Source organism: Manis pentadactyla, chromosome 5 (assembly GCF_030020395.1).
Source record: "Manis pentadactyla isolate mManPen7 chromosome 5, mManPen7.hap1, whole genome shotgun sequence".
In the NCBI taxonomy this organism is placed as follows: domain Eukaryota; kingdom Metazoa; phylum Chordata; class Mammalia; order Pholidota; family Manidae; genus Manis; species Manis pentadactyla.
Window position 1 is genome coordinate 12,948,654 of NC_080023.1, and position 72,089 is coordinate 13,020,742.

General features: G+C 42.3%; 1 long non-coding RNA gene across 1 annotated transcript; it reads right to left on the reverse strand.

Annotated features, from left to right (window-relative positions):
- Nucleotides 1-6,131: 6,131 nt before the first annotated feature.
- Nucleotides 6,132-57,800, reverse strand: LOC118930157 (uncharacterized). The gene is made up of 4 exons (XR_008997701.1): nt 57,500-57,800; nt 54,972-55,198; nt 25,494-25,666; nt 6,132-6,189 (listed from the first exon to the last, which is right to left on the reverse strand). It is a non-coding gene; the product is annotated as an uncharacterized LOC118930157 (long non-coding RNA).
- Nucleotides 57,801-72,089: the final 14,289 nt, after the last annotated feature.

Consider the following 72,089-nt stretch of genomic DNA (forward strand, 5'->3'; position numbering starts at 1 on the left):
GACCCATGGTTGGTGGGCTTGTTACCAGGGACTTGGATGGGTATGGAACCTGTCTGGTCTCTGGTTGGGAGAGACAGCCTTCAGTATCTTTTCCAGTAGTGTGGCACTGGGACAAGGTCCATTGAGGCCCACACTTGGGTCTATTAGCAGGTATACAGATGGGAGGGATGCTGCGTGGCCACTGAATGGGTCTCTGTGTGGGCAGGACTGCCCTTGGGCGATGGCTGAGAGAGGCTGGAACTGAGCCCCAGGACTGTTTCAGGTTCTACAGCCAAGACTGAGGTCTTCAGGACTGACTCTGGAGGCACAGATGGGCATGTCTCATGCCAGGTCCCTAAACAGGAAGGATTATCCTTGACCATGTCAGGAGGGTTTGGGGCCAAGTTTAGGACCCCTTGAAGACCTCTAGGGGGAATATACAGGAGTTTCTGTGACCTGTATTAGCAGGTATGCTCATGGACTGCAGCTACAAGGGATCCAGAGTCAAGTTTAGGGCCTTTCAGGATCTGCAGGGGCACAGATGGTCTAGTCTCCTGCAGAGTCCTTGTGCCAGCAGGACTCTTCATGGACTGTGACTGAAATGGGCAGGAACCCAGTTATAGGACCCTTTCAGAATCTGTGATCTAACCAAGTTTGTCAGGCTTACCTCCAGGGACTCTAGGCTATGACCAAGGGGGTCTAGAACTGATTTATGAGCTACTTCAGAGTCCACAGTCAGAGCCAAGGTCTGTATGTCTATTACCAGTGGTCATGACTGCTCCCAAGTCCCTTGGTGTGTGGTGCTAGTGATGAGACCAAAACCAAATGGTGTTGTAGCTGAGTCCTCAGAGTATGGAGCTATTCCCATGTCTGTGGTTAGGATCGTGGTCTGTGAGTCAGTCTCCTAGGTGCAGGCCTGCCTTCTCTAGATGTCTCTTCTCAGTCTTTGACTACACCAGGTTTCACAACCTGTTATCTAGATCCCAGAGCTCCCATTAAGGTACTTCTATCTGTGGATGATCGCCAAAGTTAAGTGTGAAGGATATCTCATTTGGCCATCTTGCTGACCTGAATTCCTTTCTGGAGACTAAAGGAAAATCTATGTCTGCTGACATTTCAGTTATTGGCAGAATTTAGTTCCATGCACTCCTAAGACTGAGGTTCCCATTTTCTTGCTGGCTGTCATCCAGGGAGTGTTCTCAGCTTCCAGAGGCTGCCTGCATTCCTTGGCTCATGGCAACCCTATTTCAACTTTAAAGCCAGAAACAGTGGGTCTAGTCCTCATGATGTTGCATCTTTTCTCTCTCTTCTGCCTCCTCTTCTTTTGCCATATCTCTTTCACTGACTTTTTGGTCTACCTCTCTGATTTTAAAGGCCCATGCAATTATATTTGGCCCACATGAATAACCCAGAATAATCTCACAATTTTAAGATTTGTTGATTAGCAAACTTAATTCTGACTACTTGCCATGTGATATAACATATTCATAGGCCCGATACCAGGGGTAAAGATAATGGTTCCCACCAGTGTACCACTAGCTTGACTAAGGGATGCTTCCTGATGAAAGGGAAAATTCCTCTGAAAATAGTAGGCTCAGGCCTCACATTGTTCTCTTACCCCTCTGGAAACCCCAGGGAACTGGTTCAAGGCCCCTTAAAATATCAGCACAAGGGTTAACCTGAAAGGTTAGGACTTTATGCCACCATCTTTTCTTCTGCATTTTACGCATAGGAAGTAAAGGCTCAGAGTCATTGCTCAAGGTCACAAACTCAGCCAATGACAGAGCAATGAAAATATCTTACACTCATTCATTCATTTATCCACTCAGTAACACTTGTTAAGCCCACCATGCTAAGGGATTAGGGAAACAAACATGAACTAAACCTTGTCCATCCACTTCTCGGGGATTCCTGTTCATTTATCTAGGATATAAACGCAATGAACATGCTTGCATGTTGTTGGTGGGTCAGTAAAATTTCTTGCACAAGTTTACATAGAAATTTTATTTTTCTCTAAACAACTGCTTCAGCTCAAAGTCAGCTATAAATATGGTAGGAGATGACTCAAAGCCAGACTGTGTGTCCTTAGGGAATTCATTTAGTAATAGTATTTACCTGATAGAGCTATTGTGAGCAGGATTGAGTTGATACAGGCAAACCACTTGGCACTGGCATGTAACGAGCACTTAATAAGGGATGGTGTCATCATTATCATTATTTGACCTCCTTGAGCCTCAGTTTCATAGTTCATTAAGTGGGCACAATAAAAACCATCTCGTGGGGGTGATTAAATGAAGAAGTATAGATATAATACATGGAGCACACAATTTGTACATCCTCTCCTCCCCAGAAACCTCACTACGAGACTAATTAATCCTGTAGTAATTCAAAGAGAGTTTGTTAGGGAGAAGAAATGTGGCAGGGGTCAGGATTTCAGGGTTCCTTAGTGGATCTGAAACTACCCTCCTGTGTGACTTTGGGAAAGGAGCTTGACCGTTCTGATCCTCAGCTTCCTTGAAGAACAGACTACTCTAGAAAATAGTCTTTGTCCCTTGCATTGTTTTTAAACTACCAGTTAAGCCATCCTCTGGGAATGTAATCTTCCAAAATGTGCTAGATTTGCAAATCTCCTTCAACATTCAGTTTCAGAAGTCAGTCTCTTTGCTCACCTCATTTTATTTTTGCCAATGCGGCTGGTCTCCGTAGGGAGATCTTGGACAAACCAAAGACTGACACAAGAAACGTGAAGCCAGATGGGACCTGGAAAGGTACCTAAGCAAATGAGAGGGAGCAGCCTGAGAGAGGCTCCACCTTCTTGTCCAGAGCTGCTTCCCTGAGAAGGAGCAGCAGCCTCAGGGTGTCAGAATAAGCAGTGTGAAGCCAAAACCCTAAGACCTATGGGGAAGGTAGTAGAAGGTGGCTCTTACTAATATTCCTCATATCCAGTGCTGCACACCCACCCCTGGAGCCCAGTGGCCCCATGGTAGTGCCTGGCAGGGCTCTGTGTTGACAAAAGCTATGGAGCCACCCATCCCAAGGAAAGATACCGAAAAAAGCAAGAGGGGGTCCAGAAAGAAAGGCCTCTAACCGGATCCAGAACCATTCACAGAACTAGGCCAGGCTTGAGCAGGAAGGGTGGGTGGTGTGGCAGGGAGAAGCCAGCACCCCTAAGCAGGAACATGTCCTTTACTCACCTCAGAAAGAGCTCTTGAAAAAGAGACTCAAGCTATCCCAAATAATAAGCATTTATTGTCAGGATGCGTATTCAACAAAAGAGACTGGATCAAAAAAGCAACCAGATGGTTGTCCAAAATTTAAGGCATCACCAATCCTGAGACTTTGCTATTTGTTCTCTCCTTCTATTTATGCCTTGTCATTCCTCATTGCTGACAAACTGGTATGTTTCCAGATTTTCCAAGTTAGTTTCCAAAGGGAGAAAATCTGGCTGGCCTGGATCATTTCCACTAGTCTTTATTATGGTTCAATGGCTAACCTATGAATCGGCTGCCCTCAAGTGAAATATTTCTAATAATCTAGTAAGTCTTTATTCAAGGAACTCCCCAGGGGTCGCTTGTTGTGGGTGGGACTCGCACTCTTTGAAGGTGGTGGTGAGCGGCAGGCACCCTGATGAGCGTGTCTCATGAACATCCATATAATGAACATAAAGAGACGACAGTGGGTCAATGCCTACTAAGCCCTGGACTCTCAGGAAGTTATCATTTCTGGACCTCAAAGCCCAATCAATGGCAGGACCCAGAAGTTTTGGAGTCCCACTTAGGGTATTGCAGGGACTTGATACCTTGGCCCTTGTGCATGACAGGAAGGGAAGCAAAAGAGAAAGCAAACAGCAAGACCTAAAGAGACAGGTTCTGAGAGGACGCAGCTGCTCTGGCTGGGTTTTTGCCAGGGCCTCCTGGGTTATCCTTGAGAATCAGGCAGACCTGGGGTCAATATGCAGCTCAGCTATGTGTCCTTGAGCAAGTTATTTAGTCTTTCTACCCCTCAGTGTCCTTATCTATAAAATTACTCTAGGTAAACCTACCTTATACATAGACAACTAAGTTTGGGGTCATTCTTTTCATCATTACTGGTATGTGAGCAGTGTTTAACTCTTAAAGGCAGTATCATTCATTCTGTGATAGGAAATGGATTGGACTTGGAACAGGGAGGAGGAGGGACTTGCAAGGCATTGCTTCCAGAGCCGAAATATGAAGGCAACAGGGAAATCATTTCAGGTTCCCTGAGGTCATGGGCTCTAGAACCTGTTTCTTGTACAGTCATCCTGGGGACCAGCTGGTACCCTGGTATGAGAGAACCAAGAGTTAAAATGTCAGAGTCCAGGCCAATGCCGATTCAGACAAAACTTGGATGATGTAACTCTGAAGGGAAAGAAAGATGCTTCCTCAAACACCATTGGAGGGGCATGTCCAGTATCCTGTTAAATTGGTGGGAACACAGGAGCCCAGAAATAACACTGGGGGAGAGATTCCCCTTTCTTCCTCTTTATGCCCCATCACCAGATGGGATGGCCTGACGCCCAGAGCAGCACAGAGCAGTCAGAAAGGAAGGTATGATGCCTGGAGGGCACACAACTCAACATAATCTGTGTTCAAGATGTAGGTCATGTGATAGTTACAGAAGCATGTGATAGGAGAAAACGGGCTGAGAGTGGGTTTAGGAGATGGCCAAGTTTTCTCTCCAAGAACTATTTGCAGGCAGGACTGAATCTTTTGGACTGAATTCTTGAAATTCAGGATAGAAGCAGAGTGGATATTGGCCATTCTGTTAATCTGGATATGTAGGTACTATAAACAGCTTTAACCTAAAAAATCAAAGTGATATAAATCTCATGCATGTCCCTTAATAAGGAAAGAAGTTAGTGTATTATTATTCTGAGGTGGCTATAAGGGCTTGGGTCCAGAAGGGACGATCCCATGGCTTTGTACACAGCTCACCAGGAAGTCCATTCAGGGATCTGTAGAGGTTTCACTGTACCAGGTGAATTTAGAGAGTGAACTATTATTCCGCTTTATTTGGGCTGGGTTCTGATCACCTTATTGTAGACTAACCCACTGTCTCAGAACTGTCAAAGAATCTAGAGTAGAGACTGCAGAGCCAGCTCCATGCTGCCTCTGGGAATTTGAAGTTAACACGCAGCTTTGCCAATAACAAGTTGCAACAGAGCATGCTCAGAGCAGTAGGGCTGAGCAAACCGTGAAGGAAAGATGGTTTCCATTCAATCTAGAAGCTGATAACTTTCCCTGACCTGTGATAATCTTACCTTGGTACCTAATTCCTCACCTGCTGTATGTCTGAAGTTTCATCCTCCTCAAATCCTTTGCCCAGACTTAAGATATGTGTGACAATATTCGATCTGCAAAAAGGAAAATCATAATGGAATTAAAACTCAAATTCTGCTCTGTGAGCAGCTGTGCTATTAAATTTGGCATTTCGGCTTTATTCATGAACAACTTAATGCCCCACACAGCAGGATCTTTTGGGTGACTATAATGAAATTGATATAAAGAAGACAATATAAATATCAGTCTAATTCATATAGATTAATTTAGTTCAAGCATAATTCAGTTTTCCTGAATTTGCATTGCTGAGTAATTTATTATTTTCTTGGTAAAATAAATCTCTCTCACTTTTCCCTAGCTTGTACAGGGAAATGGGCAAGATGTGATCACCTGGAACTTCCCTTGCCATCAATAGAAAATTCTAGAAGCTGCCAATTAATGAAATGGTTCCAAATGAATGGGTTATTGAATAAGGGAAGAATTGCCTATCAGGGAGATATTTTAGAATGTAAAGAGCTTACATTGAGAACATGACTTAGGAAAAACATAATCTTGGGCATGTTGGCTATGTTGGTGTCAGGCTGAATTCAACATGTTGTTGTGACCCTCCTGGACAAAGGTTACAGGAAGAAAAGAACTAACATTTTGTGTACCAGGCACTGTGCATGGTTTTTAAATACATTTTTCTTTTTTTGAGGTTATCTTTAAAGTTAACCTCTACGTTTTCTCACTTTTACAATTGAGCATAAAAACAGCACTTGCCTCATAGAATGGTAATATAATGTACGTAGCCAACTTTGGTCAGATGTTCCTCCTTGATCTAATCCACCACATACTGGAATGGCTGTATCTGGCAAAACCCATTGCTAGAGATGCCCCCATGAGCATGGGGAGGGAAGGCAAAGCATTCCTAGGGGAAACAGAATTGTGATGAGTTCTACAAAAAACTACATAAGGTGCCTTCTAGAGTAAATCTGGACATGGCTCAATAATCCTTAGTTTCCTTATCTCTAAAATTGGGGTAATAATAGGACCTTTTTATTAGAGTCATCTTGACGATTAAGTGAGAAATATAAAGCATTTTATGTAATACTTATGCACAGCCAACTCTTTCCAGTCACACTTCAGCCAGTTAACTCCTGCACTCCTTTCAGGTACCATCTGAGCCACCCCTTCTTTTAAAAATCTCTCTGCGACTCCGAAGTTCTGCTTCAGGTTCCCAGCAGATCTTGCTATTTTATCCTCATCATTACCCAGCATGACGCCTATCACACTCTACTCTATAATTGCTATTCAATTATCATCCCCAGGATTAGCATCCGAGTACCTTAGGGGCAAGGAATAAGTCTTACGCACTGTTTCATCCCCAGTGCCCAGAACAATGCTTAGTTGGCAATGTGAACTTAATAAATATTTATTTAATGAAGAATGTTGAATCCTTAGCATCATTATCTCATCAAATTGTTTTCATTGTTTCCTAGATCAGAAAACTGAATCTTGGAAAAGTTAACTTACTCTACTTTACCCCTTGGGGAAATGGGGGAGCAGGATTTGCATCCAGAGCTCACGAGTCCAAAAACCATGCTTTTCTCATTATGTCATGATGCCTCCTTAGACCAGCACCTATTAAGGATCTTTTATGTGCTGGATGTAACACTACATATTTCCATATTGTTTTGTTTAGATTCTGGAACAAGCTTGGGAGGCAGGTGTATTGGTTTGCCATATTAAGAACCTGTGGCTCAAAGAAAAAAATTACATGTCCACGGTCACAAGGCCAGGTGGCGGAACTCAGCTCCAGCTCTTCCCTATCCCAGAAAAACTATCCGTGATCACAGTTCAGGTACCCAGCAAACCCCAAAAGCCAAACCAGCAAACCTCAGCAGTCAGATCCAACATGAGAGATCGCCAGGCTGAAACGGATCAAACTTCTCCTGAAATAGTCTGACAGGCTTTGTGGATCTCAGGATTTTGCCTCGCTTTCCTGACTCCCAGCAGCAACGCTGTGCTGTTCTGAGGAGCTATTTATAGATCACCTGAAATATGTTTTAAATATTATTTAAATAAAAATTTAAATAAAATTAAAAAATTTAAATATTAAATTTAATATTAAATATTAAAAATATTATTTAAAAATTTAAATAAAAAATACAATGCATAGAGTGTTTGAAATTCATTTTAAAATTAGTATTTTTCTCTTCTCTTTTTAACATTTCTATTTAGCAACTGATGTTCATTAAAACACTTGGGAAACGGTAATACCTTTCTTAAATAATGGTTTTCAGGTAATGTGCAATTTTATAAGTATTTCCCAAGCTTCCTTCTTACCCTCTTCTTTTCATGGTTAAAGGAAAGGAAGATTCAGCATCACAATTGGAAAAACAACAAAGAGCTTGGTAGCATTTTCTCAACAGTCAGTTCCTGTTATGTCAAACTGGCTTTTCTTTAGCTAATAAAATGCAGCTGGAAGTTCTAAAATAATTATCCCAAAACAACAATAACTCTATTATTGTATATTGAAAACATCATTGGTTAAAAATGAAATAGTGACTCCACCTCATAAATGCTCGAAAACATCAAATATAAAAGGTTAACCTAGAGTCTAAACCTTCATTTGTTTGGTGTCTTGTCAAACATCCTAAAGAATAAAATAAAAAAGAAACCACCAAACACTGCCTTCAGATTGTCCCTCAAAAAGAGAAGGCAGCACAGGTACACCCCAAACTCTGAGAGTACAGCTCCACAACAGCATAGCGCCGAGAAAAAGCCCCTGCAACGCACTCAAGGAGACCTGGTGTCTGAGCCAGTTCGGGCCGCGGTAGCAAATACCGTGTCAGCAGCTTACACACAGACATTTATTTCTCCCAATTGTGGAAGCGAAAGTCTGAGGTCAGGGTTCCGGCATGGTCAGGTTCTGGAGAGATTCCCCTTGGTTTGCAGATGGCCATCTTCCTCACAAGACAGAGAGCATAATCAACTCTTATGTCTCTTCTTATATAGGCATTAATCCCATTCACAAAGATTTCACCCTCTACCTACTATCCACCTCCAAATGCCATCACTTTAGGAACTAGGTTTCAACATATGAAGTTTGGAAGGACACAAGCAGTCAGTCCATAGCAGCTGGGTTCTAGAACCATCTTGGATGCCAACTTGTTCTGTCACACCCCTCTCAGGGCCCCTGTTTCCTTACTTGCAGATGACCTCTTACATCTCTTTGGGAATGCTGAGGTTCTGAATGCCAAGGAGAGATGATGAGCTGCAGGAAAAGAAGTGTGGACACTGAGGAAGAAAGGACAGGGCTTCGCAGTACACCAGGGGAAGTGTCAGGGCAAATGGGATTTCAGATGAAGGTAGACTCACTCCCCCCGGAAGGAGGACCAGCACATGAGGACTGGACCCAGAAAGAGAGTGAGGTGCAGGTCTGGAAAGAGAGCACCAAAAACTGATAAGAGGATGGATGTGCTGAAAGAGAGCAACAGGGTAGGGGGAGCACAGAGGGCTTCAGAGGCCCCGGCCCTCTCCTCTGATTCAACCTCTACAAAGCCACACGTGAATGTCTTTACCACCCGATTAGGATCATGGCACTCCCCTGGGCAGAGTCTATTAATGACCACCTATTGCCTTCAGTATGTAAAAAGGAAAAGAAAAAGAAAAACTCAACTACTCTTCTTCCCCAAAATTTCTTATCCATGATTTCAAAATTCCTCTCTGAATTTCAAAGGTTTTTCATACATATCTGGTAAAAAAAAAAAAAAAACTTAATCCAAACTAGGATAAGAATCTTTATGTTCTTTCTTGGGTGTCACTATTCCATGTCAAAATACTAATGGGATTATTGCAGGGTGCATCCTTAGGTCCCCCTGGGATATACTTGATATACACGATACAATTACTGTATGACTTTCTACGATCTGAAAAATTCCAGCTTCACAAGCACATCTGGCCCTGAGTTTTCTGGATCCAGATTGTGGATTTGCATTTTCTTATCAAGATGAAGTGGTCCCCAGTGGCCAAGCCCTTGCCAACTTCAGCCTCTACTACCTCACACCCAGCCATCTCCATCATGCTGTATTCCAGATGTAGTGAGTCCCCATCATAGCCCCACACTACAGTTTTGCACCCATTATAAGAAATTTTGCATAAACCTTCCCCATTGCAAGGAATATCTATAACTCACCTCTTGATCTAGAAAAATACTCCACACCCTTCAAAGCCCATTCCAAAGGCTTCTTCCTAAGGTCATCCCCAGCCTGTCCCTGTCCCTGCCATCTCCTGTGTCCTGGAAAGATTTGGTAACTAGCTGTTCTGTGTACTTTATCATATACACATTATAGCAAGGGCCATGTTGATCATGACTGTTTACAGGTCAGTGTTCTTCCTCTGGCGTGTGGGGCCTGCCTTACCAGTCTCTGACCTCAGCGCCTGGCAGTTCCTGGCACTAGGGAGTGGCTGGTGAGTCATGGTAGCCACTCAGTAAAGAGCAATCCACTCACCTCTCATTCCAGATGAACTGACCATCTGCATCAAAGTCATTCTAACCCAGGACACATAAGGACACAGAAGCAAAGGCTAAACTCCATAACCTCCTTCCCTGGGGCACAGGAATCATCATTCTCCCCACATGAGCTCAGTCCTGCACCATCTCCCTTTCTGCCCACACCAGCAGGGGTAACTCCGGGACATATCATTCTACCACTTTCTCCCCAAAGCTGCAAAAATGGGACATTCTTCCCTTCTCTAGACCCTCTAAATAGGGACAGAGGCCAAGCCGTCTCCTACCAGTGGTGGCTGGGCACGCAAATAAGACAGTTCCTCAGGAGCCTGGATGGAAAATGTTCGGCTACCTTTGCGGCCACCATTCTGAGATTCAAATATAGATGGGGTAGGAATCAGCGCAGAATTCGGAACAGTGATAGTGGCACAGAGAGTCAAAGCTTGCAAAGGACTCATACTTACATGTTCTCATTTAGGTAAATTCTCAAAGTGACTTTGTATCATAGATAATGTTATCAATAGATGAGGAAACAGGCTCACAGAGAATAAGCATTAGCAGGAAAAGCTCCAAAGTTAGTATAAAGAAGCTAGGGTTAAATGTAGATTTATGGGGAAAACACTCAAATTTGAAGGAGAGAGTGCTGGTCACGGGTGGAGGGAAAGACCTAAATTTGCCAGAAAAGAAATGACATATTAATGGTAAGATAGCAGATTATGGTTTTATGTGTAGAAAGACTTTGATTCCAAGAAAGAGAAATGGTATAATTGCATTAGAACTGAAATTAGCAAAGCAAAAAACAAAAAACTGGCTGAAGTTCTCCATGGCACCACATAGCTGAAGTTGGTGAGATGTGGGATTTACTTCAAGTGAAAAGCAACATATGATTATTATAGAGAATTTAGAAAAACTAGAAAAAGGTTCAAAGAACAGATTTTACTTAGGAACCTTTTTTAAACCATTCTAAAATCCCATCATATAAAGTCAGTCATACAATCATTTTCAATACACATTTTCAATACAATTCAATTTTTATTTTAAGGAATTTTTTTTGACATGGATGCTGTCTGTTAACTTTCTCCTAATCAATGAATGAGGCCAATCATTTTACTCTGCCTTCATCAACATTAGATATTATTTCATTTTAAATATCAGATAATTTGATGGGGAACCTTTGAAAGGGGAAAAGAACCCCTCACTATTGTTTTATTTCACATTTATTTTGTAACTTAGGGAATTTAAAAATTTTCTGCAGTTTGTTACCAGCATATTTCATATTTGTCTTTTGTCTATTTATGTCTTCTCTCATGTATTTGCTGGGGTCCTGGTATTTGTATTACTAGAATTTATATAAGCTTTTTATTTATTAAAAAGAATTACCCTTTGTTGAACTTCTCACAACATTATCTCTAGTTTTGGTGATTGCTTTCTAATCTTGGTGATTTTTTTTTGATGTATAAAAGTTTTAAATTTTTATAGAGTCATATCTATCACTCACATCCTTAGTGATTTATTCCATCAATTCTAAGCTTAGAAAACCCTCCCCCTCAGGAGGTTCGATAAATATTCACATCTCTTTTCTTCCAGATTTTATAACAGTTTAGGTTTTTAAACATTTAACTCTTTAATCCATCTGGAATTTATTTTGATGTTCCTAGTAAGAAATGCTCAAAATTCTTCTAAAAAACAATAAAACACTAACACCTCACCTATTATCATGTTTAGCTGATAATAGCATAAGCCACAAAGGCCAAGTGGTACTGGCTTCAAAGGCTGCAAATTTCTTAATAGAGTTTAGGCTCTTCCCCCCTTAATAACACAGGGCACAAATTATACATACTTGCCAGTCATTGCTCCAAGTAAGTTTATCAGCAAGCTGCACACCCAACATATGGTCTCCTTTTCATTATTAAGAAAAGTGAGTAATAAATAAGAACCAGGGCTCCCACCAATCATTAGCAAATCCTCCAAAGAAAATTAAGCACATGTTGACGTCTTGTCCCTAATGGACTTGTGCAATCTCTCGAGCCGAATCATTTCACCAAAGAAAACATTCCTTGCTTCCAATCATGGCCTCTTGTTAAAAGTACGCGGTGACTCATTCCAAAGAGCACATGCAGAAGAAACCAGAATACACGAATTTGATTTCTCTCCACACTGGGGAAATATTCCTGCTTCTCCCTGCCTTCCAGTCCAAAGGCAGCCACGTCTAGAGCTGCACTGAAAAAGATCTGTGGCTTATTGTCCTGATGGATGCCGGAGTAATGGAATGGCTCTGTACTTTGTCCTGGAATGGCAAGCCGACGAGGCATTGTGCTATTGACGGCTCGCATTTTAATGGAGAAATATTAGGGGAATATTTCAATAGCCACCCAGAGGAGAAACAGTAGCTGTAAGAATGCCACAGACTGCTTCCAAGGAGAGTAAAAGGGACATCAAAAAAAAGGGGGATGGGGGAGGTGGAAATGCTTCAGGGAGAAAAAAAGTTCACTAGAGAATGTATGTTAATACAAAGCCTGTTTGCTAGCCTGGTTCTCTAGAGGAGGGAGGTACGGATCCCTGGTATGTGAACTCTACAATTACAGCATTATTAATTTATGCAGCACTGTAGACCACACATGGGACTTCATAGTAATTAAGTTACAGATAAAGTCAGGTTAGTTTCCCGGCTGAATATAAACAGTTGTGTTCTGTTTAACACATACTCAAGGAAAACTGGTGGATTTTTAACCAAAGAACAGTGTCTGATAAATATATATTCTATGCAGATCCTGTCAGTAATAAAATGCCAAAAAAAAAAAAAGTACCTCCGAGCAATAGATTTAACAGAGAAGTAGAATGATGGAGACGTAGCCAGTAAACCACTCCACTAGGGAAGTGAGCGGGAAGGTTGGCGGCAGGAGGCTTGATGAGTGCCTCCCAGAGGTGTACATTAGCCATGTGCCAAGTTTCGAGTAGACACTGCAGACGAGAATAAAAGCTATTGCCAGGGTCACCTAGAATGGGCAGAAATGGATTAACCAAGACACAACCCTTAAAAAGTGGCATATACTGGACCCAGAAATTTTACTTCCAGGAATTCATTCTAAGTTAATAACCAGGGTGATGGCTAATTGTTTTGTGCCAACTTGACTTGGCCTCGGGGTGGTCAAACATTCAGTCGAAGATTATTCTGGCTGTGTCTGTGAAGGTATTTCTGGGTGAGATTAACATCTGAATTCATAAACTAAGTAAAGCAGATTGCCCTCCCCAGAGTGGGGAGTGCTCATCTAATCTACTGAAAGCCTGAATAGAATAAAAAGCTGAGTAGGAAAGGACTCTTTCTCTGTACCCGACGGTGTTGGAGCTGGGACGTGGGTCTTCTCTGGCCTTCAGACCCAGACTCAGACTGGAACACCTTCGACTCCCCTGGTTCTTGGGCTTTGGACTTGGACTGGAGCTATACCACGTGCTCTCCTTGGTCTTCCCCTTGCCACCTGCAGATCTTGGACTTCTCAGCCTCTTTAATCACATGAGTCTCAGAACTAGGATTAGAGCCCAGGAGTGTCTAATCCCAGAGACCCAGATAGGTCTTTCCCATACATGGCCTTATATTTAAGTGGCCAAATGCTAACACTGTGTAATTCAACTTACCCTTCTGTTGGAATTTATTCCTAGAGTGAAGTGTCTGTGTTGTCACAGATTACTTTTTGATCGAAAAGTAGATTAAGTTGGGTAGGAGGGCTTCTTAGCTTCCCTAATTAGACAATAAGGAAAATGTTTGAGAACCATACATTTAGTGGCCCAAGTACCTTCATACATCCTGGAATAATTTTGTTATTCCATAAATAGGTATACATAAAAAACATTTGTTATATGTTGGCATTGTGCTAATGGCTGAGGAAGACACACAGAACTATGACCTTTGACTTGGGTAACCGTACATCTGGGTTTCCAGGGAGAGTCTGTTTGCACTGTGGCCCCAGTAGAGTCAATTATAGCACCCATTTCATTATCTCAAAAGACTTCTGATACAGAAAATAAAGTATATGGTCACCTTGCCTGTGGTAGAACTTCAAGAGGCTTTCAAATTCATTGATAAGAGAAGAAATATAAATGTTAGAAAAAAAATTCACTAATCCCTTCCTATCTGTGGTAGGCAGCTTCTGTGAATGCTCTCCGTGATCCCTGTCCCTGGGTGTAATCTCCTCCCTCAGAGAGTGAGCTGGACCTAGTGACTGCTTCTAAACATGGCATTCAGCAAAAGTTATAAAAATGGAAGGAAACAAAGTTTTTAGGAATCAGTTTGCATTAGGAGAATTGTTCCTCCTCCCCATAGAGACTTTAATACAAACAATATAATCATGAATGTAAATAATTAGGCTTATGTGGGAGCACAGTAAACATGCAGTTTGTGACAAGGGAACTATTGTATTAATTTTGTATTGCTGCTATACCAAAATTAGTGGCTTGAAACAACAGGTTAATTACCTAACAGTTCAAGAGGTCAGAAGTCTGACACTCTTCTCATTGGGCCTAAAATCAAGGTGTTGGCAGGGCTACATTCCCTTTCTGGAGGCTCCAGGAGGTAATCCTTTTCATGCCCTCTCCGGCTTCTAGAAGCTGCCAGTATTCCTTGGCTCATGGCCCCTTCCTCTGTCTCCAAAGCCAGTAATGGTGGAGTGAGTGCGTCCCACACTGCATGTCTCTGACCTCCTCTTCTGCCTCCCTCTTACCACTTTTCAGGATCTGATGACATTGGCCTACCCAGATAATCCAGGAGAATCTCCCTATTTTAAGGACATCTGATGTGCAAATTTAATTCCACCCAATACCTTAATTCCCTCTTTGTCCTTTAACATAACATAATTACAGATCTTGGGGATTGTAACTTGGACATTTGGGAGAGGGGCATTATTCTGCCTACCACAACTGTTTTCTAAAGTGTGTTTTGGGGACCACTCGTTCAGTGAAATGGTACTTGAGGAAAGGGTTCCATGGGGAAATATGTCTGGGAAATGCTGGGAACCTCCTCTCACTCTTGGAACTTCACAAGGAAGTTTTACAGTGAAGAAACATGGTTCACTAGAAGAGTCAAGCCATTTTTTTCTCAAGCAATGATAATATTCAAGTGTTCCATAGAACATTATGTCCTTGGACTGGTGCAAAACTTTTGAATTCTGGCCTCTGCTTGCCACTAGACCACTGTGCGATCCTGAGCCAGCCTCTTAACCCCCCTGCTAAATGAGGGGAGGTTGTGGCTTAGATGTTATCTGTTTCCTAGAATAACCAAAAAGTTGCCTTCCAAACCTGACAGCCTATGAATTACATTACCAAATACTCATCAAATGCTACTCTGCATGTAAGCACTGAATTCGTTTCTGGGGATAAAATCATAGAGAAAAGAAGCCCTCTTCTGAAGGAGATAACTCTCCATGAGGGACATCGGCATGAAAACAAAGATCTACATGGATCTTCCTCAACTTACAATGGAGTTACATCCCAATAAACACATCGTAAATTGAAAAAAATCGTAAGTCAAAAATGAATTCAATGTGCCTAACCTACCAAATATCGTAGCTTAGCCTGGGCTACCTTAAATATGCTCAGAACATCCACATTAGGCTACAGTTGGGCAGAATCATATGACACGAAGCTTATTTTATACTAAAGTTATGAATTGCTCATGTAACTTACTGAAAACTGTACTGAAAGTCAAACACAGAACGATTGTGTGGGTACAGAATGGTTGTCAGAGCACCAGTGGTTGGCCTCACTGCCGTGTGGCTAACTGGGAGCTGTAGCTCACTGCCACTTGCCTGGCATCCCAAGACAGGATGGTCCTGCACATCGCTAGCTTAGGAAAAGATCAAAATTCAAAATTCCAAGTACAGTTTCTAAGGAATAGATATCATTTTCATACTATCAAAAAGTCAAAAAATCAAAGTTGAACCTTTGCAATTCAGGAACCATCCATAACATCACGGAAAAGGGCGTTAACTCTACCGGAGATGGTGGGAGGAGATCCATAAGAAATTATTCTTTCCCACAATTAATACTTACTGGATAGTTTCTGTCTAACTGTATCAAGAGGGCACTATTTCCTAACATCACCGAGGCCTTTGCAGAAACTTAGGAAGAATCATTCCATTCCAGCCACAGCCTAGCCTTTCTCTGGAAGTAGGGAAATAACAGATGTGATGTATTCAGGCTAAAATATTTGCTCTAAATTATAGACCTTGTGTTGCATGTCTTAAGGGCTTTCTCAAGTTTATTTCCAACTAGGGTGTATTATGCTTTTTCTCTGTGCCTTTTGTCAACCACATGACAAAGAGAGCGTGAGTGTTTCTAAATTACCTTTGCCTCTTGCGTGACTAGAAGAGAAAGTCATGCAGGTTGGATATCTGTGCATTAACAAGCATATGGGAGTACATTTACCACTTTAATTTGGACACATTTTTCAACCAGTTCCATTTACAGTTGTGGGATTTTAATAGAGGCCACCCATGTTTAGTTGTTATTGCCATTGTTTCTAAGAATGGGGAAAAGAATCAAAAGGGCAATAAGAAAATGTGTTCTTGTACGGAAAACTCAGCAAAATAAACCAATGGACATAACAATGGTAACACTTACCCAAATAGTTAGACCACAGAAGACCTCATATATCTCCATGGAGATAGAGATAAAAATAAAACATGGGAGAGCTAAGGATTGTTAAACTGTTGCTTTGTGCCAAGAATTGTGCCAGCCACTTTCCTTACTTATGTAATCCCCAAGGCAGTTCTTTGCAGAAGGCCAAACTCCTGTGATGTATACCTAACAAAAGCATCATACAAGTCTATAAATGCAAATAGGTTCAAACCAATACTAACACTCATAATGCTAACCTAGCAGGCCTAGTTGTACCCTTTCCCCAGGATCCATAGGACACTGGAGGGCTTCATCTAGGCTCACAGCCATCCTTCTCAAGCTCTGGGGCTCTCCAGCAGGCCGACTGCCCACGAAGTGCCCTGAAGCTGGCCCCTCAGCTCGGTCCCCTTCCACTGGCTCTCTCTGGGAGAAAACTGGTATTCCTGCCAAACATCTCACTCTGCGGGGCTCCCAAAGTTATCAGTTCTTAAATCGCCAAAACAGGCCTTGTTATCTCCTGTCCTCACTACACCATGGCCATGCTGATCACATGAAGAAGTGTGAGGGGAAGCCATGGAGGTCCACTCACTACGTGTCCTGCTTTGACTCCTGGGCACCAAAGGGGAACTTTGAGAGTTATGATGGAAAAACACCCTCCGGCTTCTACCCCCCACCCCCACCATCTCCAGATCTCCAGGTGAGACAGCCTCCAGGCTAAGCTTAAAGACCACCAACTGGAACGGACTCCATGGAAGCTTTCGCTTTCTCTCTGCACACTCAGTCACCTGCAAGGACCTCTGCTCTCACTCTCCTCAGGCCCAAATCCCTCATGCCAAGGGATTCCTAGTGAGACAGCCCCATGAAACCATCAGATACACAAAGACACCTCTGGATTCCAACTTTTGTTCACACGGAACTCCAACTACAAACAAAGCAACTAAGCTATAGAAAGTTTGACAAATAGCCCCTGCTGGCCAGTATTGGAATAGGAACACAGGTCTTTCTAACTCAAAGGGAGACTATGTCAGAGAACTCACTCAACACAGCTAATGTGGCATCCCTGCAAAGAAACCGTGGTTTTATCAAAGTGCAAAGCTTTTTATTCTACTGATGACCAGGGTGCATATCAGGGCTTAATCTAGGCTCTCCATTTAAGATTCAGAGGTCTGCAGTCCAGATACTTCAGGAATCAGTGTTCTTACTGATTTTTTGCTTGCATACCATCAATCAAGAGGAGCCATCCATTGAACTGATATCCTGCAACTGTACCAGTTTAGAGGGTGTTTTGCCTTCTCTCCTGGTTGTTTCGTGGACTCTCTAATATGTTGGAATTCACGCCATCATGAACCAGAGACTCAAGCCCTGGTTGTCTATAAATTTTCACATCTTTTGGAGTTTGGGAGCAGAGTGTAGTAAGATGCCTGTAACTCACAAGGAGAAGACAAGAAGACATCTCCCAGGGAATAGCAAAGGCAGCAGAAACAAGTTGATTTTTAACCTCTGTCTCCTAAGAATGTTACTCACATATCTGCAATTGATATGTCAGAAGTGAAGGGTTCAACTTGGAGAAGGAAGTTCTGGGAAAGAAATAATATTATCTATGTGAGCCTTGTTGAAAAATGTATACTTCCAAGATATTCTAGAGGCATTGCCTGCCTCCTAATGAGATTCTTTGGCTTTCAAGAGAGAAAGGAAATTATTTTATTTTATGAGTGAGGCTTGCCTTTGTTTTCCTCAGAAGCCAGGGCTCATTGAAAAGGGAATCCTAAATCCAGCAATGCCTAGAGAAACACTCTTCTCATTTTCAAGTTAAGGACCATAAAGGAAAAATGTGGTAGGAGACTAAATTCACAAAAGCCAAGGAGCCCCACCTTGGGGACCTAGACTGTGCTTCTGTCAAGATAAGTCCTCAGAAATCTCTTCTTTATTGAAGAATGTCCACTAATAATAGAAAAGGAGAAACAAAATTTAAAAATCACCATTTTTCAGTTACTAATGAAATCATTGGTAAAGGTAGGGATTATCAATGATACTAAGAGCTGTAGGTGAAAGGTCAGTGGGGAATTAGATATTGACTTGTTGACAAAGTTCACCCACCGCCTGCTTGCTGGTCACAAAGGACATGTAACTGTACAGGGGCAGCACCAAGTTGCCACCGCCTCACTTGTCTCCCAAGGTGATTAAATAGGAAGGGCACAGTGTCATCCATGGGATGTACATGCGACAGTGTTTACCTTTGATCTACTCAAATGTTTAGATCTAATTTTTGGTTTGTGCAGGAGTCAGAGAGGGATGAGAACACTGACACGGTGGGGAAGCAATCAGACAACCCAGAAGGAGAAACTTGCAAGAGGACACTCAGCCCCCGTTTCTTCAAAATCTTCAACAAGTCAATGTCATGAAAAAAAAAAAAAGCAGAGGGAGATGTACTAGACTAAAAGAGTTAAGAGACACAAAAACCCAGTGTGGTGTATGGACACTGATGTGATCTTCCTCTGAACAAGCCAGCCATACTGTTTTGGGGGCAATTAGGGAAATGTGAGGATGAATTGGTTAGTTGATTATTTGAAGAAGTTATTAATTATATTAGGTGTGAAAAGCATACGACTTTTTTTTCTTTTGTTTCATCTTTGTTAGGTCGTATCTTTTTGTTTTAATTAAGGTATCACTGGTACACAATCTTATGAAGGCTTCACATGAACCACATGCAGTTTCAACTTTCACCTGTATGATCAAGTCCCCCACACACACATTGCAGTCACTATAAGCATAGTGAGATGCTGTAGTCATTACATGCTATACTCGTCATCTCCGTGCTGTACTACAGTCCCCGTGACCTACCTATGTTGTGATTGTGAATTACAGTGCCCCTTAATCCATTCTCCCTCCCTCCCCACCCGCCCTGCCCAACCCTTCCCCTTTGGAAACCACTAGTCCCTTCTTGCAGACTGAGTCAAGCATATGACTCTAACGCAGGAAAGTGGCCTCTGCTTTTTAGAGATGTATGCTAAAGTATTTATGACTGAAATGACATTATATCTGTAATTTGCCTTAAATTTCAGCATAATGATAAACATACGACCAATGTGGATAAACACAAGTTAGTGTTAAATCTTTATAATGGGTATATGAGAGCTCGTTATACTCTTCTCTCTACTGTTTTATGTTTGTCATAATTATTTTTAAATATATGAGTGCTCATCATGCCTTTGGGCACCAAAGGAGAGGAGCCTGGCCGTTCCAGGGAAGCTGCCTCCCTCGGTGGCTTTGAAAGCCCAATGACACCAGCAGGGGACCCTGCAATATTGCTGCTGTGGGAGTCCCCAGTGTCATTAAACCCACGTCCGACTGGTTCGACAGAAAAGGGATGGAACTTCAGAGAGACAAAGGGACTTCCCCCAAATCACACAGCTAGCAGGTTGGTGATCCAGGAGCAAAAATCACATCGCCTGACTGCACTGCCAGCCCTCTCCACTGTACCCAGAGCCCGGCCGCGTGGGAGCTTCTCCCCGAAGAGGGAAGGAGGGCCCAACCAGTGGAAGCTCCGCCCTCAGCCTCATGTGGACTCGCTGGTTCCAAGCAGGCTGGGGTGCAAGCATTTGCTAGGACAGGGTGCAACCACATGGAAGAAAACACACAGTGTGTGTGAGCAAGAACTTGAATGAGGATCAGCCATTCTGCCCCTCCTGGATTTCTCCTTCCTCATGGTAGAGCGAAAAGAGGCAGGCTCTGGGGTCCGATGGGGCATTCAGCCTCCCTTCCGTGAGAGTCACTGAACTCCCCTGATTACCGGCTTCTTCATCTATAAAATGGAAATAGTCATATAAAGGGGGGCTTGGGAAAAGAAGCTGCCTGCCTGTCACAAAGAATGGCACAAAGTAGATGTTTGATAAATGCCATTTCTGTCTCTTTGCCTTTCCTTTAACCAAATGATGCTTAACTTACAACAAAAAACTGATGCAGAGTGTAGCAGTGTGTATCTTATCTACTGGGTGGCCATTTAATAACTTCTGCTCTCCTGCGAGTTTTCTTACGTTTCCTTTGCCTAGAGAAATATTTGGTTATCAAAATATGACCTCATATTAGCTCAGGAAACCAAAAAAGAGGGGAAAAGATCTTCATTCTATTGCTGCAATAAAGGTTTCCTTCTCTAGCAATAATCAACTCTGCATAATTAAAATTGCTCAGACTGCTGAACTAATTTTCAGACTGGAGGTTTCTTCCTGTAGCAACACTTACAAGCAAAGTTTCTACTGTGAATGAATTTAATCGTGAGTCTAATTACAATTTTAATGAATATCTCCAGCCCTGCATGTAAACTTGCTCTCTAAGGCTTTGCTATCTGTTAGGGTATTTTAAGGTCTTTTCATTTTTCATATAAAGGAATGTATTGGCCAAACGAATGGGTAGTAAGGACGATTCTTTCTGGTTCGGCTTGGTTTTGTTTTGAGGATCAAGTGAGAGAATGTAAAATGTCTGTTATTTTAAAGAGCCTTTTCAGCCTGGGCATCTCACCTGTAGCTGTTGTTAAGTGTTCTCTTTTTTTTAAGGATGGAGAAAGAAAGAATCTTGCCATACTTGCACTCCATTTGCAGTTTGGGATGTTATCTCGTTTCATGAATGTCCAGAGAAGCAGAGTTCTGATTTACCTTACAACGTAATCTCTTCTGGAAATTCAAGGACATTTTAGAAAGAGGTAGAAAAGAGGGAATGTAAAAAAAAACTCCTTCCTTAAAAATTTTCAAAAGGAAAGACAAACACAAAATTTTAAATAATCAAATTAAGTCATTCAAGTACCCAAAGATGTCTTTCTTAGAAACAAACAAACAAAACTCCACGTGATTAAAGTCAGCATTTTTTATCATAGGGAAAAATTGGAAACCACCCAATATCTAATAATAGGTAACTGGTAAAATAGATTGTCATGTGTTTAAAGACTATTTAGTGACAGAATGTTTTTCTCTTTTTCAACTTCTATTTTTATTACACAAATAATAGCTATTCATTCAAGAAAAATCAGTAAATACAGGTAATTAAAAAATTTCTTAAAGACATCACCTGTGATCTCACAACACAAAATTAAGTATTGTTAATTCTGATGTATCCTCTTCCAGATTTTTCATGTATGAGTATATATATTATATATATGATGTGTATAACATATACATATATAATTAACACACATATACACATACATGTTTATACACATAGCACTATACAAAAGTGGTTTCATATTGCATATACTGCTCTGTAATCTGCTTTTATCACTTAATAGCATATTGTAAACAATTTTCTATGTCAATAATTGTATTTATGCAACATCAGAAAAGACAACAAGAGCAGAAATGCAAGCCCACCCCAAGCCCTCCAGGAGTCACAGCATGGACTCTTTGGACCCCACTTTTCGGAGTCATTTGCTTCTAACTGATGGGGAATCTACAGAGACTCGCTCTCGGGAATGTGCCAGTGCTGTCAGGAAGACAGAGAAAGGCTTCTGAGCTCTACCTTAGGAGGAGTGGACACTACACAGTGGAATTCCCCGAACAGATGAAGGGTGTTCAAAGGCACCGTCTGTACAAAAAGAGTGGCTAATGTCTACGATCGCAGGAAAATTCCTAAATACCTCATTTCCAGAAAACACTGCCCTGCGTGTTTTCAAGACAGGAGTTAATTCATTAATTGCAGCTAAGGACAAACGCAGCCCATTGGCTTAGGTTCTCTAGACTGGCCGAATTTTAAGATGTGAAGGAGTTTTATTCTTGGAAATCAAGTCTTTTAACTTTAAACTCTAACTACCTCTCTCCCGAACTACAGCATACCGAAGTCCTGCTCATTAGCTTCTTTGCACAACATGATCATGTGCTGTTGAGAGAAACAAGCTTTTCCGAATCCCCCCGCTGCTTCCTCTTCCGGTTTGTCCTGACGCTGACTCTCCCTCACCGCTCCCCAGCAGAGCCACACGCAAAGGGTTACTCCGGAGTGTGAGTGAGGAACACAGGCCACCCTAAACCACAGGAAGGGCATAGGGAATTTCTTCCTCGGAACATCTGTCCTCCTAGGACCTTAAAAATGCACAAGATGAAAAAGGTGCTGGGCATTCAAAGTCAGACATACCTGGTTTCATGTTATACTTGGAGGGAAAAAATATATATATGCCCATATGCATATATTTTCTCTCTCTCTCTCTCTCTCTACATATATATATATATATATATATATACACACACACACACACATGGAAAACAGGAACAGAAATGGACAATGGAAAAAGACACCTCCAAAAAGGAACTTGCATTTTATTAAATTAGTTTGCTGTTCTCCTAAAAGCATAAATTCCAGGACAAAGCCATAAAGTTGTTTCTGGATAAGATTTTGATTCTTTTAGGGGTGAACGTGAGACTAATAAAAATGGAGAAAGAAATAAAAATTAAGCTTTCTAAATCTAGGAAAGCTGGGGAAAGCAAATAATGCAGCAACAATGCAGAATGGTTTGACCCCAGCCAACAGTGTAGAAAAATTAGATGGGATTTAAAAATATACATCAAGACAAAAAATGCTACACATCACTAACAGCACAAATTTCCAAGCTACTGAAATCCTTTTTTGTGTATATATACTTTTATAAAGTCTGGAATTATCACGTATATGGACAGTAAGAGAAGCCAAATAATTTATTTCAACTGTGCCTGAAAAGAGGCAAAGGGCTTCATAGAGAAACTGACAAGACCAAGCAAGACGCCCAGATGACATAAATCCTTAGGTATTAAAGGAATTAGGTAATAAAGTTACGGAATCATTGCCATTATTTTAATAAGTCAAATAGAAGGAAAGTCCCTAAATGCATTTTATTTGAAAGGGTTTTGGGGTTTTGCGGGAGTCAGCGTTTGTCTTTTTAATACAGATTGAATCATGTTATAAGGAAAATTCTATCCAAATGGATTTAGTACTTGCCAATAACCAGCATCCATCTGAGATTCAGATCCAGAAAAATTATACAACTTAAAATGCAGGCAGGGTAAAGCTTCAGAAAGTGATAATGAGATTCCTCCAAGTCGGACCAGTTTCCAAGTTCTCAAGGAAGGCTTCTCTATCGTGTGGTGGGGCGCTGGCTCACACCCAGGACTGTGCATGTGACCACAGTGGTGGGGAAGAAATGGGCTTGGTGTCAGGACAGCCAGAGAGTCGGGGTCAGTCCATCAGTACCCCCTCCCCATCATTAGCTGGGTGACCTTGAGTGAGTCCTGTAATCTCTCTGAGTCTCTCTGAGTCCTGTAATCCTGGACTATGAAACCTGGAAAGTGAGGCCTATTACGCCATGCACACTGAATTTAAGACAGTATTTTATAAAATGTCATCAAAATATAAGCTAATGTTATCATTTTTAACTGTTAACATTCTCAGAAAAATCCTAAAGAGTCTGGGAGCAATGAAAATGATTTTTAGCCCATGCCAGGCAATCTGAAACTTATGCTGGAAAAATATTTTGAAATTATAAAAGGCAAAATCAATTACATTTATGGTAAGTTTAAGACGCTATAGTGGGGAAAACTGTCACTGATTATTTACTGTGTGCCTAATCCCATGCTTAGGGCTTTACATAGATTACCTGAGTTTTAATCCAGGGTAGTCAAGTGATACCCCAGCCCCATCCCTCCAGTCAGAGAATCCAGGCTTACAGAGACTGAACTGCATATCCAAGAACTCCCTAAAGAATGGTAGAAAAACCGCCATCCACCCCAGAAGGTCTGAATCTAGACACTGCCCCCTAGACCGATCCTAGGCCTAAGCATGAAAGACAGGAAGATAATGGCAATACAAAGATAAATAATGGCAGGAGGAGGCCATACCAACAGTAGAAGCCCTCCTAGGCAAACCATCAGACCCGTGGTGATCATATTCATGGGAAGTCAGTAAAAGCAGAGAATCACAAAAATGACACACATAAACTTTAAATATTTTACATTTTTTTTAGAAAGGTAAGTATACACTCATTTGATAAAACTAATATTTGAAAGTTGTTTAGAAAAAGAAACAGTTTTCAAAACCTATGTTTAAAGCACATACATTCTTTATATGTCATCACACGGCTGACAACCAACTTGATAGAACAAAACTCCTCTTGGGGCAACTTTGGATGCTGAATGAGGAGAAGATTTGGACTCTAGACTTAATATCAGACTTGTACCCATCTTTGTATTTTGATTTTTCTGTTTCTGTCATGATCTGAAGGATTTCTCCCCTGATGCTAAGGATATATTGCAATAACTAGGAATCATTAATTCACTATTATATATCATCTTTCTATAAATCACCAGAACATTCAATTTGTCTGGGATTGTTAATTAAACCATGTTCTTAATTACTCTCTTGTAGTTCAGAATTTTTTCAGTGTTGTCAACCTCAGGCAACATTTTTTTCTTCTCCAAGATTTAGTAAATGCTGAACTGGGAATTTCACTCACCACTAAAGGCTACACTGAAAAAAAAGAACCCTCCTTTAATGGTACTGATTTTTAACGATTACATGTTACCTGTATCTTGTCTTCTGCTTTTTTCTAAAATGAAATTGCAATATTATTTTTTCAAATGTTCTCTAGCCCCTTGATCCATAACTTGGAACAAAGAAGCTGCATTCTGTTATAAAACCTGGCATTTATTTAAATCACTTTCTTTACATTATTCATACCCAAAACGTGAAGAAACCTTCAAAGTTTTTGTCATAAATACAAGGCGAGCGAAATTTTACATCACAGTTAGAAATTTTTTATCACATCTACACACATTCCACACATCTACACATGCACTTCTTGAAAGAAATTTTCATGAAATACCCTTACAACATACAATGCACACTGATATTTTCTGTCCTATTTCATTCAATTTGATTCCATTCTTTAAAATCCTTTTCCCCAACTCAATTTATTTCATGACCCACCAACAGTCAAAATCCACAATATGAAAAACACTGATTAAAAAACAAAAAGCATAGGCTTTTCAGATGTCTATTTTCTTCAAGTGTTTCCTCACAGAAAGTGTAAATTCATGGGAAAAAAATCAATGTATAAAATAATTCAGAGTCTGTCCATGCTGATTTCAGTGAAGAGGACTTACCTTGTAAAAACAAACAATTCATATCTCTTGAATCTTGGGCCCTTTCTCTTTTGCCAATGATAGAAAGTCAGAATTTGGGATTCCACGTGCATGGCTAGAGGCAGCTGCAGAGATTCTTTGCTTGGATTTGGTGTATGCTGGTCCATTTCCTTTATATTTTGCAATCTAGTTTCCTGGAAAACATAAATTAGAACTGTTTCAACTCTAATGGAGAGCTATTTCCTAATAAAATTTCCCTACCAATAAGTGACTTTAACTTCTTTGTAAATTTTTAAGCAGCAGATTGATCAGTAGGTAATTTGCTCCTTCTAGAGCCCGACACCTGGGTACCGTGGCTTTTTCCTACACTTAAGTCATCCATGAATTGCTATAAAGCTTTCAGAGCTGTCAGTCCTTGTGGTGTAGGGCCAAGGCCTTTTCTGTAAATACTGGTCCATGGATTCGCATTCTGTGTATTCTTTCTTGCCTAAACCATACCAATAATACATCAGCTCTGATAATTTGGTGTTTTTGTTTTTTTTTAAGTAAAACAAGAATTTAAACACACTTGGAAAACGGTATGGTGACAGAACCTTCTAGGTGTTACAATTTTTCCCAAAGCATTTACAATTTTCTTACTACCTCTCATTTGACTTTAGTGCCTTTGAAGCGGCATTCCCTAAATCTAAACTGTGCAAGTAGATTTTCATAGAAACGACAAAAAGTAAATACATTATTATTTTCACATCCATAGCACTGGTTTATGTAACGTTTAATTACATTACGTAAGTTTAATAACAAGAGAACATTGCTACCCACAACTGGAGAATATATAACTGACTGGATAAGCAGACAATTCAGGTGGAACCGTAAGTGCAATCACAGATGGAAAACATGGCAGGGGTCTACCGGCAACGAGCATTCGGAGTGTGGTTTACAGAAGAAATGGAAAGCATTGGACAACCCAGGAGGAGGTCAAGAGGAGACAGGTTAAGAGAGGTTCTGCTGTAGCACAGTAGGTGTATGGACAAAGCCTGTGGGAAGCAGCCAGGAAGGTCCTGAGGCAAGAATCAAAGTGTTGCCACTTTATTTAGGAGATGCAATCCCATAGTGGTAAAGGTTAGGGGAAACTGGAAATAAAGTTAGGAAAGATACTGACGGACACAGTGCAATGCAGGAGCTACCCCTTCACAACGTGCAACAAAGTGACACAGCTGGAAACTCAAGAGGCATGTTTGCTTACCATGCAAGACTTCTCTGGGAAGTCTGCAAAGAGCAACTACATCTCTAAACAGCCCAAGAAAGGGCAAAAGGAATTGGAATTTATCGACCCTGTGACTCTTCCTAGTGAAGGGCCGCCCACAGTGAGTTGTTGATCCTTTTGGGCCTTTGACTGCATCCTCTAGACCCTCTTCACCCAATCAGGAACCCAGAACCCACGTCCCATGAGAGGCTTATAAGTTCCAGCTTCAGAAGTCGAGAGTGGAGGGGCTTGGCAGGTGAGGCATGAAGGTACCGCAGGTTCAAGGCTGCTATTTGGACTCCAACCTGAGCTCAGGGAACCCACTGGGATGCCGGCAAAGGATCAAATGGAATTATCCAGAAGGTACGCAGCAGTGAGAGAAAAGAAGGGGGCAGTTGGAAGAATCTGAGAAGGTGCCCAAGGTTTATGCCCAACACTACGCTTAACAGAGGAAGCTCTGTGTTTTGAAACACAGAGAAGTGGAGTATGGATATTCCAGGACGAAAGAATCATGCATTTTAAAAGACCCAATGGAAAGAAATAGTGCAGCTTTTTCAGCAGAGTGCAAAAGCAGCATGTAGCTGGCATGGGGGGACATACTACAGAATGAGAGGGAAGAAAGCTCAGCCCATTTGATTGCAGCATCCCCACCACACTACAACTATGTGCTGGGCATAGTGTACAGGGAATGAGAAATGAAAGAACATACCATCAACTAGAAGCCTCTAAATCAGTATGTTTTTTCACACATCTGGCCCCAGCTGACACCCAGGGGTCCTGGTTTCTAGTCCTCATCCACTACATTCCATGTCCACTAGAGAATATCCTCCTCATGAGAAAAGGGCTTAGCGAAAAGACAGAATACAGATAAGCCTTAGAGAAAATAATACTGCATTTCTCCCAAATAATGCCGCCTACATATTTCACAGAATTAATGTTGACAGAATTCACAGAGTTTAGGGAAAAGCAAAAGCCAGGGTACACGTGACTTCTTCCAGCCATTTCAAAGCTCACAATTTCTCTGCCATTGGTAACCTACCGTGGCCAATTCATTTCATGCCTGTCTACTCTGGTAAAACCTTGGAATGAATTGAATTGTTACAAAAAGGTGAAAATTAGGAATGCCAAGAGTCATTTGATGCAGCTAATTAAGAGTCGTCATCTCTGCGGCTTTGCACGTGCTCCTGGCTTCCTTTACCTGTAAACTTAGTTTCTGAAGTTAGGTCTGATAAGACAATTGTGAAAAATTCCTTCGCCTGTTGTCAAGGAGAAGGTCTTATCTCTTTACACTGGAGTGTTAGAGAAAAATATCCACTATCAAGTGATCTTTCTGTTATTGGAATTATTTTGATCAAACTGAAACCCTGCAAGCTAGAATTTAGTCCAGCTATGTGCTGGGCGTAGGGTACGGGGAATGAGAAATGAAAGATGGACCTGCCCCTCCAATGGCTTCCACTGCATTTAGGTTAAAATCCAAGGGCCTCTGTTTCACTACAATAAAAAAAAAAAATGGGGGGAAAACCTTCCAGGCTCCGTAGGTGTACTGGCAATGTCCTACCGCTCTGACCTTACCTCCATTTATGTCCGCATCACTCATCACCCCTCCTTAGTAGCCAGCTCTTTTCCTGAAACATATACCTTTCTGCTCCCACCTGAGGGACTCTGTCTTTGTGGACCCCAGTACCTGGAATGCTCTCTTCTTCCCAGTTCTCTATGTAACTTAGCTCCTTCATGACGTGATATGTCTGCTGGAAAGTCATCTCGTCCCCAAACCCTTCCCAGACTCACATGTATCCGTTAGGATGTTTTCAGCAACGAGTAACTAGGAAGACCTGACCGGAAATAGGTAAAACAGTTTTAGTAACTTGCACAACACATAGCACAGAGGAAGGATAATTCTGAGGCTGGATGCCCCGGCAGCATTAGGACTTCATCCAAAACCCAGGTCCTTTCCAACTTCCCATTCTGCCACCTGCAGCAGGTCAGCAATGCTCCCTTCAGGGCCACAGGTGACTGCCACTGTTCCAGACATCACATGAGGACACAATGGTCTTCAGTGAAGAAGATAGGTTTTTTCTTTCCTTGGAGCATTTTTATTAGCAAGAAAAACTTATATCAAAAGTACCCCCAACTGGCAACTCTCTGATCCCATTGGCCAGGACCGGCTTTACTGAAACTGATCACTGGCAAGAAGGAAGAGAATGACCACGACTGATACTAGGGAGGAGCCTGCGGAAAGGTCACATTCCCTAAGGTGAGCAGAGGGTAAGCACCCAGAGAAAATCAAAGCTGTGCCAGCAAGCGCGAGGAGGGAGGACAAGGTTGGGGAAGGAATGGCAATTAAAAACGACAGAAGCAATGATCGTAGCAACTAATCCAAAACAGCCCCAGGCACTCTTTAGCATCATGAGCCTTTTAATTGCTACACAGAACTGAGTGTAGCTTCCCTTGTTCACTTATTTGTGTATTGTCTGATGCACCCACACAAATATAAGTCCCATGATGGCCAGGATCTTGTCCACTGCATCACCAGGCTATTCCTGAGCACCAAACAGTCCCGACACATAGTAAGCATGCAGCGAATGTGTCTGAAAGAATGCATGCATGCATGTGTCCGTGTGCATGCCCATTCTGCCTGTGTACTCTTTGTGGTAGCTTGATATTCAACTTGACAAGCAGAAAAATCCACCAGGACTAAACCAACACCATTTCAATATCCGTAACCTTAGGAGACAGCCACTGAGCTCCTAGAACACGTCTTTCCTGATTTCAACAAACCTTTACAGGGAACTCAAGACAGAATGCAACACTTTTCTCCTAAATTTTGCTCCTTCTCCAGTATTTGCTGTTTTCATGATGATACCACTACCCATCCAGATCCCAAGACAGAACCTGGGGTATCTTCTCCATTCCTTCTCTTCACTTAGTCAATCCCACACCCTGCAGTCAATTTCTGAGAATCTTGAAAATCCATCCCCTCCTCTCAATTTTCACTGTCACTGATTTAGTTGGTTTGTGTTAAGTGAACTCTAATATCATTGTCAACTCAACTTTCTATGATATTTTGACTTCTATTTCCCTATTTCTAGAACCCAGCATTAAAACACAGCTATCAGAAAAGGCCTGAGTTTGTTATTATTTTGAATCACCATAATATCAAGAACATACTTCATTTCTGCTTTTTCTGTCCTTGATAAGGTTACATTTGAAAGGACAAGGAGGAAGAAAGGACGATTTAAGCTGTTACTTTAAATGGCCATTTCTTAACAGTGGAAGAAAAGCTAGAGCATAACTCTGGGCTTTTAGCTTGATACTTAGCCAATTGTGCAGTGTCCAATCCTGTAAAAATCCATTAATATATAAAATAAATGAAACAAAGATAGTCCAACATCTTTTATGACTTTGGGATGCTAGCCATGGAGAACTTTTTGCTTCCAAACACATATCATAATTATTGAGATGATGTTAAAGAAAATGTATGAACAACAGTGATTCCTTCCTTTGTCTCCCAATCAGAAAAGTCCATTTATCCTCTGAATTCCCAGAATGCTTGACATGGTACATTCATTCTCATCCTCTCTAGTCTATGTTAAATTATTTCTGACTTTATTATATCTCCCCTACTCACCTGTGAGCTCACTGAAGGCAAAACCTAAGTGTATTAGGTACTTTTAACTCATTAGGGTCATACATACGAAACAATCATTCTCTTTTCCAATAACTGCTTTAGCCATACTCTGCTGAAGCCCTCTCTCCCATCCCTTGATGGCACTTGGGTAGAATACATAATTTCATGGTTACTTTCAGTAATTAAAAATCCTTTCTATTCTAAAATTTCAATTTCACGTCTAATACAAAGTTAACCTCCTGTCTGTGGGCCAGGCACGTGATTTGAAAGAATTTGAGGGGGAGGGTGTTTGGTCTGATTTGTCACTTCCTTCCCCTTCTCCCTTAAGGCAGGCTCTTAGCTCCTCAATAGTTGGGAATAAAGAAGAGATGGGGAACAGGGAAAGGGCAAAGGTTTCCTTCCTCACTTGGATGTGATGAATCCTCCCTACATTTGCTGCTTTGGACCACCGATGCCTTTTCTATGGTGAGCATCTAAAGCTGACTCTGCCGAGCGCCTCCCTCCAGTGCTCTGCCAAGTCCCCCCAAAGCACAGATCTCTCCCACTGAAGTCTGGCTTGGCCTCTTCAGTCTCCTGCTCAGCTCCCCCTGGAGTTTCAGGCTCCCCACACAGTAAACAGCCCAAGTGGATCAATCCCAGTATGTTCTGTGACATCCTCTTAAACTCCAGAAGCATCACAGTTTGGGAGCATGCTGAATGATGAGAATGTAGACGTCCCAGCTGCCAGGCTTTCCTGAGCTTTGCCAACTCAATCCCATTCCTATCTCTTCTATGCCAGAGGCAGATCCACTACTTAAGAACAGGCGTGATAACCAAGGACTAAACTGATCATCCCCACTTCTTGTGGCTGGCCGCAGTCTTTGGGATTCTCTGGCAGCCCCTATCACTTGACTTTGCAGGCAAGGAGTGAGGTGGTTCCTTCTGACCTGAACATTCTCCGTCAGCACACCACCACCACCAAAGGCTTTCTCCCTTCTTCCTCCCCATCCTCTCCTCTGTAAACTGGGAGAGGACCCAGGACATCACTATGGTGAGGGTCTCTCTCGCTCCTTTGGGGGAATGTTGGAAGTTTTCTTCAGATGCAGGAAATAACGGCCTCTTTGCTCTCTACTCAGGACACTAGATGCCTATTCTGCAGCTACAGGAGAAAGTCCTGCTCAACATCCTTCCCCTCAGCTTATGTTTGCTGCTGCTGGGCAACAGATTACTGCAAATTCAACAGCTTCCAACAAGCTACACCCATTATCTCACAATTTCCATGGATAGGAATCTGGGTATAGCTCTCTTGTTCCCGCACTCAGGTTCTCACAAAATTATGATCAAGGATCTGCGGAGCTGCATTTGTATTTGAGGGCAAGTATTACATGCTACAATTTAACCCAAGAGGGCTTCAGCAGAGTATGGTTAAAGCAGTTATTGGAAAAGAGAATGATTGTTTCATATGTATGACCCCAATGAGGCTTGCTTGGGAAGAATCTGCCTCCAGACCCACTCAGGGTATCCCCAGAATTTGTTTCCTTGCAGGTGTATGATTCAGGTCTGTGCTTTCTTGCTTGCTGTCTTCCAGAAGCCACTCTTCACTCTTAGAGGCCACCCTCAGGTCCATGCCACGTGGAGGCCTCCACAGGCCCTCCCATAAATTGCAGATCACTTCATCAAAGCTGACAGAAATATCTCTAACCATTGTCTGCTAGGACAGAGCCTTCTTTAAGGTAATACAGAGAAGGGAGTGAATATGACATCACTTTCACCATATTCTGTGATCTAGAAACAAGTCACAGGTTCCACCCACACTCTAGGGGAAGAGATATACAAAGGTGTGATTCATCAGGGCCACCTTAGGTGTGTTTACCACACACAGGTTCTCTCCTTCCTTCCATATGTCAATGGTCTGATACCTGCAAACCACACTGTGCTAAGTGAGACAGAAAGATTAAGGCCAACCCCTGTCCTGGAGAAGATCATACACAAATGCAAGACCATCCTGTGAATGGTTAAATTGTCGCGTGTAAAAATTGCCCCCGTGTTATATAAAAAGCATCAGCCCAGAGCCAGGAGCCCTAATTTTACATGATGAAGACAGAGAGTTCATGGAGGAAGTGCTGTTTGCATAGGCTTTTGAAAGGGGAGGTGGGGGAGGAGGGGCCACAGCATTTGGCACAGTGCTTTACCTATATCAGCCATTGTATTCAGTGAATGTGTATTGAACAAAAAGCTAACAAATATCACAAAGAACTAAGCTTCCAAATGAGCACAGTAAAGACTTGGACAAACACCTGATATCACAGCAATTCCAACATACAAATTAGTGCAGGGTTGGTGTTAAAGGTCTAACTGGTCACATCCTGCACAGGTCTCAAGAACTTGGAATGCTTCAAATATCAGTCCTTTCATTCCATATCTGTAAAGAATTTAGGTGGCCAGAGAGAAGAGAGCAGAGGAATGTACTCCCAGAGCTAAGAAAGAAGAGTGGAACGATGGAGCTCAGGGCAAGACATTGGCAGAACACCCTTTGGAGAAGGGAAATGGACAGAGAGACAGGTGGTGCAAGCCGATGAAATGCACAGTCATCCATTTCTGAAATTTCTACTTTCAGACAACTTACATTTTCATATACCACATGCTGACACCATAAACTGCCTTTGATATACTAAGGGAAGATTCTCCTATGAGCTGACAAAGGAACGCTTTGAACTGTTTAACAGCAGTACTTGCCAAGTTTCCTTCTGATAATGTCACCTCCTAGGGCTGACAATAGTGTTTAGTGCATAAATATGAATATAATAGTGCAACGATCTTAAACATGGTTCTGGGGACCCACAGAGCTTCCTCTGAAACCCTTGCGCTCCTGCCCTCATTGTGAACAAGATTGCTCTATTCCTATATGTTTTACAGAATGGGAATCTGGGAAGATTTCACCTGAAGAGAGTTCCATTGTTTTGTTTATTTTTCCCCCCAAACCATTGTTTTATTACACTATGTGTTTTTTCTTAAATGAGAAATTGTTAAAATACAAGTCATGACACAAATGATTGGTAGCATAAGACTCATAAATATATTATAATCCAAATTAAGATGTATTCTTTAAGCACACCCAAAGCAGTAAAGCTTTGCTTCAACTCAGTGTTTAATGAACTTGGCATAGGTCAACCACACATGCAATTAATTGTGAAGGGAAAGAAATGAAAGTTTAACATAAAAAAGATCATTAATGATATGTTGCTGAAGATTGTGACTAAAAGTGAAGATGTAATTAGGAATTTTATAGTATTTTAACTTCTCTGGAGTGGAGCTCACATCATAACAGGAATGCCTGCATCTTTCACATGTTTGAAATTAGCACATTCATGTTTTTAGGAATGTGTGTGTACAAAAATGGGAGAATATCTGCAAAAACCAAAGTGTTTTCATTAAACAAACTCATGAGTTAATGACTGCCTCCAATTAGAGTGTCTTGGATGTATTCTCAATATGTACAACACACAACATATCCTTTCTTTTGGTTTTAGTTTTATTTTCAATATCCATCTCCTGACTCTGAGCTGGTGCTTTGTACATAACTACATATGGGCATTTATTACAGCTACGATTTAGCAGTTTCAATCTGCTTTCCTTTATTCTTAATTCTGGTCTTTGTTTTCACTAAGAATTCTCATCATTTTGCTTGCGTTATAGCAAATCAAGGAAGAAAGCTTAAGAGAATCACGGCAAATATTTCTCACCCTGGTCCCGTGCTCTTTTCCTGCCTGCTTCATTTCAAATTATCCAAAGCATAGGGAGTTTCTGATCACCACAATAAGGAGCCAATAAGGAACACGGGGTCTTGTTATTAGGAAATAAATGTAATGGAGAGCCCCATTGCTTGGCAGCAACAAAAACAATTAAAACAAATAGAATCACCATGCAGAGGATGATCTACCCCTTCAAACATTAAAAGAATGAGAAACCTAGGAAGGCTTAGTGGGTAAATACTTTGACGGGCAGCAACGCAATCATACCTTCTCAGTTACCGTTTTATTGCATTTCTTTGCTTTCTGAATCCTTTCAACAAAAAGCCTTTCTCTCTGCAAATATTCAGCAATACAACAAACAAACATAAAACACCAATCATGGGTATTGCACCATCCTAAGTGCTATGATGATACAGAGGTGAGCTCACCTGGGAGCTTAGAGTTTAGCAGAGGAGCTAATTCATGCTATCTAACAAAAAAATAAAAATATATGAGTGTTCAAAGAGAGAAAAATAAGAGGCTTTTGGAAAAGGTAGCATTTGAGCTGGTTTTGAAAATTTGGGAAGATTAAGATTCACAAACATAAAGGCAACCCTAGTAAGAATAAACGTGAATAAACATGCCAAAATGATAAAGCACAAACTAGTTTAGGAAATGAAACCTAGAACTTGGCTTTGGAGACTGAAAGGGTCAGTTTTAATTGCTCGCTGAAACATCTTGGAGGGCACAAAGGAATCTTTTCTCTGGGATGCTGAAACCTGATGATGAGAGGTAGACACTACTTTGGTGTACCGAGGCAGAGCATCTCTCCCTGTGCTGTGCCATTCTTTCCTTCCGTCTTCATGCTGTGTTTAAGCCCAGTTACTCAGACACTTAAGCCACCTGTCCAAAAGCTTCTAAGTTCCAAAGCCTGCTTTCAAATTGAAATCTCCATCATTTTAAAGCCTCCCCTCAGTTAAGACCAGCTGCCTACATTACCTCGCCACCCCCACTTAACTGTTTCCTCTAGCTTTAACCACCATGGGAGCCCAATATGTACACATCCCACCCACACCTTGCTAGGCAACCACAGCACTGGAAAAAAGAAGAAGCACATGCTTAATTCCATGATTTGACCTTTGTTCTTATTACTTCTGTGCACCATTTTAAGTAACAAAGAAGGAAGTAGCCACTAGGTGCATTGCCTGGGCCAAAGCTTGTCACATGGGTCAATTTATAATAACACATGGAAAATGTGAACACCCAACCTTTAGGGCACAGTAAACTAAGGAAAGAAGAAAAGATATTTAATATCGCAATGATATACTTTGCTATAATACATCAAGATATTTTCAAGCTTCTGACTGGGAAAGATCTTCCCAGCCCCAGTGCGGAAGAGCAAACAAAGACGCCCCCCCCCCCGCCCCGCCGCCTTACAAATGAGCAATAGGCTACTCCATAGTGAGTGAAGTTAACCTTCAATGAATATGTGTGAGCTCATGAAGTCTGGGTTCCCTTCCTAGGCATCATTAACATGATATCTTCCTGGATGGCTTAAACAACAAACATTATTCTCACAGGTCTGGAGATTGGGAAGTCCAACATCAAGGTGCCAGCAGATCCCATGTCTGATGACAGCCCCCTCCCTGATTTGCAGATGGCCATACTCTCGATGTATGCTCAGTGGCGGACAGCAGACAAAGAGAGAGAGAGTGTGTGGATAAAATGAGAGTTCCTGTGGCCAGGATTCTCACCTGGCCCTGGTTGACTAGCTCACTGCACACCTGTAAGCAATACATGACTTTTGACTCTATAAAAAGAGCTCTACCCAGTGCTCTGTGTGCAACACTGTGGCAGGGCTGCAAGGCTGCAGGAGAGCAAAGCAGAGGCTGGAGTAGTGGCAGCGCCAAGGACAGAGGCCAAGAGGACAGTTGTGCGGACAGAAGAGCCCAGAAGCAGAGACCGACCGGCTTGCTGCATGCAGACTCGCTCTGAGTGAATGGGATTCTAGTGACTGACCTGCCACCTGGAAATAAAGTTGGGTATAACCCTTTCACCCCAAGAACGTTTTGCTGTCAATTTCTTTGGTCACACTGAATCCATAGCGAACTTGCCCGAGGCTAAAACCCATTGGCAAGACAGAGAACAAACTCTCCTGTCTCTTCTTATAACCCATCCATGAGGACTCCAATCTCATGACCTAAGAATTCTTAAAGACCCCACCTCCTAATATTATCACCGTGAGGGTTAGGATTTTAACATATGAATTTAGGGAAGGAGACACAAACATTTAATCCATAACACATGGTCTTTACAATCACTCAATAAGGAAGGTTTTTTTCCTCTTGTTTACATATTAGGACTCTCAGCTCAAAGAGGTTACGTAATACACCTAAAGTCCCATCACAAATTAATACCAAGTAGCAAGCAGAAATTCGAACCTCAAATTCAAACCCACTGGAGCCTAACTCCTAACTTTTGGTCCCTGCATGAAGCTATGTTGGTCCCTGTAGAATCTACACCACATGGTCTCCCCAACCTGGCCTTGCCTTCTAAGGCATTTAAGACCACAACTCATTTACCTCATTATTCTTCAAACCTAATGTGTTTGCCCCCTACCTGCCTGCCCCCTACACCCATCAATAATCACAAACATGAAGTGCGTCTTCATTCTCCATGCTTCTGTTAATGCTGATCTCAGCCTGCCTTTCCCCTTTCTCCACCTACGGAAAAGGCTTCCTATTAGGGCCTTGGCTCAGCATCGATGCCACCTTCCAAAAGAAGCCTTCGCAAATCCCGCCACTAGAATTAATCATCTTATATTAACAGTGCACATTGCTTTCCCCTCTTCTTTTAAATTACCAGTGCACATTTCTCTTTCTGCCTTTTCTTTTTTTTCTTTTTTTCTTTTTTGCATTTGCATTTGCTATTTCATCCACATCCCTAAAGGCTAGAACCTCTTTGACTCATGTCTGCATCCCACATAGTATCTACCCAAATGCACAGACAATCGGGAAGGGAAGAGAGGAAGTAAGTAAAAAGGAGAGAGGGTCCAGAGCTGAGCCCAGTGGAGGACAAGATAGGGATGTGGGCAGAGGCCAGGGAGGAGCTCTGGTTGGCCAGAGCTATTGTGGCAGCAATATCTTAGATATCATTCATCAGGATAAACCTTCTGGGCTCTAGTCTCCCATGTGAACCCTAATTAGCTAGTTGACTTTAATCAAATAGGTTTACCTCTCTGGGCCTCAGGAAACTTGCACATAAAAGGAAAGAAAGCAGTAAATCTCAAGGGACCCTTCCAACCCCCTGAACTCCATGTATCTATGCCCCACCTCCAGGCTCACTGCCATCACTCCTAAGATCACAGTGATCGTGTTGTGGGGTCACTGCCTGCCTCCTCCATCAAACTTTGAGCTCCTCCAGAGTACTGTGCAATGGGTCTCATTAACTGCTACCTCCCTTGCACTTACCATTGGACCTGGCATTATTTACTGAATGAATGAATGAATGAATGAATGGCCTGAAGGAATGAAGAGTTCTAACAACCCAGCAGAAATCGGCCCAGACAGAATTAATGTAGCAGTGATTTCACAGCTCTGGTGACAGAGTGGGGTCTGAGCAGGCTGCCCATATTTCCCCATCTGCTGGGACAGTTCCAGCTTTCACCTGTTGTCCCAGTGAAATTATTATAGCACCACCTTTCCCTCTCACACACCTTCCCATTGGATGTTAAATCAATAGTCACCCTGAAAAGAGGGAACCCAGTGCTTTCAGCACTGACCACATACCAGATGCCTGCCCTACATACTCTGTGTCATCTACCTCAAAACCATTTATTATGAGTATTATTATGCCCATTTTACAGATAAAGAAACTGAGGCTCAAAACGTTTGTACAAATGGTGTCTTTCCTGAGGGTTTCAGCCCCAAGAAAGTTCACTATGGATTTGGTAAGACCAAGAATGATAATGGAATGTAATTGGAGTAAAAAGGTTTATACCCACCTTTATTCTCTCAGCAGTTGGTCAGGCACTAGGATGACATCTGCACCCAGCAGTCTGCAGGCCCGTAATCTACCTCCATCTCTGCCTCTGCCCAGGTCACTGAGCAGAGCTCTTTATATAGTGATTCAGTCAATAATAGCTCATAGCCAATGGGTATGGAAGTATTAGCTTAGTGGCAGGCCAATTAAATCATGAAGCAGTTTAGGGTCAGGTGAGGATCTTGGCCATAGGAACTTCCATTTTCCCCACAAATGTGTAAAAACCTCACAGCCATTAATAAGTACAAGCTAGACTCACATCCTGGATCACCCGGATTCAAAGTCCTGCTATTTCTGCTCTGCCATATGGTTGGATCCAACTCTTACCTCCTGGTTCATGTTTTTCTGGGCACTGTCCACTCTCCAAGTCCCAGGATGGCCACAGTTTCCATTTTGTGGGCTGAGTATGCCTCTCCCCTCTTCATCACGCTACCTCCCAAGACTAAGTCTATAAGAGAAAATTGTGCTCTGTAAGGCAAAAAGTAGGAGCCAAACACTCCCTGGGCGTAACAGCTGGCTGCAGTCTAGGGAGGAGGACGCCAGGGAGGATGCATGCGCAGCAGGCTCAGGGGCAGTGCCACATGGGGGCTTCTCCCTAGACACCTATTTAATGGAAAAAGATAGTTTTCTTGGTCTGTCTGTCAGGTTTGAGTCCTGATCAGCCACTTATGTTTGGTGTTGGGCTTATTATTTAAGCACTCATAGCCTTAGTTTCTTCATCTGTAACAACCCTTGCACTGGCTATCACAGGAAGATCTGTTTTCATCACCCACTGATAGAGAGGGGCAGTGCAGGGCAGAGCTAGGGGTCCTCAGACTCCACCTCTCCATGAACTAGGTTCCCTGGGCAAATGCTTCTTTCATCTGGCCTCTGATGCATCCTCTAGACAGACCCTGAAGACCCTGGAGACTTTCTCTCCTCTTCTCCCACCTCCATCACTCACTCTGAATTCACAGCAATAGCTGTCTGCTCTGCCCTTTTCCCTTCCCTCTACCAATTTATTCTCCACTCTGATTCCAGATGGATTTCTTTTAAAGTGCAAATCTATTCATATCACTTGCCTACTTAAAATTCTTCCATCGTTTCTTCTTGCCCTCAGAATCAGTTCAAACTCCTTGGAGAGAATTACATGTTTGGGGTGCCCTCACCCCATCATTTCCTGCTCTCCAGCCACAGTGAATATCTCATGGTTCCATTGAGGGGCCACACTCACCCTTGCTTCAGGATCCTTGTGATCCATTTCTCTGTTTCTGGAATATTCTTCTCCTGTGCCCATCCTCCACCCCACCCCTCTCATCCACCTCTTGTCTAGTTAACTCTTTCATGTCATTTAAACGTTAGCCTGAACCTCACTTGAAAAGAAGAACTTGTTCACACCCCCATGCCAACCTAGGCCACCCAACTACAGGTATCAAAACCCCTTGTACTTCAACCCTTATGAAATTCAGGTCACACAGAATGGCTAATTCAGTGGCTCTCTTCACCTCTAGACTGGGAGCCCCATAGGAGGAGGGACCATCCCACTGTATCCTGCGCAAAGGGGAATCAGCGACAAGGCAAAAAATCCCATGTATTCACCCACTCATTCATTCATCAATTCTTTGCATTGTGATTGAGTAGGTATTTCTTTCCTCTTTCTATCACCTTTTCTCTGCTACCCCCAGGGACTGCCTGTAAGAGAGGACTGTGCCTTGTAACTCAGAGAGAAAAACCCACAAACTCTAAGCACACTGCATAGTAGGAGTGCCCTCATAGTGCAAAACGTCAAATGTCTTTGAGGCCTTCTTCCCTGATCCGACCACAGGCACCTCTTTCCTTTCACCCCCTCTAACGGCAGGATGTGAAGCTCTGCGCTCTGTCCCACACCCTTTTCCAGCAGGGGGAACAGGTAGAGCAGAGATTGGCTAACAACACAAATTTAAGGGAAGACACTGGGAAAAGGCAGAGGCTTAAAGAAAGGGGCAACAGAGTGAAAATGGCCAAGGAGTTATAAGGGGGAAAAAGGACGTTCTGGATGGATCCTAACAGACCAAGACTAACTCTCCCCACCAACAACTGGACTAGAGAAACCATCAGAACCTGTACCACTCTGTGTATTCTGGATGACTTGGAACCTGTGTATTGCTGAAGCCTGCCATAAAAGACTGATTAAATGTTTGCAAAAATTCCCTATAAATGCTTATAAATGGCTGATCATTTTGTGTACAGTCCTCCTTTGGCAAACACTGATGGCTATCCATCAGAATCCATCTCTTCTTTCCTCCACAGGAATGGAATTTAAACTGGGGTATTGCCAGGTTGTGACTACATTTCCCAGGCTCTCTTGCAGCTAACTGTGCATGCTGGGCATATGATTAAGTTGCCAAGGAGATGTGAATAGCAATGGCATGTGGAACTTCTGCACCATCTCCAGGCCATTTGCCCAAGAGATCCTGTATTTCTCTCCCCTCGAGCTGCACCACAGAGGGACCACAGAGATGAGGAGAAAACCTTGAGGAATACAGAGCAACAACATGAAACAAAGCAATCTGGTTCCATGGATAACATGAAGTGGAGCTGTGTACCAGTCTCAGCTGCACACCTCAGAAATATCCCTTGAGAGTGCGATCAATTTATCTTTCTTATCATTCTTTGGGCTTATCATTTGGACTTATCATTCTTACAGCAGATTAGCCTTTATCTTAATTAATAGAATTTTGGGGAGAGGGTTTCCATGTCAAATGTATAGAGCTGAGTTTTCAACGATTGGATTTGTGAAGCAACAAAGAGCTTCCAGAATGTGTATTGTCTTTTAATACTGGAGAGCAATTCTAACGGTGCTCCCTTGAGACTCACGTCACCAAGCAAAGCCATGCACACTGCATTCAGATGCATTTTGAGGCTCCTATGAAAATATATGCAAACCTTGTATCTATATATATCTGTTATAGCACACTTGATAAACAAATGACATTCAAGGTTCAACCCAAATTCTGCCTCCCACAAGAAGCCTTCTCCAAATTCTCCCTATAGCTCTAATCAGTCCCCCAGTACTCAGCCCTCCCATACCATCAGTCTCTCTAAATATCCTTACCTGCCTAGAGTAGTATCTGTAAGTAGAGTAGTTACCAGGTTATAAACTGCTGCATCTTTTCTTTGCCTCACTACTCATTCACTTATTGAAGACCTATCGTGTTCCAGGTACTGTGTTAGGCACTAGGAATAGAGAGATGAATGAGACACACACCTATCCTCAGAGGCTGGCAGAAGGAGAGAGACACATAGGCCAGAAATGACAATACAGTGTGGCAAGAGCTACTATAGTGACATGAACAAAGTACTGTGGGGACACAGAAGACAAGGAGCAACTAACCACCTGGGGGGAATTAGACATCTTCACAGAAAAGGGGTTATTTGATTAGTTCATAATATTTCATCTGACCACCCACCACATTTTATTTGTAACCTGTCACTTGAATAGTTATTAATAAAATAACATCAACATATTACATTATTTGATTTGATCCATACAATCAGCTCTGAAAAATGGGTGTTAACCTTACTCTGTCTTTACAGATGGGAAAACCGAGCTTCATGAAGTTTGTCCCTCTCAGGATCCCTAAGTGAGTGAATGGATTTAAGCAAAGTCTTATGGACTCACTTACCCCTAAAGTCCATGCAGTGCAGTCTCAGGAGAGAGATGCTTTATATTCACCCCAGTGACTTACCCAAGTTCCAACAATAGCAGAGCCCTGGAGTGTGGTTATCTGAGAAAGGGAACCAGTGTATCTACAAAACAATGACCTGTCCTAGTAAGCTGTCATGGATTCAAATTTCCCACTACAATTTCCTCAGAGTCAATCCTATTAGAATAATGAAGACATTATTGAAAGTGCTGTAAAGATTCAAGAAACGAAAGCACATATAAACAAAAAATGGATGGACCTAAAGAAGCCAAATACATTCCAAGGACAGCAGATTTCACCTAATTTCAGAAGGCAAAGAAGAGTCATCATAATTCAAACCACATAAGCAACGATATAATCTTTAACTTTGTTAACAGGTGTGGGGGCGGGGAGGCAAGCTCAAGCTAGGACAACACACAATATGTCACTAATTAAAAAAAAAGGATGATGCATGATGCAAACTGAACTTACAAATTTATAAACTTAAATTACAAATATGTTAAAATAAGAAGGTATGCAAAATACATAAATATTTCTCAGAGTTCACCAAGGTGTTGACAATGAATATAGTTAGATAATGTTCATTTTTCTTTATTCCCTGAAACTTTTTAAGAACATGTATTGATTTTACCAAGAGAAAGGGTACAAGGGAGACAGAGAGAGAAAAATAGAAAGAGATATATAAGTATGGTACGCAATATTAAATAGAAAGAGATCAAACAAGAAACATATAAACCATATAAACAGAAGAACATCATCAGAAAAAGTCCTTAGTCTATGTGCCAATATTAAGGCCATCTAGCAAATCCTATGGAGCCCTTCTCAGAATAATGTTCTTAGATGCATAAAATGCATCAGCTTACAAAAGAAATCAATTACATTGAACTATGGTTACCAAAAAGATGAAAAAACACAAATTTGGGATTAAATTGATACATGCTTCTTTGTTGACACCTTCAGTAATGAGTGGTGGGTCTAACTGAAGGAGTAAATAAACATAAGCACATTTCAATTGTAATAGAATGTGAATGAACGTCTAATGACAGTCACAGGTGCTGTTTGTTACTCGCATGCATCACTGAAAGACAGCCTAAATGTCAGTTAAAAATAAATGAAAATAATGGTAGTGCTCATTTTCACCCACACGCATGGACTAAGAATAGAACTTCTGTTTCAGAAACTCTATAGAAAGAGCATACTTTAGGATAATATCTGATAATATCAGACAGAAAGGCTAAGATTTGGCAGGTGACCTCCATGTACCACGCACTGTAATGCAAAGCATCACATTCATTATAAACCCACTTTTCCTTTTGCCCTACCTAGAGGACACTGATAATAGGGTAAGATTTGGAAAATAGGCTCTATTGCTGAATTGGAGCAATATTTAATAATATTAAATAACAGTCCAAACAGCTATCCTTTTTGATAGCTGAACAGCTCATTCCTAAATTCTTGTATCAACCACCATCAGAATCCAAAAGTTGCAAATAAGAATTCCAAGCTTATGGACCCTTTCTTCAAAAGCTACATGTATGTGATTTAAAAGGTAGAAATACCAAGCAGACACCTGGCACACAAACATAGCAGACAGTATGGGGCAGCTGCCCCCACCCACCCACGGTGGGAGGGGCAGGAAGGCCGCCTGCTGAGTGGGAGGGAACAAGGAAACTGATGCCCTTAGACTCTGAGAAGTGAGATGGGAGGCTCTGCAAGAGGATTCTGTCTTACCTTTTTTGTTTTTTGTTTTTGCTTCATTTACGTTTGCACCTGATTGTTTCCCTGTTTCCTCTAGGAGATGCTTTGGGTGGAGAAGAAAGACCCAAAAACTCACTGGCCCTCTGCCCCGAAGGGAGCCACCAAAGCAGGCAAAATCCGTCTCTGAGTCTAGGAAGCTCTGCTGCACAGCAGAAAGCCATTCACACTGCTTGGCTTTACAAGGGACTCGAGTTGAGCTTCTGTGGGTGGATTCTAGATTCTCTGTTATTTGGACTTCTTCCCTGAGTCATATTAAGGTATTTAAATAAGAGACCATTTGTGAAATGTCTTAATCTAAAAGCAAATGTTCAGACTGTGGGTTCAGGGAAAACCAAAGGCCCAAGAAACTAAATCAATCATGCATATTCAATTAAAGGACAGTAAAGAAAGCAACTGGTTATGGAGGGTCATGAGGACAAATAGTCTAGTAATCTGTTTAACTGCTTTATTTATTTACTTATTCACATAGCCATCTTGGTGCAAGACAGGCTTTAAGGAAGAAGCTGTGTATCTGTAGGTGAATCAAGCTCAGGAAAAGGTGCATCATAGGGGGTTCAACAAATATTTGCTAAATCCAAATTGATTTTCCTAAGAGCCAACTCCTCTCCTGCTTACCCAGCTATAGTGTATTCTGTATTTTTTAGCTCAAGGCACAGGCTTAGCCTGAGGCTTCAGAGAGAACAAGGTCAAGGTTAATTACCAACAGCCAAAATTCCAGTAATGACAGGATTAAGGACATCTACGGACAAGTCCTTAGAATTCATGAACCCCAAAGTTCTTATTTCCATGGAAGAGGGAACAGGAGCCTCCAGGGAAACCCAAGGACTTGCCCACTGGCTTGGAGAGGGGGCAGGGGATTCAATCAGTGCTGACATATGGGTGTTCTGGGGAACTATAGTTCTTTTCTAAAGAATAGACTATTCACCTGGATCATAAGAAAAGAGCAAATTAGGAAACAACACTGCAATCACAGTTTCTTCAAATGCACCTTGAGTTCCCTCTCCCCCTCACTTGCTTCTCCCACTGGTTTGGCAGCAAAAGAGCACATGAGACAATAACAACAATAATCACTTGGGCAATTATCAGGAAGTTTCTCCCTGGAAGGGGCAGGGACACAGGCTGCAGAGATGAGGATTCTATCCAGCCAAGATTACTCATTGGATCAATGGCACAGTTAGCAGGTAACCCCCAAAAGATGCAGCCCCCCACAAAGCTGGGATTTCATCCATCTTGGGTGGCCCCTGAAGGGAAAATGAAAGTTTCCTTGGTCAGGATCCACCAATCCCTCCTCTGCAGAAAGCCTTCCCAGTGTAGTATAGAAAATAAAGACATAGCAACCATGGGGTCCTCTTAGAGAGGTGCAGCCCCCTCCCCAGGTCATGGATCACTCCGTGCTCTGCCCCTATACTCGGGCTGAGTTGTGGATATGGACTCCTGGTTTCGGCAGAAGCCCTCAGAGTCAATGTCAGCTTGGCTCCTGCATCTTTGGAATACAGGGGGGATGGAATTGTTCTTTTTGGATCAGAGATGGGAAAGCTGGCCTCCCACAGAAAGTGCAAATCGTGAACTGGGACTGATTTGAATACAGCTGGGATGACCACTTGGTGCAACTGATTGCCTTGGGCCTGAAGACTATTATTGTTATAATTTCTATTGTTACAAGGTTCCAGCTTTCTTGAACAGGGGCCACTGCAGAAGATTGATTTCTCCTGTAGAAAGAGTGAGTCATGAACTCATTTAAGTAGAACTGGTTTGAATATAGCTGGAATAACCTCCTCAGGCTTGGTGATTATTATAATTTTTGTTATCTTTATCATAATTTTTGTTGTTATCTGTATGTTTTTACCCTCTGTTGTTGTTGTGGAATCTGGTTATAATGTTCCAGTTTTTTCACACAGGAACCATTGCAGAAGATTGAAAACGTGTAGATTGTGAGGCAAGAATCCCAGAGGAGTGGAATATCAGGAAAGTGGAAGTTCCTGTAGCCAGGATCCTCACCTGACCCTAAACTACTCGACGATGTAACTGGCCTGCTGCTAGGCTACTGCTCCCACACCCATAGGCAATGAGCTAGTACTGACTGAGTCACTATACCAAGAGCTCCACCCAGTGCTCTGGGCAGAGGTAGATACAGAGATGGGTTACAGACCTGCAGACTGCTGGATGCAGACATGATGCTAGTGTTCAACCTGCCACCAGGAGAATAAAGCCAAGTATAAATCCTTTACCCCAAGAATGTTCCACTGTCATTTCTTGGTCTCACTGCATCCATAGTGAACTTGTCCAGGGCTGAAACCCTAGGGCAAGACAGCCCACATGTACTTGTAAAGAAGTTATACCCAACGGGTGAAGGACTAGGAAAAGAGAGGGGGCTAGCCAGCCTGGGCAACAGGGAGGGTGAGACCAAGGAGCACAGTGGGTCTGTGGGAATTAAGAGCAGCAGCCAGACCATGCAGGGGGGTCTTTGAGACTGTAACCTCAAGGAAGAGTCAGACCCTGCCTCCAGTAGGACCTCTACAGACATCATCTCTGACCCTACAGTAACAACAGCTACCAGTACAGTGGCTATTAACTGAGGGGATTAATTGAGGGAATACATTCCAAGATCCCCAGAAGATGACTAAAACCAAGGAAAATACTGAACCTTATATACACTTCGTTTTTTTCCTGTACATACACACCTGTGATCAGGTTAAATTTATAAATTAGGCACAACAAGAGATTAACAAAACAGTAACTAATAATAAAATACAACAATTATAATTGTTGTTATAAAATATAACAATTTAATGTTATGCAAACATGGTCTCTGTCTCTCAAAGTACCTTGTTGTATTGTCTTTGCCCTTCTTGTGATGCTGTGAGATGATAAAATGCCTGCACGATGTGATGACGTGAGGTGAATGACAGAGGCATTGCGATGTGCTATTGACCTTCTGATGATGTCAGAACGAGCATCAATTGCTTCCAGACCGTGGCTGGGTGGGAAACTGAAACCATGGGTGAGGGGGGACTGCTGTATTTTGTTTTCAGCAATGTGGAAGAGGTGGGAAACAGCAGTCTTGGGGGTTCAGGGGCAGTGTCAGGAGCAGTTCTGTGTTGCCATAGTCTAACCCACAAAGCAGGCAGGAGGGGGCTGAAGAGATAAGTCAGCTATTGCCCGTGCTAAGTAGTTTGGATTTTCTCCTGAGAGCAATGGGGAGCCCTGGGGGTGTTCAGAGCACAGGGATCCTCTGGATAAAGAGAACAGATTAGCATGTGAGAACTTGTTGGAAATCCAAGTTCTCAGGCTCTGCTCCAGGCCCAGGGAGTCAGAATCTGGGCAGGATCCCAGCAGCCAGTGTTTTGACAAGTGGGGGTTAGACACTGGTCTAATTATGGAGACACCTATTAGGAGGCTGGAGAAGTGGCCCTAGAGAGTGCTGAAGGATCCAGAAGGTGGGCAGGAGAAGTAAGAGGCCAGAGGAGCAAGTCATGGTGACTCAGAGGGAAGGCAGAAGATGCAGGAGGAAACCCTCAGACTCCTTGGCTCCCGGTGGAGAAGGGGGTGCCATTTGCTGAGGGAGGAGACACAGACTGTGGGGGAGGAGCAGAAGCAGGCTATGAGTAGGTCCCCAACCCCAGGCCTTCCTTCCCTCCCCTCGCTCCCGGGCCTCCATCCAGCGTTATCCCTGAGCTGTTTGAGATGCGCATGGGGGAGCACAAGCACCAGGGTGCGCAGCCATCCCAAGGAGGCCGTGGTCATTGGAACCCAGGAGACAAGCCCGTCCCAGAGACAAGAAATTGGGGATCACCGGAGAGTTGGCGGTTATGAGACCAAGCCTGCCCGCTCATGATTTCTGTTCTGCATTTACTAGCAGCGTGACCACAAGCTTCGCAGACTCCGTGTCCTCATCTGTAAAAATGGGGATGACAAGAAGAGGACAAACATTTTAGGATTATTGTGAAAACAATATGAGTCTGTAAATGTAAAGCATCTAGAACAGTTCCTGCAAGGTGGTATTAGTAACAATTATTAGCCGCTATTATCACCAATATCAGCATTTCATCATCCCTGAGAGTGGAGATGGGAGGACTGACGGGGTCCTTCACTCTGCTCTACCTTAGCAGCGGTCGTTCCGGCCCTGACCTTGGGGGGCCATGCTCGGCCGTCCTCCGTCTAGCCCACCTCTCCTCCTGCTCGTCACTGCTCGTCTCAGCTGGGACCAGCTGAAACCACAGGACACATTCAGTGGGTGGCTAAGCTCAAAGACAAATCTTCAGGAGAGAAGGACCGCTAATCCATACACGTGTTGATGACCTACTGGGCACAAAGGCCTGGAGACAGAGTCCCTGGCCTCCAGGAGGCCTCTGGCTGGAAGGTGAAACGTGTTGTGGAAACAGACCTTCTCAGTACCGAGTGAGAAGAGCTCAAGCGGGTACAGAGAGCAGCAAGAGCTGAAAGGAGAAAGCTTTACCTCCGAGTATTACCCTCCCCGCCAATCCACTTAACAATTTGTGTTCTCACTCTGGAAGTATCAAAGCATAAGAAATCTGCTGTTGGAAAAGGAAATGCCAAGATAGCACAAACTCATTTTTTTTAATGTCCCATCATTTCTAATCTGGGTTTTGGAAGCAGGGCCTACTGGCAGGAGGAGGAAAAGCGCAGTCCAAGCTCTGGGCAGGCAGTTCCCCTAGAGCATGACAGGAAGCAGGCAACAGCCCGCGCGAAGAGGCTGGGAGCAGAACCAGAGCCTGTGCGACCAGCATCTGGGACTGATTGCACTTCGTGACTTCAGCCGTGGTCAGTTGGATAGATGGATGGACTAAAACAGAATCCCAGATAGAAAGAGAAAGGCCCAGAGGCAGAGACAGAACTCCCCAGACATACAAAGGTTGTGGAGAATTAACATTGAGAGGAAGCAAAAAAAACACCAAAAATGGGAAAACTTCAGAGGAAGGGCCTAGGAAAATGGCAAATGATGGAGAGATCTCATAACTTCTTTTCAGCAGGTCCAAGGGAGCAGAGAAATTTGATTATGAAAACTGGTACAAAAACTAAGAGAAGGGCTGGGAGAAGACAGGGGGTCTGATGACCCACCCTAAGGCTTGGAATTAGATGAAGATTTTCCCCAACACAGCGCAGAGGTGAGTGACCTCCCGACTAGGAAAGAATGGATGCTGTCGTGCCTGCAGGGCAGAAGGCTTTATTTTTTTTTTCTTCTTTCAAACTCTGAAAAAGGATCCTCTGTCCCCACAGGCCCACCAGCCTCACTCGTCTCATGCACTGAGACACATCTGGGCAAACCGGAGTCTTCAGCATCACATGACAGCACAGGGGGCTTTTACGCAGGAGAAATAATGAAACACCTTACTGACGAAACAAGTATCAAAGTGCAAAGGACAACTTGGGCAGAAAATGGAGGGAAATTGCTTCCTTCTGCACCCAACCCACAGGCAAAGTCCTTTCCCGATTGGGTGGGTTTTTACTTTTCTTATATTTTTTTCCTTTGGTCTTTGTTGTTTCTATTTAGAGTTCAATCTATAAGATGGTTGTTGTATGTCAGGAGAAACATATGCTCCTGTTATTAATATAGAACAACTAGTGATTATGTCCTCGCATCATTAAAAGGGCTCCCCTTTCCTCATTTTGTTCAGCTAAAAGATAAAGTTTATTTTTTATTTAAAAAGTAGTAAATGCACACTGTAGGGAAGAACAACAGTGAAGAAGGAACCAGCACTAGTCTCACAAGTCAAAGACAATTACCTATATCTTATCCTTCTTCCCAGTCTGTTTGTCCCTATGTGCACATTCTTCCAATGTTAAATTTCTTTCATGAATCATAGTAAAGCTACCTGGAATCCTTTTTAAAGGACACAGTACACGTATGCTAGTCTCGGCTTCCCAGCACCTGTTTCACTTCCCTTGAGAATTGTGCCTATGCTATCTTTCGGGTATTACCTTTCCACTGAATATACCTAGTGGGAATGTCACTTGGGCTGTCCTGTGTTCCCCTAACCATGGGGAGGGAATCTAATTCAAGTTAGGCCAACTAGATGCTCCCTTACCAGAATGTGAACCTTGAATAAAGTGACAAAAAAAAAATTAAAATGGGTGAAGTTCGTCCGTCCACTGCAATTTCCAACTAAGACTGTTGTGTTGTTCTTGCCTTGTCTATTCCCCACCCCACTCCAGAAATGCCTTTATTCCTGAGCCTTCATCCCCAAACGTCTAGTCAAACCTATGAACTCATCTATGCACTTTGAGCAAACTCCCCTTTTGCTTAAGGCAAGAAGAACCCATTTCTGTTGTTTGCAACCAAAGAATCCTGTATGAAAATGTGGCTAAAAAGCCAATAGGGATAAGGACACAAAAAGGAGAACTCTGCCCTGCTGCTGAGCTGCCACTTAACCAAGCTTTGCCGTTCCCTGGATACCACATTGCCGTTGACCAAGTTCCTTTGATTGACTTACAAAACCAATTCTCTTCTGCCAATATGCTGGTGTGGTAGGTTGATTGCCCTAAAGACCTTGACTTTTTCCACCCCTACATATGAACATGCTCCTGGCAATGGGAAATTTTAGCACCTCCTCTAAAGAGGTGGATTCTATTTTCCGACCCCCGAATCTGGGCTGGCCTTGTGACTTGCTTTGGCTAATAAAATGCAGCAGAAATGAAGTGTGCCTGTTCTTAGAGGCCTTGGGTGTGTCTATGCACTTTCTTGGATCTCAAACACAAGGCTGGGCTAGTCTGCTCTATTGAAGATCTGCATGAAATAGGCAAGAGAAATGCTGATGCCGTACTAGACCAGCCTGCCCCACCCTGAGCTTTCTGCGACTACAGACCCATGAGTGAGTCCAGCCAAGATCAGCCAAGGCTGTCCCATAGCAGCAGGACTAACCAGATGGCCTTTAGATCTGTTAGCAAAAATAAGTGCTTATTGTGGTTGTTTTTTTAAAGTACAGAGACAGTGAGAGGTGTTATCTGGACAAAATAATAAGGGAATATGTTCTGGAGAATCTCATTTAATTACTTGTAGGACAAAATACTATTCATTGAGACTCTTCTAGAAATGCCATAAAACACAGGAGGACAGTCCTAACTAATATCTCAGTTGATTTAGCAGTGTGGATAACAACATGAGGGCTAGAACCAGAGGGCCTGGGTTAAAGCCTCATTCGGTCACGTAATAGCCATGTGACATCAAGCTAGTGTGCCGTGGTCTCCTCGTCTATATGAAAATAATAGAACCGTCAAGGGTTAGGTGACAAGACACATGTAAAAGGCTTAAACAGAAATCATTCAATATAACATTAGCCATTAGAAATATTATTCTGTGATAGTTTGCTGCTGTGATAGTCAGGAGGTTTGAAAAGAATCAGTCTTTTGTTTCTTTTACTCAGTTTGAACATCTTTGCATTCTATAGTGAGAATAGATGTCATTTATTGTACTGCTAATATAGTTGGGGTTAATTCTACCATACTGTTATTTGTTTTCTCTTTCTTTTAAATTCCTGCCTCCTTTTGAATATATTATTTCCTCCATTATCAAATATATATATTTATATGTACAATTTATAATATATCTTAAGTATATATGATTTGTAATATATTTTTATGCACTTAATGCATATATAGCACCATTCTTTCAGTGGTTACTCAAGACTACCACATTCATCCTTAATTTATTAAAGTCTAATGCAAATGCACATTCTACTAATGGACAGTGCAAGGAACTTGGCCCCTGACACTGGCCCCTTTCCCCCCATCCCACCTTGAGAGCAGCCGTTGGTATATATCTGAGGCTCTGGGTAACATTATCCTGAAATATGGAGGATTGACATTTGCTTCTGTCAGGAACATAGGCTGAAAATCCAACCAGAGACTTTCAGAGATTTGGGTGATGTGAAGCTGGACTTCAGTCTTTGTGAGAGCTGGTTTATCTCCAGTTCTCTTTCACTCCCAGTCAGGGTTTCTTAACAGGGTTTCTCAGCTGTGGCGCTGTGGACATTTCAGGCCAGACCACCCGTTGTTGCGGGGGCTGTCCTGCGTCACAGGATGCCAAGCAGCACCCCGGGCCTCCACCCACTAGAAGCCAGTAGTTCTCCCTCCGTTGTGACAACCAAAAATGTCTCCAGAAATTGTCTAATGTCCCCAAAAGGGGCAAAAATAGCCCCATGGAGAACCATCGCAGTTCTACAGGATCCCCACCCAAAGCCCCCAGCTCCCGGGACTGTCAGAGCCCCTGCCACTCCTCAGCCTCGTGGTTGTCCTCGTGGCATGAGGGGAAAGCTGCCCCCAAGAGGAAGCCCACCTCTCACGGTCTCCCCTCCTCACAGGGCCCGGACCCCCACATTCTCCCCACATTGGCAGCCTCTCTGGGGCCTTCCTCTAGGTGTTGGCTTTTCTAGTCCTCAGCAGGAACATCGGTCTGAAATGATCTAGTTCATCATTGCAGAACTTCAGAAATTACAGTTACTTGGAAGTAAAATCTTAAATAATTTCAGTGGAATATAGATACACAGGACTGAATGTTCTCTGCGGAGTTCTTTGGAGCAGAGAGGGAACACATAATACAAAAAAGGATACAAATAATAATAAACTTATTCTAAGAGGAGTTCAGGATAAATCTTTGCTCTAGGGCACAGTCCTGTGCTGTGTAGGACACTTAGAACCCCTGGTCTCTGGTTTACCTTGTGCCTGTCCTTAGAGGCGTTTGTGCTCTGGTTGATGTAGCAGTACATGCACATTTTAAAAGCTAACATACAAAGACCAGCTGAGTTACAAAGTATATGTATCTCCTCCCCCAAATAGCATGTAGTAAAAAACCCAGGAAGGAGATGTTTATTACAAGCTAAATTCAATCCCCTACTTTTTACCAGTGTGTGACCTTAGCCAAGTCGAAGTTCAGGGTCCCCTGCAGAATGAGGCTATGGGATTAGATGATCCATCACTGCAGTCACTTCCAGCCCAGACAGATGAGAAGTCTATTAGAAAACAGGTTTGGGATATTCAGAACACCAAATACAGCCAAAAGGAAGCAGCATGTTTAGGAAAAGTCAATCATATCTGATTGATCTGTTCTCATTTTGAATGATGCTCCTAGTTGAGAAAGTAAAGGAAACCCATGAGACATGGGACATCTGGTTTCCAGATATATTTGATAAAACACACCCAAGTATCCTTCTGGGCTAATTGGAGAAGTGTGGCTGCTGAAGGTGACACTTAGACAGTTTGTAGCCAGGTGATTCCCAAGACCCAGAGAATTCTGATTGGCACATAGCTGTACATCTCTAAGCCAGTCTCTCCTGTTGTACCCCCGTGGACCAGCAGCCTCCTCAGGACTGCTGCTGCTCTTTGTCAGTGATTTGGGTGACAATCAAGGAAGTGTTTCATCAAATGTGGGTTTTCCAAAGATGCAATTCATAGCTAAAGTGAACTCAAAATCACGTTCTGCCTACTCACCTTCAAGGGCCGCCTTCCTCTTACAAAGTCGGTGTTACGGTGCTGTTCTTCTTTTCTGCCCGAGTCAGTCCACCCCAATGCCTCATCCTCACCTGAACCAAGTGGACCCTCTGGCACACGGAACGCCACCCTGGATTTATTCCCCAGAGTACCACTAACACAAGACAATTGTGGGTAGCTGATTTTTACTGAAGTTTTGGGGTTGGTGGAGGTACATTTGGAGCACAGAGCAGAAAACAACTTCAAATGAAAAATCAGGCACCCTAGAAAATACTCCCTAGAAATGTATTTTCCTTTCCATGCCACAGAGAATGCCTTCTGGCTCTGTGCCCGTCTTTGCCTCTGCAGCCTTCAAAGCACACAGGTTCTTCTCAAGCCCCTCACCATGTTCTTGAGCCCCTGATAACTTCTTGTCTTGTCTGCAATTGAATATTTAAAATCCAGCCTTATTTTCCAGCACAAGTATATTCCAACGTCTACTGACCTCATCTTTACTGAGCCAGTATATGCATAGGGTGGGGTGGAGAAGTGGTAAGCAGGGGCTTGCTCTTCAACTAGAAGGCCTACCAAGGAATTTTCCTAAACTATATAGACTCATCTATCCCAGAGGTACATTTTGCTTTTAACAAATGGAATTTAAAAGGTTCTTCTCTGATGCTGGATTCTATAATTTGGTGGTTCTACTTGATTTACTTTCAAATGGCTTAAGAAACAATGAGCACTAGCCACCACACCCCACGCCCAGCACTCACAGTCAAGGATGGGAGGACTAAGGTCCACAAACCAGGCAGACCGAAGCTTCCTAGAATACAGGGATGATGGCCATGCATTCGCAAATCTCCTTTCTTTGTGCACTTGCACAACCCTGAATATGCTGTCATCCTCATTCAAAAAACAGAAGGTTAAAATCCAGTAGAAGCATGAAACAGTGACAGAGGGTAAAAGACAGTAAAAATTATTTGGAGGAAAAGAATACAAGCACTGATCTATAGCCCAAGGAAATGAAGTGTCAGTGTCCATGCCAGAAAAAGGAGTGGACTAAATGAGATTCGGGATTTGGGTCCCAAAATACCACCCTCTCCTTTTCCTCCTCATTTGGTGCTGGTAGGGAGCTTCAAGTTCTGCCAGCAGATATTTGCATGCTCTAAGTGTTCCGCTGGGAAGTGGGAGATATCAAGACAGATGGCTCTAGTAAGCGTGGGGAAGTCTGACGTAAAGTTTCTGAGCCAAATGGCATTTTCTGAGTTGCACCTCTCCAAATCCCTTCCGTTGTGGACCCACTAACTCAAGCCATGTATGATCCGCCTCTGAAGCCTCCCCTTCTCTATCACTGCACCCTTTCTTTCCTCTAATAATAATAAATGACTCTTGGAGGTTAAGCATGGGCTGCCCCTTGAAGCTCTGTGACTTATGCTTCATCTTCCACAGATGAAGCTCCTTGAAGGCCAGGAGAGGGTCTTCTCTTGGTACCCAGCTGGCCCAGCATGTATGCCTCCATTTACTCAACACATGCTTATCAACACGTGCCATGGGGCAGGCACTGTGCCTTGCACTAGAGAACCTAACATCATTCTAGAGAAGAAGGATAATGAATACAGAAATAAAAATGAGGACTCTGAATCCTGGTTAAAAAACCATGTGTGACCCTTTTGGACCCACCACAGGCAAATACAAAGGCTCAATCTGGCAGGCCGCGTGGAGGGAATCCATCCTCCCCACCCCAGGCTTGGTGACAGTCAGCACACTGCAGGCTCTGAAGGACGTTGCAGTCAAAGACTCCGGCCCCTCTGACCACACCCTATGTATTTGCATTCCTAGCCCTGCACCTTCATTCTTTTATCCAAGGCCTTGAACTAGAGACTTCAGGAACCTCTGCCAAAACCTCTTCACGGGGGGGGGGGGGGGGGGGGAAGGCAAGTTTTTCTAATCTTTGAGTACCCAGTATTTTTCCACTCTTAGCCCTCCCCTCTCCCTTCCCTCCGACCCCGGGGTCTATAAAACTGCAGGAACCTTTTGTTCAGGGCTCCTCGCCAACCAGACAATCCCCACGCTGGTGCTCAGCCGCCAGGACACCATCCCATGGGGAAGGAGCAGGAGGGGGAGCAGCACCTTCTCTGGCTTAGCCTCTGGCTGACGCCGTCGTTAAGGCTTCAGGGGTACTTGCACTTGGGCTCCGTGATGCTTTAATCAGTACTCCTGCACCTGGCAGCTCAGGACTCTCCAGTTCAGCTGAGCTCCTGACAAAAATAAATAGAACAGTAACATCGAATGTAATAAAATATCAAATGGGATTTTTGGTGTTTTCCAAGAATTTTGATCAAAACCCAAAGCTGAGAACATTAGGTGATAAAATAAATAAATAAATAAAAATGCATTCTGCTCCTCCAGCAAATTCTAATAAAAGATATAACGCTGTAGATGACAAATTCAGGATTTTCCTAGGAGGCAGCCCAAACCAGTCCTGGGACCCATAGTTCCCCTGTTACCCCCACCTGCGTCTATCGGGGGAGCCTGAAGATTAAGGAGCAGAACTGCAGGTAGGGGGTGAGGAGGCTCTCGAGTCTGCAGGGCTGCCACGGCACCAGAGTGGTGCATGATTACAGACTTCTTAGGGGGAGCTTTCTAGTATCCTGGTGCACAGAGACCAGAGAAAAAGTCCAAAGGCAAGAGGCTGGCAGGAGCTGGCGGTGCTAGTGGAGCAAAGGGAGGGGGCTACCTCGGAGCGGCCTGTCCTTCTGGAACATCATAAGGTGTCTTGCCAGAGGAGGATTACTCCTGGGGAAGTTCACTCTGGATTTGGTGGGACCAAATAACAGCAAGGGAACCTTAGGGGTAAAAGGGTTCAGACCAAGCTTTATCCTCACAGCGGCAGGTCGAGTGACAGAATCGTCTGCCTCTGATGCATTTGCAACCCGTCTCTGTCTCCGCCTCCGAGGAGAGCACTGGGCGGAGTTCTTTATATAGTAACACCGACAGTAATGGCTCATAGCCAAGGGGTGTGTGAGCATTAGCCCACACAGTAGGCCGATCACATCATCAAGGAGTTTACGTTCAGGTGAGTATCCTAGCCGTGGGAACGTTCATTTTCCCAGTACAGGGCAAGATGCCTAATGTTTTCAATGGGATCCTGTGCAAAGCCACCTGGCCTGAGTCATCTTGAAAGGACCACCCAGTGGAGTGAGACCACATGAGCGGTTGGTGTGCAGTAAAGCACTTGAGAAGGAGCAGAGGGGAAGGGATTCGAGAGGGGAGCCCAGAGCGCGTGGCCGGGGCAGAGAACAGCAGGAGGGAGGCCTCCGGGCAGGGGTCTTGTGCCAAAGAAGAACCAGCGATCGTTCTTCTACCTTGACGGAGGACTTCTGACAGTCAAGGGGGAGCAGCCGACAGCCCAGCTCCCTAAGAAGACCTTAGGCTCTCCTTCTACCCACATCCCTTCTCTTCAGCCTGACTCTGAAAATACCAGTAGAAGCCCAGTGAGGAGCAGAATAGCAAGGTAACAAATGGACAATCAGACCACAGTGCCCCTTCCTACTTCCAGTCAGCAGGACCTTAAGTCAAGCTTGAGCTGAGAAGAATGGAAAACACCTTAAATTGGATGAGGAATTGAAGGTTTGATGTTAACATGGACTGGACTAGTTCACACCTAAACACAAGATGATTTTAATATTCAAAAATTATTGTAAAAGTCATGGGATTTGCTTGTAAAATCATCCTTGGCAAATCCTTCCCAAACAGGTTTGAAGCTGTGGTAGGTGAAAAATAAAGTTATTTCCTCATCTTATCTTACCAAATATAGTTTGTTCAAATGCCAATTCAAGAAGCAAAACAGAAGCTGAGAGGGAGACTAAGAGGGGTGATATCTTCTTTAGAAACTGCCTTCTGGAAAGACTGAGAAGGCAACAGATAGTGAGAGAAGGAGCCAACTGTGAAGAGGGGGAAAGTCATTCCAGGCCAAGGGAAGGTTATATGCAAAGGCCCAGTGGCAGAAAAGAGGAAACGGTGGAACTACAAAATCAAGAGCAAGGCAGAACAAGGCGATGATGTTAGAGGCAGATCGTGTGAGGTGATGTGGTCCACAGCAAATGTTTAGTTTAATTACCAGAACATTTCAATGTTTAGGCAATAAAATGACCTGGCCCAACTTACATGTTAAGATCACATTCACTGTTGTTTGAAGAATAGATTGAGGGCAGGAGTAAAAGTGGACGTCTATTGAAAGATACAATGTACATCCTAGAAAAGGCGAAATAAATTCACAGTGGTTGATTTTCTCAAGTTTACGGACTCTAGAAAAGTCAGAAAGACTGGTAGCCATGGGGACTCCTGGCTCCCTATGATTAAAGCAATCTATTGGAGGTCAACAAAAACAAAAACAGAGTAGATGCTCTCTCATGAAGAACTGGCATACACAAGGAGAGCCATGTAACATCTTATAAATATTTTATACACACACACACACACACACACACACATTTCCTCCCTGAACTGCCAGGAAGCTCAGAGTTAACTTTCACCCTCTAGTACAGTCATTTTCTCACCTCTTCTCCTTTTATATATGTACACAGTTTCTAGTCTCTCCTTTAACATGATTTCAACATGAGAATGTACCTCTTGGTTCTTCCCAAATCCAATTTAAAGACATTCTGCACAACCTGTCACAAAGAGAAGAATGACCTTTTTCTCTGAACTGTTAGGAAAGCAGGCAACAAAACTACTGTCAATTATCAAAATCTGTTTGGATTTTTTTTCTCACCAACAGTCACACTGAGCGATCCACCTCTGGCCTGGCCCTTTGAAGACAGCTGGCCCACACAGACCTCCCTACGCAGACCACTAGGCCGTGACGACAAGCTGCAAGCACCTCCCAGGGTTGGAGATCATTGCCCAGGCAGCCCCACCCACTCTTACGCAGGCCAGCCCAATTTCACAGCTACCATACATTGAGTACTTGTTCTGTGCTGGGCACCATGCTAAGCACTATATGTATATTATAATAATCTGTGATCACAAAAATCTCCTTGAGGTAAGAAATATTACTATATATCCTTATTTTATAGCTAAAGAAATTGAAGTGTAGAGGGTTTCAGTAGCATATCCAAGGTCATCCAGATGACCCCAAAGTTGCCACTTTCAATCTACCTGCCTCTAGTGCGGAACTTTTGGGTTTAAAACAACTCACCTTGACTTCCAGCACACCACAAGCCCTGACCCACCAGAGGGAATGTTTGTCTGTGCCCTGTGTAGCTCATGGGCCTTCTCTGTGTGCCACACACACCAGCTTGGCCCTCGGCCTCACTTTAAATCCAATGTTTAGCCTCACCACTCATGAGGGCCTCACCACCCAGTACTGTCTCCCATGGGAAATCTCAGGCCTGGCTCGGACCCTAGCACCACTCTGTTCCCATGTAGGGGTTAATGGGATCACAATAGACAGTGCTGTACCAGTTTATGGGTGCCAGCCATGCACTTTCTCCATTATGAATGCAATGATGTTGTGTTGCTAGCTTGAAATCAGCCACCATGGGAGTATTTATACCACAGAAATTAGCAAATACCACCAATCAAGGCTTTGTTGGAGGGAAAACTACATTTACCAGCATACCAGTTGGGACAGAGAGCAGGATAATAACAAAACTATCTCTTAGACAGTCTTTCCTCCATAGCCCTTGATAAACGAATCATTCTGAGTTCCCAGGACCCCATCAAAAGCAGTTCAACTGAAACTGTGCACGTAGGAGCCAGCTCTCCTTGTCCAGCATGTGAATATCCTTCCTCAACTTGTGTTGCTTTCCTTGCTGCATGGAGAGAAAGAGCCAGGAAACCCTTTCATGCTTTCCTACATTCTGTTGAGCTTGCAGTCCTGCTGGAAGGAGGGAGCCAATCTCAGGTGCTGAACATCCAATTGCTTATTGGAACAGCTGCAGCTTTCGGCTGAGTAAGCAAGACATCCAAGGATGGCGCTTGCTAGCCATGGTGCCTCAGCCAGTTAACAATTAGCGTTAGGGGTGGAAAATAGGGAACGAAAGGAAACCATCTTATGATTTGATAGGAGCCACACCTAGAAGCCTCCTGTACACTGTTAAACACATGGTCAAAGAAGGAAAGGAGGTGAATGCCGAAATAAGAACAACCTGCATCTGAGCCTCAGTTATTCCATTGGCTATAGGTTCCAATGGACAAAAGGTCAGAGGAGAGAAAGGAAAGGTGTAATGAATATAAGGGAGTGATCTCAAGTCTAAAGAAAAGATTCCACTATGACAGGAGCTCAGTGGTGATTTTAGTACAACACTGACCACTGACTCACTTGCTTATTCAGTATTCACTGGGCACCTACTACATGCCTTGAGATACATTCCAGATACAGCTGTGACCAATAGAAACACAACTCCTGCCCTCATGGGATTACAATCTAGCAGCAAATAGACATAAACATGTAGTACTAATAAGATGTGGTGGGACTCATCACTCTTACTGGGATTTTGTAAGAGCACTAGAGTGAGCCAGACACTCTGGGTTTGGAAGTCAGGACCTGGGTTCAAATCTGGCTCCACTACTGACAAGCTGAGCAGGTTACTTCACTTCACTGAACTCCGTACCTTCATCATGTATAAGGGGCAATAACACTTACCTCCCAGGATTACTGTTTGAATTAAATTAGTGTGGGTATAGGACTCAGCATGGTGCATGGTCTATGGCAGATGCTCAATAAATGATAGACAGATGGAAAGATTAATCAATGAGAATCATATTTTAAAAATTAGGGATCTCTTCAACTGCACACACAGGCCACTTGGTGAGTAAGTGCCAAAATATCTATCAGCAGAAGGATTTAATGAGGCTTAGCAGACCTGTCCTGCATGGTAACTTGAGAGTTTGCACAGCAAGAGGCTTCAAAAGTGCTTGCATTAAATACACCTAAGTAGTCAGCATTTGTTTTTAGCAATAGGACCATGTCTTGTCCTTTCCAACCTACCTGGGACTGTTTTTCCCAAAATGTAGTTTCTACCTGTGCTGACTCTATTTCCAGATTTTCCCAGGTGAGTTTCCTTTTCATTCTTTTCAATAAATAGCAGTTGGATAAATATGATTCCACTTGTTGACCTTTGTAAAATCTTTCTTTTAAACAAGTTCATGAATCAGGGGGAAAAAATCCATTGTGTAATGATGCATGTCAACTTGATATTAGGGAAAATAGGATCATTATAGAGACTTCAACAAACCTCTTGAACAAGTTTGAGTTGGGATGGGTCAACTGGGTTGCAACCAATAGCTTCCCTAAAATATGCCACCTCGTTTTTTTATCTCTCTGGTGATGTATGGAAGTGTTGAAAGTCTGTAATACTTCCATATGCTCTATGTGCAGCAGAGGCCACAGGCTGCTATGTGTTGCCTTCTTTGCACCTTGGCTTACCTGTAACATAAATTATCAAAGAAGGTAACAAAATCCATGTTGATTGGTCTCCCCATTTTAATTCAGCAAAACAGGCCATAATGGCTTTGTGCCAAGAGAGCTGTTTTGACCTATTAATGTGACATGACTTGAAGGGTCATAATGACCATGACAAGATAAAAGGAATTAGTTAAAACTTAATTAAAACCATGTGGATAAAAAGTAGTACACTGTATGTTTAGGAACGTGAATTCTTTATTGCTGGATTGGCAAAAAATGAAGATGCTTTGCAGCAAGCACAGGGGCCTGAATTAATAAAGAGCATGTCACCCTGGTCTGAAATGATCAGGTCAATATCAGAATCAAAAGAAAATGAAATTGGTGATTTTGATACCTGGCAGTAGCCTTCCAGCCCACCCAAGACGCAGTGAGAGGACAAGAGTGGAGTTCTCATCAGCCCAGAGATTGGAAGCACTAAGTCAGTGGTCATGACATTTTATTAATGTGCTTATTAAAAAGTAGTTTCTTGAGATCTAATCCCAGTCATTTTGATTTGATGAGTCTGGTGTGGCAAGCCTAAAATCTTCATTTTTTGCTAACACATTTCAGTGCTAGAGTTATTTCAAATAAAAATATATTTGGATATAATAGGCAATGTGGGAGTACACTTTGAGATTAGGTAAATATTGTGCTCTTCATTAAATTTCTACCCCCTACTTTTAGCATCCGTGGATGAGCCTTACGTGAGCCAGTTATTACTGTCACAGTTGCAAAATGGTGATTCTCTAACTCCTCCATTTATTGGCTGGCATTTATTATGTCTTTCATATATATATATATATATTATTTATTCCTTGTTCCTTTCTAAATTTGTTTGGATTTTACTATAGGAAAGAGCTTTCCCATTGATTATGCATATTTGCTTTTATTCAATAGGTGACTGGTCCATTACCCTCATTTACTTTTAATGCTCATCTTGTCCCTTACTTGACCAGAGTAACTCCTTCAACCTGGCTCCTGAACCCTTTTAAGCACTTCCTGACTTTCTGGGCAACAAGGTGTTCCTGGCTAATTTGTACCTACCCTGCTCAGCCCTGGAATCAGCCATTTCTCTAAGGAGACCTTACTTCTTAGTGTGGGGGCATGGTATTTGCAAATGAATTGCAGCACCGAGAAGGCCCCAGCATCATTTCTGTATTCTTACCAAAAATGCATATCCTAAATTTAATCATGAGGAAACATGAGACAAATTAAAATTGAGGGTGCTCCACCAAACAAGGGGCCTGTGCTCCTTAAAAGTGTTAATGTCGAAAAAGCAGAAGAAGGCAGAGGAAATATTACAGATGACAGGAGTCTAAAGAGACACAGAAGCCAAATGTAATGCATGATATTCACCTAGAGTCTTCAAAAAAACTGTGGAGAGCATTTTGGGGACAACAGGTAAAATTAGAATAAGGGCTTAGATTAGTCAATACTACCGTACTAATGCTAAATGTTCTGATTTTGAGAGAGAATAATAAAGCAAATGTAGTATGTGGAGAGAGATGTATAGAAATTCTTTGCACTGCTTTTGCAACTTTTCTGTCAGTTTTAATTTATTTCCAAACATAAAGTTTTTAAAAATTGACAATGTGGCATTAAGGCAAGTTTCCTGAAGTGTCTACTAGTCCAGGTATGAATGCTGATTTCCTCAAGCAGATAAATGTTCAGATAACTATATATCTCTTTTAATATGTTTTAAAAATATATGCAACAACTACATCTTACCTATAATTCCACAGATATATTACTTATTTGAAGCTAAGTGTAAAGAAAAAAATTCAGTAAATAATAACACAGATACTGCCAGATAAGGCAAAAATTGTGAATACTGAACAAAAATGCCTGAAGTTGGAGGAGCATGAGTACACTGAGAAAAGCATCTAAATCAGGATCCCTGCATTTGTCTAGATGTGGCTTCAGACTTAATGTCTTGAGCAAATCTCTTTGTCTGTAAAGTGGGGAGAAGAATATATCTTGATACAGTTGTCTGTGATGATTAGAGGAGTAAGACAAGAGATGCTACTCCATAAAGTACAGCACAAAATGCAAACCCAGCTAACCCGACAATGCCCTCATTTTCCTCTATGCATGCATGCATTTCCTCCCCTGTGCATTCACCAGCTGGCCAACCAGTATGGAAGTGACCCTCGTATTTGCCTCCTCCTCTTTTACACAGAGACCCTTCCACCCTCTTTATCACTTCCCAAATTTGGAGGAGTAGGACATGAATTTCAGACCTCTGAGCATAGCTGCTTTGTCACCACAGTCATAATTAGGTTTGTCCATTTGACTAGACATTCCTCGTCCCAGTCACTCTTCCCAGTTCCTGGGACCATCCTGAGCTCTCTGCACCTCTGAGAACATGTGGTGTGGTGTTCTGAGGCAGTCATCATGACATAAAAGCTTATCTTCACTGTTTGATTCCAATAAACTCTTTGTTATGTCTAGGTTTGGACAAAAAATATAAATAGGTAAAGAAAGTATTTCATTTTCCATTCACTGACATTTTAGAACACAGAAGAATCAATGTACAAAGATATATTTTGGTCAGAAAAACACCTGGATTTGAATCCTGCCTCTTCTCCTTTTGAATTTTGTAATGCTAAACAAGTCACTTAATATTTCTACCTATCTATTTCCTCATCCAAAAACTGGAATACCAAAACTTACTTCATCAGTTAGCTGTTCAAATTAAACACAACAATGAGGTAGGGCTGCGATTTTCAAATGTAAATGCGTGTGCAAGTTACCTTGGGATTCTTGTTAAAACTCAGATTCCAATTCAGTAAGTCTGATGGGACCTGAGATGCACGGTTTCTTAACAGCTGCCAGGTGCTGCTGCTCTTGGCCTGTGGGTCACACTCAGAGCAGCAAGGGTGGAGGCACTGAGGACGATGGGAATGACGATGGGAATGACGATGGGAATCCGTAGCCCATTCCATAGAAATCTCTCTCTCCTATACCTCACCGCTTACTCATTTCCTAGAGGCACTATTAGCTGAAAGAAGGTGCTAAGAAAAGCCAATAAAAAGAAGACAAAAAAAAATTCTAAGAAATTCACAGCCATACACTAGAGGATGATTAGGGTCAAAGGAGATATATTTAAACCTAATTAAGATAAAGGATTCCTCGTTAGACTGAGAGAGGCTCTAAGTAAAAGCTCTGAAGACACGTTGTCTTCTGTCAGATGCTTGTCAGAAAAATGCTCCATCAAGGAAGCATGCTGACAGCCTCAAAGAGTGACAGTTTTAACCGTAATTGTGAAGATATTTTTAATATTATAAAACTCAGGAAATAATAAAAACACCCTATACTGATTAATTATTTACAAAACCCTTTTGGATGCTGTAGCTCCAAAGGGGAAGGATGTTCCCGGCCCGGGGTAAATGCCCTGTGACACTGGTGAAACCAAAATAAGTCAAGGGAAAGGACAGGGTGGGAGAAACCATTTTTTTAATGCTCACAGCTTGCTCGAATCTGCCAGCTAGGCCATGCCCTGTCCATCTCCTCCAGCCACTGCTCATGCTCTGCCCCCTCGGCAGGCTCCCTACTTCCCACCCACCCCTTCCAGGAGGAACTCCATTGGTGGGTCCCTGGTGACTGGCAGATGCCAGACCAATTACATACCAGGAACAGAGGGGAGGAGAGAATGGCCATTATCTCCCCACCCCTTGCCCTAAAGGCTGCGAGAGGCTGCATTGGTAAACACCTACTGATATGTAAATGGACTAAGGTCTGGCAGAAGATTCTGGAAATTCTGCAATTTATCCCACAGATGCATTAATGCATCCCAGTCCTCACTTGTTAATCCTGTTTTGCTTTTATCAAATCGGAACCTACAAGTCCATCAGCATAGGGGCCGTAGCTAGTTCATGTTTGTATTCCCAATATTTGGCAAAGGTCTGGCATCTAGCAAGCATTAGACAAATAATCTAATTAAGATAGATTAGAAAGATTTTTCCCCTTGTTCTCAAATACATAATATTGCATTTCATTGAATCTAAGTTGCCATCAATTACATGACACACTATTATTTTGTGTATCTCTAAGAAAGAAAAAAGTGCTGCCATTTAAAACTGTGTGCCATTTATTGGAAGATACATCCGAATTTCAGAAATGTTAAAATGTGGGGAAGAACCAGGCATCTCATACGTGGGACACTGCAGTGTGTGTGCTCTTCTACAGAGTGCCTCTCCTAGTGCAGACAGGAAATGGTTAATGACAAACATCAGAGTTGCCAAAGATGTCATAGGGAAGGAGGAGACAAATGGGGACAGGGAGATGTTTCTTTAAAATGCAGAATGTATCATAGATTCAATGACTTTGGGGCAGGCAGGAATCTTTCTCAGACTGGAGTCAAGTCGGCAGCCATCTTTTCTCAGGCAAAGCGTCAGTGGAATCCCAGCTTGGCAGTAAAAAGCACAAACCAAGTGAACAGCAGAATCATAAAATAGTGTTCCGAGGCTGCAGAATTGTGATTTCTAAGAAAAAATTATATTTATATTTGGTCATTCAGATAACCAAAATGTATTTCTCACATATATTTGGTCTTTGTCCACAGTTTCTGACTCATAGCTCCCCAAATCACTGGAATTTCTTAAGTGTCAAGAGTGAGGAAGGCATCTTTGGTTATGTTAATGAGGTGACCTCTGGACCCCCACCTACTGATGGGGCTGGTTGCCAAGAGAGCCGACCACGTGATTAGAGGTGTGAAAGCCTTGATTCAAAGCAGACCAGGAACTGTGGGTCAAGGAACCATTTTTTTGTGTTAGCAAAGGAGGTTATCATACTGGACTCCAGACTCTATGGGCCAGGGGAGCAAATGAAGAAATTGGAATGACCCACAAACAAGGTTATTCCCCTGTGGGTGAACAGTGTGTCTCCATGACTCGAGTGACGGTGACACCCCATGCTGCTCTGCAGCTGCCTTTCTTTGAGTTGAAAGGACATTTGTTGAAGTTCTCTCCTCAGGTAATGACCTAGAGCAAGTTACTCTGTGCTTCAGTTTCTGCATCTATCAAACAGCAAGAGTACATGCATGTATCATCTCACCTTGGTGTGGTGATAAAATAAGCTAATACGTGAGAACCTATGGGACTGTGCCTGGCATAAGGCAATCTCTCAATGAATGTCAGTTATTTATGCTATTATTATCTGACATAATTGTTCCTAGATGAACACAGTGATATTACTCAGTGCTGGATTAGTGACCATGCAACAGGTGGTATAGGCCAGCAGTGTTCCAAAATTCTTATCCCAAGTTTAAAAAAAAAAAACAGACTTACAAATGCAACAGGGAAATGAAAAACACCACAACTGCTAGAAAGAGTCCAATACCAGAAAACAGGAGCACAGCCTTCCAAGAGCCATGGGCACGGTATTTCCCATGAAGCCACCTACAACATCAGGGACCATGGTGCTGGGGACCCCACCCACCTCGCTGCAGCCCCATGTCTCCTTTCAGGATGCAGATCATGTGCCATGTAATCTGTCTTGTGCACAAAAACATTAACCTCTGGAATCAAGTGTGTCTGTTAATAAACCAACATGCCGCTCACACCATCAGCCCCCTCATGGTGTCCCTGCTCCGGGGCCCACTGCAGGCACATCTCATTTGTCAGCTGGTTCAACTGCTTAGGCACAACATGATTTGGTTATGTGAAAGATCCCAAATTATCTTATCCTGAGGTGTCAAATCAAGTACAGCGCCCACAAGTCCAGACAGTTCACGTGCCAAATAAACAAAACACAACAGAAGCAGGGATATCAATCTCATAACAGTTTAGGAAAAATGCGTTTATTTCTTATCAAAAAGATTAATGAACCAGGCTGTAACCTCACCTCTAATTGTGGCTCAACAGAAATTAGGTGCTGTTTTTAATCTATCCTACAGTAACATAATAATGTCATGTCACAAAAGTTCATGAAGAAAGGGTCTACACTTATCTGTGGAATTATTTAAAATACCCAGTGACTAGCCATTAATGTAAAACTATTAAGTTTTTCTCAGATACCCTGCTGCTTTTAAAATATATATGTATATATATTAGGTGTAGTCAAATTAATAAAAATATCTTCTTGCTAAATAAGACTGCTTTTCCCACTATAGACATGACTAAAAAGATATTTATTTATACAGCGTATTACCTGTGTATTTTAAAAAGCTATTGATATTGTATTTCTTCCTGACACTTTGCTGAACTTGTTTGTTCCAATAGCATCTCAATTTATTTCTTCCACCTGATTCATCCTGCTTCCACATTTTAGCTGGTACACAAAACCTTGAAAAGCTGGAGCAAAGAAGGAGGCCATAGGACAGATAACCCCCTGAGCAGACTGAATGCTTTCAGAAGCTCAATCACAAAGCACAGCACCTTTCTACCTGAAAATTCTTTGGAAAATGGTTGTATATTTAATAAAACTTCACATGGTTTTCACATAAAACCCACATGTTACTGGGTAATCATACCCAGTAAGCTTTATTCCACATGGAATGTCTAATGTTTTTTTCCTTAGAACTCCATATTCCATCATCAACACTCTAAGAAAGAGATTCATCCTGAGGAAAAATCTATTTGGTTAGAGAAACATGGGACAGTTATGCATACAGAGACACAAAGGTGACATTTCTCAATGAACCCCCAACTGGGGAGGTAGTCTGGAACCTTGGGTCCTGTCTACATTGCTGATTTGGGCAACAGAATGTAGATACAAGTTCAGGTTAGATGGTCCATATTATACTCACGTGTAAACTGATTTGAAAGGAAAATTATAATGAAAAAACACTGCGGGTCAGCCATAAGTCTAGATGATGAGCTTTGCTCATCTAACGACGCAGGAAATTCTAGACAAGACATACCCGGGTGAAATGATCTTTCAGCCTGTGTGCGTGTTTATTTTTCAATTGAGATATCGCTCCATGTCTAAATTATCCCAACCATGCATAGTCAACACACAGCAAATAGTCAAGATGGAAAATAATATGTTATACTCATAGGTAATTATGTAGAATGGACCTCTTTACTGAGGAATGGATGATTAAATGACCACAGAACACCTTCATTTAAAAACTAAAAGGGGTTGGGGTGGGGAGAAAGCCCAGAACCCACGATTTCTTCTTTGTGGCACCTCACCTCACCTGTATGAAAGAAGACTGTGCGTGGAAGAAAACTGCAAACCAAAGATTTCTGACGGTTGCCTGAAGCTTCAGCCTGGGTACCCCTGTAGTTCTGGAATACTATGCTGGAACACTCTGATCAAGCCTTTCTTAGTTTTATGCCTGTTGGTGAAGGACACAAGGTCTGGTTCTATTACTGAGGGCAGAGAAAACCACTCAAGTACTGAACTGTCCATGGTCGTGAAGTCTCCCCAGTAACTAGAAATGCTTAAAAGAAATCCATGCAGCGGGCATCTTTCCTTTTTCTCACTGATTAGATCAAACCAAAAGAATAGCTTAATTTCTTGCCAAAATGACAATAAGAGATTGTATTTAAGATGAACATAAAGACACTGGGATAAGTGCCTCCCTAAAAGAATAAGGAGGCGTCATGCAGTTTAATGGGGAAGGAGATCTGGAAGTAAATAATTAAATGCACTGGGGTAACTGTTATACTCAGATAAATGAAAAGTACTAAGTGACACAAAAAAACGGATCCACAACCCCAAACAGAAGTCATGGAAGTCTCTTTGAAATGGTCTAATTTGCTTGGGTTACAAATGACAAGCAGGAAGAGATCAGTTGGAGAAGCAGGAGAAGGGCATTCTGACATAAGGAAACTGTGTTGCAAAGACACTGAGATTGTTGAGTATAGGGTGTGTACTCCATGTCTGAATAGGAAGAAATATGGAAGGGTGCAAATAGAAGATAAAACTAGAAAGGTGCAGAAGGACAGGTTCTCAAAGTCTTATTTACCATGCTAAGATGTCTGAAATTATCCTGGCAATGAAGTGGAAAGACAATGGAAATTTTAAATCAGGGGAGCAGCTAAGTGATATTGAACCACTGGGAGCTATATGGAAATTTTTGTAATTGTCCAAGTAGGAAATGATGGCTGGCTTGATTTGAAGTAACAGCAACAGGAATAAACAGGAGTAAATCAGAAAGACGTTTCTGATTTAGAATTGTAGGACCTGTTGGCCAATTAAATAGGGCAAATAAAGTAGGAGAGGTAAAATGGATGATGTCAAGATTTTAATCTTGAATGGTGGAAATTGACATCATTAATCAAGAAGAATCAGGTCTGGACAGATTGAGTTTGAGATGCCAAAGAGAAGCCAAGCATGATGCCAAAAGAGAGTGGGAAATATTAATCTGGTTAGGAAATTTTATTTGTAATGGGTTCTTATAACTTTCTTCATTCCTGCAATATTTAGAAAGTTTCACAAGTGTTCAGAGAGAGTAAAAAATATGGACTATGTTCTCTGAGAACTTACATATAGAGAAAGAACCATGACTAAAATTTTTGCTACCTGGATCCTTTCCAAACGCCCATTTTTCTTCATGGCAAATCTTAGTCCCCATCTGGAGGAAACTTGCTTCTCTTCCCTAAGCTCACAGTTATCTCTCCCTCTTCTGAACCCTCCTGTCCAAGATAGTTGGTTATATGAGGCCTTGTGCCTAATTTTGCCAGCTAAGTTTTCACAAATATGTGCCTTGTTCTTCCCAAATGAACTGGGAATATTTTCAAAGGCAAAATTGATATTTCATTATTTTTATAGCCCTAAGGACCTTGTACAATGTCCATTAGAAAGTGCAACTTAGTTGAGCTATAAATGGCAATGAAGTGGAAAAATCCCAGCTTTGCCATTAACTTGTTACCTTGGGGAAGTTATTTGTTCTATGTCTCCGTTTCCTCATCTAAAAATGAAGGCAATAACCATAGCTACTTCATATAGTTGCTATGAAAGTTAAATGAGATAACAAATGCAAAGTATTTTCTAAGTTCCTAGGATACAGCACATGTTCAACAAATATTTGTTTCAGGATAAGTTCAGATGTGCTAATGTTAACAACCTCAGTGTTTCAGTGGTTTAAATCAATCAAGGTTTCTTTCTATTTTGTGCTACATATTGAATGGATCAGTAAGAAGAGATTTCTGTCATCAAGTTACTCAAGGACCTAGGCTGACAGTAGGAATCGTCTTGAATGTTGCTGATTGTCATGTCAGAAGGAGAGGGAGCCCAGAATGTCTTGCACCAGCAATTAAATATTCCAGAATGTAAGTGACATGTCACACTTCCACTCAAAACTCATTGGCCACAGTGGTCATATGGCCTCACCCAACCACATGGGCATGAGGAAGTATAATCCTACTCTATGCCCAGGGTAAGAGAATCAGAGTTCAGTTGAGTATCTCCAATGGCTACCAAAATATTACTTATATTGTTGTCATTTTATTTTTACTACTGTAAGTACTTAGAGTAGGGTCAGGTTCATACTAAAGACCTAATTAGCATTGGCTAGTACCAGTATAGTTGCACATGAATAGAATTTCTTTAAGCTTACTGAAGCCTAACATTAAAACCCACACAAACACCACACACACACACACACACACACACACAAAGGTAGGACTATTTTAACTTAATCCATATACTGCAAGTCAAGTAATAAATAATACAAAAGTTAATACATACTTGATGTAAAAAAAATAGAAAGCAGACTTCTTAAAAGTTATCAGTTGGACCACTCAAAATGAATATTTTTAACATTATTGAGTCCCTTCATCCAGTCTCTTTTTTATTTCTTTAAGTTTTGCATAATAACGTAGAAATAATTTTCACCCACATGTTTTAATTTAGACATTCCCTTGTGTTACTAGAAATTTTTCTTGTTTGTTCTCACCCCAAATCTGTTTCTCCCCTAGCATCCTTTCCTCAGTAGTGGCATCTGCCAATTAGTCAAACCAGACACCTTCAGAGTCATCCTTGTCACACACTCCCCATTCTTCAGCATCCAATCATCACCAATTCTGATCAATTCTACCTCCTAAATATACCTCAAACACACTTACTTCCTCATTATCCACTGCCATCACCCTACACCAGGGTTTCTCAACATCAGCATCACTGATATTTTGGGCCAGATAATTCTCAGTTGTAGGGACCATATCCGATGTTGTAGGGTGCTCAACAGGCTCTCTTGCTTCCACATTCTAGATACCAGTGTCACCCCACTAAGCACTGACAATCAAAATATCTCCTTAGGAAGGGAAGGTAAACATTCTGAAATACATGAAGCAATCTAGGCTAAAAGACTTCCCTCCAGGATAAAGGCATTTATCAGAGACTTTTCTCCATCTAAGGGGAAGAGAAACTACCAAAAACCCACCCACCTCTAGCCCTCCTGGCTCACTTACAGGAAGAAAAACAAAGTGAAGAAACATGTGTGAAGGTCACAGCCCAGGGACACAAGCCCACTAAAAGACTGAGATTTAATCCTAAAATTAAACTGTTTCCTCTCCCCTGTTCCTTACCACCACATCACCAGAGTTCTATTAAAATAATAATGGATTAAAGCTGAAACAGCGGTAAGGTACAGACTCTATTTAAGAAGACTTTCTTAAGGAAATCCAAAGCCAACAAAGGAGACAAAAATAAGGACACTGGAGGAAGCCAAAGTCCCGGCACCCACACCTTCAGTGAACATTAAACAGAGCCCAGCTGGAGAGATAAATATAAAACCTCATGCTAAAGACCTGTTTACCTCAGTTCCTATCACCTAATACATCATGTCCAGCTTTCAATTTAAAAAAAATCATAACACATGTGAAAACACAAGAAAAAAACACTCTCTGAATAAACAAAGTAAGCATCAGAACCAGACTCGGATGTGTCACAGATTTGGAAATGAGCAGACCAGAAATCTAAAATAACTACGGTGAATATGCTGAGGGCTGTAGTGGAAAGAGTAGACAATATGCAGACCAAATGGGTGATATAAGCTGAGTGATGGGATCTGTAGGAAATAATATAAAGAAAATGCTAGAAATAAAAAATACAGTAACAGAAATGAATGCCATTGAGGATTCACCAATAGACTGAACGCAGCTGAGGAGAGAATTAGCAAGCTTGAGTCCCAGCTTTGCCACTAACTCTTTACTTGGAGCAAATTACTTGCTTGATATCTCACTGTCCTCATTAAAAATGAAGGAAATAACCATATGTCAAGAGAAACTTCTCAAACTGAAATACAAACAGAAAATAATGGAGGAAAAGAAACAGAACAAAACACCCAAGAATTGTTGACAATTTCAAAAGGTATAACATATGTGTAATTGGAATGCCAGAGGAAAAAGAATGAGAGAAATATTTAAAGCAATAATGGCCAAGAACTCTCAAAATTGCCAAAATTAATGACAGCCACTAAACCACAGATCCAGGAACTTCTGAGAACACTAAGTATCATAGATTCCAAAAAGTCCACACCAAGGTAGATCATACTCAAACTGTAGGAAACCAAAGACAAAGAGAAAATCTTGACAGAAGCCATTGGGGGATAAAAAAAACCTTATCTAGAGAGGATAAGGACAAGAATTACAGCAGATTTTTCATCAGAAACCACGCAGGCAAGAAGAGAGTGGACTGAAATATGTAATGTATTGAAAGAAAAAAACACCAAGCTAGAATTTCATATGCAAAAAAATTATCCTTCAAAACTGAAGGAGAAATAAAGGCTTTCTCAGAGAAAATCTTGG